Source organism: Ambystoma mexicanum, chromosome 5p, assembly GCF_040938575.1.
Source record: "Ambystoma mexicanum isolate Mex_15411 chromosome 5p, UKY_AmexF1_1, whole genome shotgun sequence".
NCBI lineage: Eukaryota > Metazoa > Chordata > Amphibia > Caudata > Ambystomatidae > Ambystoma > Ambystoma mexicanum.
The window spans coordinates 1,281,281,606-1,281,353,694 of record NC_090930.1 but is presented as its reverse complement, the minus strand read 5'-3'; positions in this window follow the sequence as shown (position 1 = coordinate 1,281,353,694).

Genomic DNA, 72,089 nt, shown 5'->3' with positions numbered 1-72,089 from the left:
TCAGGAAAAGAGCATTGAGTGGTTGTATCACATTCCATATCACCCAGCTGCTTCTGGGCTAATTGAATGAAAGAATGAGTTATTGAAAGAACAGTTGCTCAAATCTGGAGATGGCAGTTTGACAGGCTGGCGTGATCGTGTGTTTGATGCGGTGCAAGTATTAAACAATAGACCTGTGAATGAGCATGAACCTCCTTTGATGCGATTAATGACTCCTACTTTACAGGTTCAACCCAATTCAGTCAGAGAAACATTATTGTACTGGGAAATTACTCCAGGTTCTTTAGCTCCCTATCGAGCAACTCCAGAGTCAGCAGGAGTAGACTTGCATTCCCATGAAGAAATCAGATTAGACCCGAGAGGGATGGTCGTAATTGAAACAGGGATTGGAGTACAAATTCCTACATAGCATATGGGATGGATTTCCCCTAGAACTGGCCTAGCATTGAAGGGAGTTCAAGTGCTGGGAGGGGTAATTGATGCTGATTACCAAGGCGAAATTAAAATCATCCTAATGAATAGTGGGGACCAATTGTTATCAATCCACAAGGGTGATCAAGTGGCCCAATTAATCATAATTCCTGTTAAGTTATCCATGATTAAGAAAGGGGAGCCTCCTACAGTGTTAACTACCCGTGGGGATCGAGGTTTTAGCTCTTCAGACAGTATGGTACCGGGTGCAAAGGTGTGGGTGGAAAAGCCTAGTGGCCCACCAGTGCCTGCATATGTCATTGGATCAGGCAAAGATCAAGTAGTTTTAGTCATGGAGCCTTTTAGAAAGAAATGGCAGTATGTGCCCGCAGACAAACGTTACCTGAGAGAATAATGTACAACACTGATATCTCTTTTCTGGGTTTGCCTTGTAGATCCTGTGTCTGGCTGGTGTAATTGCGGTACTAAATGGACTCCTTTTGGGAGAATTAAACAGCCTGCTGCTACCAACGAAAAATGTCACATCTGTGCCAGCGATCAAGGGGATACTGATAGTGATGAATAATGTTGTCCCAAATCAGCCTTATGTCGATGCCGAAAAGCCAGCCAGACCGAAGACATTGATTCGTGAAATGTGGCAAACACGTCAGGAGCAAGTGAAAAGAACCTTGATGCCAGTCATGCAACAAGCATTCTCAGGACGGCAGAAACATTCTCCTATGATTACCCAGACGGAGAACATGTGGATATATCTGGCACAGCAGGTGCTCAACATATCGCACTTTTGTCTTACTGATGTGCCCAATGCTGAAACTTTATTGACTACATGCCTAGTAGCAGTGCCAACGCCTGTTCCGGTTTTAAAGCATATCTTCGGCGTCACACTCAATGATTCTTTGGTTCAAGATTCTGATATTAGACAATCCTTTTCTGTTTATGAGTATTGTCGGTTCTGCCAAGAAACCAATCTCAAATGGAGACATTTGACACGTGTTATTACTTATATTATAACCCAAGGTGATGTATGTTATTTTATGACCTGCATTGCACAAGAGATTGGCAAATGACAACAAATAGATTTAACCACCCAGCACAATCATACTCGGGTTGAGAGACGACTATGTTCGCGAGTGCCACGCACATGCACCAGTGTAAATAATACCATGTCTTGCAATCATACAGTGATAGCTGCCAGTCATTTAAATCATGTGAAACTTCCAACATGATGGCTCGTTTCATGTGGCAACATCACATACACTTATATTCCAGCTAAAATTTCTGGAGGTTCATGTGCTTTAACTCGATTAGGACTAATGATGTTTCCTTTACACCCAGCGATAACTCGAGGTAAAAGGTCAACTTTCGAATCTGTGGGTCTATCTCCTGATTGTGATTCACATGTACACTTGTTATCAGAAGCTGAGGTTTTCGCATTAACACTTTCATTAGTGGGAGTTTGGGGTTTAGCTGCTGGAGGTTACAAATCTTTGATGAAATTAGCATGTTTAGTAGTTAAAAGCCTTAATCATACTTCTCAGGCATTAGAAGAATTGCTCCTTGATAGTCAAGTTATTAGAAAAGCAACTTTGCAGAACAGAGCTGCTGTTGATTACTTATTGCTGAAACATAATTTAGGGTGTAATGCATTTGAAGGTATGTGTTGTTTTAATCTAAGTGACCATTCACGATCCATTGAAAGTCATATTCGAGGTTTGCGGGATCTCATTTCTCAAGTGTCTCAAGATCGTACTGGAAATTGGTGGGATTGGTTATTTTCATGGATACCTGATATTTGGGGTACACTATGTTATGTTTTGCTTGCATTTTTATTATATTAGCTATTATAATAGCTTGTTGTTGCTGTAGTCAATGTATTCCCAATTTAGTTTTAACGTTTCGTAGGTTTCAGAGACCAGCTCCTTTGCCACCGGGCTATGGAAGGTAAATATCCAAGGGTGGAATTGTTATGCTTGAACTAAAATGGCGCTGGTGCGCAATGCATTCTGGAGCGCTCTGAGCCATGATGGATATTTACTTCATGCCGCAGTGAAAAGCTGCACGCATTTTGCTGAGTGTTAGATTCACGGTGCTGAGAAAGACATGCTTTCCAAACCTGGTATATGGTCAAGGACATTTCTGCTGGGAAAGCTCACTTTGTTATGGTTTGTTACTATTCTCTGTGGAGCGTGTTTTTAGAGATAAGAGGCACTCTGCTCCTTGGGGGTAGCTCTCGATTGACCCAGCTGGCAACCGACGGCTGCTCATCAACTGTGCAAGTGCAATTTCCAGAAGGTTCGAGAACTGCCAACCCTTTGTGGAGTGTGTATATAGGCAGAAACCCAGAGGTGGTCTGGTGAGATTTCAGCCAGAGAAGGACGCTTACGTCCGGCCCTCCTGTGAGCTGTGGTGCTCTCGGCCTGGCTGTTCCCGGGGTCTTCCAACCGCTTCTGGACGAGATGAGGAGTTCAATTATGCTCACGGTGATGTATTTCCTTTTGAATTCTTTGCTTCTTCTGTGATTTATTTCTATGCTACTTCTGTGAGATATTTCTATGATTATTACTGGTTGCCTCTAAGCTTTGAATAAATAGCCATAAAGTGCTGATTATCTTCTAAGCGTGTGTGGTTGTGAGTTATTGAGTCTTTCTGCGTTCAAAGTATTTGCTCTATAATTGCATTGGTGATTTATGTTTGTTCCATGCACTTTGGGGAGAGCAATACAGTATCTTACTAAGTTAACATATCACAGAGCCAGGTTCGAACACACTACAGTGCCCCAAGGGTCGTGTGAGGGACCTAGCATCTTTAACAGAGCTATGCAAATGGGGTTGAGCAATTAAGAGGTTGCAAGCACAGTGATACAGTAGGAGGATGACGTATTGGCGTGCAGCCTGAAAGAAGAGGAGTGTAGAAAGTATTCAGTGACACTACTGACTTTACTAGCTGGCAAAGGATACAAAGTGGACAAAGAGAAATTGCAGTACTTCAAAAATAAGTGGTGTACCTTTGTCAGATGGTGTTAGCAGACGGGAGAAAAATAACACCAGAAAGAGTAGATGCCATACATAAAACTCCACGACCAAAAATTGTGAAAGAGATGCAGCAGTTCTTGGGCCTAAGCCTCTACTGCAGTGCATGGGTTTTTGGTTACTCCACTTCCACCAGGCCATTGCTGCAAGCATTAAAAGAAGCTCAGAAAAACAAAACAAACATAACACAGTCAGCTGAAATTGGAGAGAGCTTTGATGAACCAAAACATGAGTTAGCAAATGCACCAGTACTGGCTACACCGAATAACAATGAGAAGTTTCACCTGTTCTCACATTTAGATGGAAACATAATGACAGCATTACTGACACAGAAAAAGGGACAGAGACACAAGCCACTTGCATATTACATTGGGTCACTGGAAGCGGTAATGCAGGCACATTTCCCATTTGAGCAGGCACTTGCTGCTGCATTTGCTATGGAAAAGGCATCCACAATAACTTTGGGGTATTGAGTAGTTTTGTATGTTGAACATGCATTATTTGCAATACTGGAGAAGAGAACATCAACACTGACAACTCAGAGATCTTCAGGGTATAAGGTGATAATAACAGACCCAGCTATAGAAGTGGTGAGATGCAGGACAATAAACCCAGCATAGTTCATTGCACAGGAAATAGAGGATGGGGATTATGTACATAACTGCATAGAATGCATACACAGGAGTGAAGGTAACCCCCTGGTTAAGGAAGAAGTGATCGAAGGGGGGGCATGATTTTTATTGATGGAGGTTCCAGCATTGACCAGAACATTGGACAAAAGCAGTCAGGGCCTGCAGTGGTGGTGCACAGGCAAGTAGTACAAACAGGGGAGGAGTTAATATTGTACTCACAGACACAACTGCCAAACCATTATTTGATTAGAACACTAAACATGTCAGAGGGCAAAGCGGTGAACATTTTCTCTCATTAGGCCTATGTCACCTCTACGGTGCACTCAGGATTAGCAATATGGGAAAGGAAGGAGAGGGTTTAAAAGAAGTAACCGTACTCCTGTTCAGCATGCTGCTTTATTGAGTAAACTAATAGAAATGTTAGCACTCCCAGTAGAGTTGGCATTAAAAAATTGCAACGCCCATACAGGAGGGCAAGATTTTATCTCACTAGGGAACAAAAGAGCAGACAGAGTAGCAAAAGAAGCAGCATATATTTAAGAGTGACACATGTGCTCTTCCCTGGCAAATAAGGAAAAATACCTCTAATAAAAGTGTTGAAAGTGAGCAAAGAAAACGATCGATTGTCAGAAAACGTAAATGCAACCCCAAAATTGTAGATAATTGAGTTACAGGGAAAAGCATCAAATGCTGAAAAAGAGCTATGGAAAAGGAGAGGATGTTTTCTGTCCGCAACTGACTTGGTTTGGTGACATGATGGCACAGGAAAGGTTGTCATGTTGAATAAATTGTTACAATTGGGATTGGAACAGCTTCACTACCCTACCCACGTATCGAAAGACCATGTGGCTGCAGGAATAAGTGAACACTGGTTTGTGCCATATCTGTATGAATATGTTACTGAACATATAAATAAATACAAGTTTCTGCCAGGTCACACATTGAGAGTTGTACAGGGAACATTGCTGCCACCAGAAGGTGCCTTCTGGCACTAGCATATCGATTATGTTGATATGCAAGAGAGGTATACTTCTTACAAGTACCTGCTTGTAGTTGTATATCCATTCTCTCTTTGGCTTGAGGCAGGTCCGTGTGACCACAATGATGCCCGATCTGCAGCAACATTTCTTGTGAGGGCGGTGTTCCCAAGGTGCGGCATTCCAGATGAAATTCATGATAATCGGCAGCACTTTGCCAATGATTTAATAAAAGAGATCACAGCATTCGTGGGGATAAAGCCTAAACTATGTACGTTTTACCATCCTCAAGCCAACAATTTGGTAGAGAAGAGGAATGGACTTCTCAAAATGTGATTGGCTAAGCTTATGCAAGCGCTTGAAAAACCATGGGTGCACTCCTCACCTCTTGCTTTATTTACACTAAGAAATATGCCCGGAGGAGATCACCATCTTACTCCACATGAGATTGTTACAGGTTGGAGAATGCCTGCGCCTATTCCGCCATCGCGTACAATCTCAGATGCTCACACTACCTCTGCTATTCTGGGTGCGGAATTTGATACGTATGTCAAAGAATTTACCAAGTCCCTTCAATATATATCCTTGCAGAGGAGGCCTAAAAACCAAGCTGGACAATCAAGTGATCCAAACAGACATTTCCCACAAGCAGCACCTCTTATCCAGGTGATCACATCCTCGTGAGGAACCATGTCAGAAAGTGGACAGAGGAACACTTCACTGGCCCACATACTGTCATCTATTCAACACCAATGGCTGTCAATCTTGAAGGACGGAAAGGGTGGGTCCATATAATCAACGTTCACAGAGGCAAGAGCACTATCTCCTAAAGCACAACATAATGGGGAGTATCTCTGAAGTTTCTTTTCATTTTTTAAAAGCCATTAGAATTTACTAAAAGGCAGCAAAAAAAAGTGTTGAAGAAGTTTATAATGCAAAATGTGTAGCAAAGAAAAAGACATGTTTAGGTTTTTGGAGCATAATCATGTTAACATGTTAATCCTGCTCGAGCGCATGGCCGGGGTTGGAAGACTCTCTATAGAGGCAATTACATCGCTCAGTTCCTTCTTGGAGGGCCGCCTCTTGCGAGTTTACTGGGGTGATAATGCTTCCGAGGTGAAAACCATTACTTGTGGAGTGCCACAGGGAGCTTGCCTCTCCTCCTTGTTGTTTAATATCTACATATTACCACTGTGTAATGATCTGAAACTAATGTATATTTTCTTCTGCAACCATGCAGATGATTTCCAACTGGTCCTTGAAGTCACCGAGGATTATGAAAAGGACCAGTTGTTGTTGGATACAATCTATTCGACCATCCAAGGATGGATTTCAACTAATTGGCTGTGTTTGAATGCGGCTAAGACAGAGCTTATGTTGTTTGGTCCAAGACTCACAAGAATTTGTTTTAGTCAGAAGTATACCAATTTTATCATTGACGGTAGTCAAATAAAGGTTGTGCCTAAAGTCAAGACCGTCGGTCCATACATGGAGAAAAGCTTAGACAGTAATGCCCATGTAGCTGACATTAAAAAAAACACTAATTACCACATCAAGGTGCTTCGACAGGTAGTGCCTCTGATTTCAATAGAAAATCAAACCAAACTGGTGAGGACAGGGATCCTCCCGTGCGTGGATTATTGTAATGCCTTACTGGGAGATGCAAGCAGGTCTGATGTTCAAGAACTGCAAAAAATTCAGAATGCCACCACACGTATCATCTTTCAGGTGAAACGATCTGCACCAACTACTGCAGCCAGGAAAAGACTGCATTGGCTACCAGTGGCAGCCCGCATACAATTCAAACCATCTGCCATAAATGTATTTTTGCTCAAGTGTATCTGAAAGCTTGAGTAAGCATTTATCTTCCCCAGAGAAACCTGAGATCAGCTGAGAGTTTCTTCCTGAAACAACACCAGGTTAAATGTGCTCGGGCCTTGGTCAGGCTTTTCACGTTCAGGGGGCAAGAGCCTGGAATGCCTTGCCTCTACTTGTAAGAAAAACTCAAAATCATCTTGAATTTAGAAAGCAGCTAAAAACAGCGCTTTTCAACCAATACTATTGACTTTTTTAGCAGTCTGAGCCTCTTAATCATGTCTCACGGCGCCTGGATGCCTACAGGCTTTGGCGCAATATAAATAAAATAACATAACATGACATAACATAACATAACATTAGTTTAGTATTAATACTTTTGTTGTCTTTGATTTTTAAAGAAAAAAGTGATACAAAAATGAGTGAAAAAAGAAAGATGGGAAAAAGAAATATGATGAATGGGGAGGCCTTCCACCTTGGCACTGAAGAGGAGCATAATTCATGAACGGGAAACATTTGGTATAATCAGATGATGTGTGCGGGAAGAGAGAGACTAAATGGCACATGTTTCGTAAGCTCTCTCATTCCACACATAGTTGGAGTGTCCAAGCTTTTCCTGCCCCAAACTTTATCATATGAGGAGGCCGGATGCCTGATACACCTCTCTGTAGAACTAGAAGTCAATTCCAGGGGAAAAAAGTATCTGGTCACTGGGGTAATGAAGGGGAAAATATGTATGATGACAATTTTGTAAAATTAAAACAAATGATTCAAAATGAAGAAAGCCAGCATAAGGTGGTTGAATATGTCATTCATTGTCATAAACAAGGGGAATTACAAATAAGAGACCATTAAAGATTGCAATGCACAACTCAAGAAGGGCAAAGTGTTCCCTGGTGTCACGCAAGGCTACTGATGAGAATAGAAGGAGGATTATGATATGGGGAGGAGAATAATGCAGTGTTGTGCTGAAGGACTTGTGGGCATTGAGCAAAGCATTGCAGCCAAAGTTAATGACAGCTGCCAAGCAATTTGGGGAAAATATGTTCATGATTTAACTTGACTACATGAAACACATCAACCAGTTGACATAAGGAGCTTTGCATGATTCACTTTGTGTTTCAGGTCAATTGGGTCAATTTTCCTGGGGACTAATTCAGGCTGTGCCAAGGTGGTGAAGAATGCAGTGCCGATGTGGGAAACAGCAGCTGTGATTGATTTCTGGTGGCCCTGCAGATCCAAAACATATGCCCAGCTTCCATCTGACTGGAATGGAGTGTGTGCTTTCGTCACCTTGCACAGCCCTGCAATTGTGGCACCCCAAAATAGCACTGCCATGAAGATTGCACTACAGGTTGAATATTGCCTATTTTTAATGGCTGCTACCTTTTTCTCTTTATTGTTGCTTCCAAGTGTACAGACCACAGCTAATTTGAAATAGTTACAGCTGACTAAGTATGAGTTATTGCAGCTGGACAACTCAACAGCAAAAGGTATGAATGCAATAGAAGAGGAGAATCGTTTCATCTTGGACCTCCTAACAGCCATCGAAGGAGGTGTCTGTGCCAAGTTTGGGACAAGTTGCTGCATGACCATTCCGGATGGTGAGGCCTCAAATGGAGCTCTAAACGCTGCCATACAAGAAATACCGACACTCCAGGGAAAGATGACAACCCATGTCAATGGAGTGCAAGCAAAAGCCTGGCTGGATAGTATCTTAGCATGGGTACCAACCCAGATTGTTTTGAGTGGCTGTCCCCATGCTGGTCTTCATTCTCATCACCTTCTGCGTTTTTAAGAACATATTAAAAGTATGTTTTAACAAACAAAAAGGAAAGTTGATACTACCCTTGAGTGTTGACAAAAAAGGTTTTGAAATTAAGAGTACAAACAAAATAATGGGGAAAGATGAAGAGAATTCCTGATGCATGTGTTTTTGCACAGCCTGCAGATGTTGGGAATTGTAACAAGTTTTTAATTCAATGTCTAAAGGATGGGAGAGGGTGTCTATGAGCGGGGGAAGATCTGAACGGCTGGGGGGATACTGGGGGAGACATGACACAATTTGAAAAAATGTGGATACATGAAGGTGAAGTTGCTAAAAAGGAATGAGAGGTCCAAAAGGATGTAGTTATGATTACATTAATAAAAGGGGGGAATAATGTAATAAATATGCAAGTTCAATGCAGTATAAAGGAACACGCTTATCAGTTGCAAGAGTAGCACTGCAAAAGGGGAGGGGGCACTTTTTGATATCTGTGAAATGAAATCCTTAATAAAACGAATCCATCAATACAGGGGCACAGGTAAATATAATCAAAATGAGTGGTAGAACGAAACATGGTAAATAGGCCTTAAAAGCTTGTGTTTGCAGAAAACATGTGTTAGCATTTTGTGTGCGGCAACGGCTGCTGTGGCTGGTGATTTAGTGCAGAGTCTGTTATCCCAGGCCAGCGCAGAAAGAAGTACACAGTGGTTGTTATTTTTTGAGGTCACAGATTAGAGCTCACAAGTTCCACCAAGGAATAACGAATACATGACTATTTTATAAATCAAAATCATTCATGAAATGCGATTTGCTAAAGGAACCGAGAAGAACCAGAGCAGTTTCAAATTGCCCCGTAGAACATTTTCCTTGGGAAAAGGGTTAGAGTGTCCATGATAGGCAACATTTGTATAGCAGTATGTTCGTGGTTCAAGGCTCTGGTGGTGTCATGGTGGAAAGCAATTCTCATGAGAATCAGGATGAAGCGACCAGGGTAGTTGATTAAAGTTCTGTTGGTCATCTCAAATGTTTCAGTGAATTAACTTTGTGCTGTGGTAATTGGGGGTGGATTGTGACATCACAACTTGTAATTGAGGGTGGTCTGGGAAGGTTTGTGGACCAAATTATTGAACGCAATGTATGCTTTTCTATAAGGGTTCAAAGTGCAAAGTCCAGTTCTGTGGGGAGATTGTTTCATGTTGCACAGTCATGAATACTAATTACTTTCATTGTATAAAAGTTCTAACTTTAGGGGCGTTTCTTTGGCAGTGCCTTTTCATGCAGTTCAGTTCTGCAATCTGTTTGAATTCGATTTTGCATCTGCATCTGGGGCCCTGACTAAAACTGCTTTACTTCTTGCACTGGCGTACACTCCTTTTTGAATACTTTTGTAATATTTTGTTGAGTTTTTCAAGGCGACCGCCGACACATTTTAGCTTCTCCATTTACATAAAAATTCAACCTTTACAGTGATGCATGATGTTATGCAGCAGGGTCAGGAAGCGAATTGGGTTGGTCAAAGCATTGTTATTGATTCTCCACCAACTATCTCCATGTGACACAACCACAAGCTTTGCACGGAAAAGAGTTTGGACAGCAATCCCTGAGTTCTTTATTTCTGCTTATTCTATATCAAAGGTTGAATACATGCAAGTCACAATTGGGGGTTTATATTTTGTTATTAGCATCTACGATTTAGGAATTACACATTAAGGGCCCGATTCATGGAAAAGTGTGCAGAGATCCACTCAGGCCGCTCACCGAGAATGCCTCTGTGCACAGAAGTTATTCTTCATGCTCCGCATATTAATGGAATTGTACTCGCAAACTGACCGTACACACAAGTCACAGCCAGAATTTCCCTGTCACGCCCCCATGCAAAGCATAAAAAGCCAGATACAGCTAGTATTGCATGCTCCGCAGGTGAGAACACATGCACCCTTGAAACAGTGCTCGGGGTGCCCCGCAACCAGGTTTGCACCTCGGGGACACTGCTTGGCTGTGTTTGAATGCGGCTAAGACAGAGCTTATGTTGTTTGGTCCAAGACTCACAAGAATTTGTTTTAGTCAGAAGTATACCAATTTTATCATTGACGGTAGTCAAATAAAGGTTGTGCCTAAAGTCAAGACCGTCGGTCCATACATGGAGAAAAGCTTAGACAGTAATGCCCATGTAGCTGACATTAAAAAAAACACTAATTACCACATCAAGGTGCTTCGACAGGTAGTGCCTCTGATTTCAATAGAAAATCAAACCAAACTGGTGAGGACAGGGATCCTCCCGTGCGTGGATTATTGTAATGCCTTACTGGGAGATGCAAGCAGGTCTGATGTTCAAGAACTGCAAAAAATTCAGAATGCCACCACACGTATCATCTTTCAGGTGAAACGATCTGCACCAACTACTGCAGCCAGGAAAAGACTGCATTGGCTACCAGTGGCAGCCCGCATACAATTCAAACCATCTGCCATAAATGTATTTTTGCTCAAGTGTATCTGAAAGCTTGAGTAAGCATTTATCTTCCCCAGAGAAACCTGAGATCAGCTGAGAGTTTCTTCCTGAAACAACACCAGGTTAAATGTGCTCGGGCCTTGGTCAGGCTTTTCACGTTCAGGGGGCAAGAGCCTGGAATGCCTTGCCTCTACTTGTAAGAAAAACTCAAAATCATCTTGAATTTAGAAAGCAGCTAAAAACAGCGCTTTTCAACCAATACTATTGACTTTTTTAGCAGTCTGAGCCTCTTAATCATGTCTCACGGCGCCTGGATGCCTACAGGCTTTGGCGCAATATAAATAAAATAACATAACATGACATAACATAACATAACATTAGTTTAGTATTAATACTTTTGTTGTCTTTGATTTTTAAAGAAAAAAGTGATACAAAAATGAGTGAAAAAAGAAAGATGGGAAAAAGAAATATGATGAATGGGGAGGCCTTCCACCTTGGCACTGAAGAGGAGCATAATTCATGAACGGGAAACATTTGGTATAATCAGATGATGTGTGCGGGAAGAGAGAGACTAAATGGCACATGTTTCGTAAGCTCTCTCATTCCACACATAGTTGGAGTGTCCAAGCTTTTCCTGCCCCAAACTTTATCATATGAGGAGGCCGGATGCCTGATACACCTCTCTGTAGAACTAGAAGTCAATTCCAGGGGAAAAAAGTATCTGGTCACTGGGGTAATGAAGGGGAAAATATGTATGATGACAATTTTGTAAAATTAAAACAAATGATTCAAAATGAAGAAAGCCAGCATAAGGTGGTTGAATATGTCATTCATTGTCATAAACAAGGGGAATTACAAATAAGAGACCATTAAAGATTGCAATGCACAACTCAAGAAGGGCAAAGTGTTCCCTGGTGTCACGCAAGGCTACTGATGAGAATAGAAGGAGGATTATGATATGGGGAGGAGAATAATGCAGTGTTGTGCTGAAGGACTTGTGGGCATTGAGCAAAGCATTGCAGCCAAAGTTAATGACAGCTGCCAAGCAATTTGGGGAAAATATGTTCATGATTTAACTTGACTACATGAAACACATCAACCAGTTGACATAAGGAGCTTTGCATGATTCACTTTGTGTTTCAGGTCAATTGGGTCAATTTTCCTGGGGACTAATTCAGGCTGTGCCAAGGTGGTGAAGAATGCAGTGCCGATGTGGGAAACAGCAGCTGTGATTGATTTCTGGTGGCCCTGCAGATCCAAAACATATGCCCAGCTTCCATCTGACTGGAATGGAGTGTGTGCTTTCGTCACCTTGCACAGCCCTGCAATTGTGGCACCCCAAAATAGCACTGCCATGAAGATTGCACTACAGGTTGAATATTGCCTATTTTTAATGGCTGCTACCTTTTTCTCTTTATTGTTGCTTCCAAGTGTACAGACCACAGCTAATTTGAAATAGTTACAGCTGACTAAGTATGAGTTATTGCAGCTGGACAACTCAACAGCAAAAGGTATGAATGCAATAGAAGAGGAGAATCGTTTCATCTTGGACCTCCTAACAGCCATCGAAGGAGGTGTCTGTGCCAAGTTTGGGACAAGTTGCTGCATGACCATTCCGGATGGTGAGGCCTCAAATGGAGCTCTAAACGCTGCCATACAAGAAATACCGACACTCCAGGGAAAGATGACAACCCATGTCAATGGAGTGCAAGCAAAAGCCTGGCTGGATAGTATCTTAGCATGGGTACCAACCCAGATTGTTTTGAGTGGCTGTCCCCATGCTGGTCTTCATTCTCATCACCTTCTGCGTTTTTAAGAACATATTAAAAGTATGTTTTAACAAACAAAAAGGAAAGTTGATACTACCCTTGAGTGTTGACAAAAAAGGTTTTGAAATTAAGAGTACAAACAAAATAATGGGGAAAGATGAAGAGAATTCCTGATGCATGTGTTTTTGCACAGCCTGCAGATGTTGGGAATTGTAACAAGTTTTTAATTCAATGTCTAAAGGATGGGAGAGGGTGTCTATGAGCGGGGGAAGATCTGAACGGCTGGGGGGATACTGGGGGAGACATGACACAATTTGAAAAAATGTGGATACATGAAGGTGAAGTTGCTAAAAAGGAATGAGAGGTCCAAAAGGATGTAGTTATGATTACATTAATAAAAGGGGGGAATAATGTAATAAATATGCAAGTTCAATGCAGTATAAAGGAACACGCTTATCAGTTGCAAGAGTAGCACTGCAAAAGGGGAGGGGGCACTTTTTGATATCTGTGAAATGAAATCCTTAATAAAACGAATCCATCAATACAGGGGCACAGGTAAATATAATCAAAATGAGTGGTAGAACGAAACATGGTAAATAGGCCTTAAAAGCTTGTGTTTGCAGAAAACATGTGTTAGCATTTTGTGTGCGGCAACGGCTGCTGTGGCTGGTGATTTAGTGCAGAGTCTGTTATCCCAGGCCAGCGCAGAAAGAAGTACACAGTGGTTGTTATTTTTTGAGGTCACAGATTAGAGCTCACAAGTTCCACCAAGGAATAACGAATACATGACTATTTTATAAATCAAAATCATTCATGAAATGCGATTTGCTAAAGGAACCGAGAAGAACCAGAGCAGTTTCAAATTGCCCCGTAGAACATTTTCCTTGGGAAAAGGGTTAGAGTGTCCATGATAGGCAACATTTGTATAGCAGTATGTTCGTGGTTCAAGGCTCTGGTGGTGTCATGGTGGAAAGCAATTCTCATGAGAATCAGGATGAAGCGACCAGGGTAGTTGATTAAAGTTCTGTTGGTCATCTCAAATGTTTCAGTGAATTAACTTTGTGCTGTGGTAATTGGGGGTGGATTGTGACATCACAACTTGTAATTGAGGGTGGTCTGGGAAGGTTTGTGGACCAAAATATTGAACGCAATGTATGCTTTTCTATAAGGGTTCAAAGTGCATAGTCCAGTTCTGTGGGGAGATTGTTTCATGTTGCACAGTCATGAATACTAATTACTTTCATTGTATAAAAGTTCTAACTTTAGGGGCGTTTCTTTGGCAGTGCCTTTTCATGCAGTTCAGTTCTGCAATCTGTTTGAATTCGATTTTGCATCTGCATCTGGGGCCCTGACTAAAACTGCTTTACTTCTTGCACTGGCGTACACTCCTTTTTGACTACTTTTGTAATATTTTGTTGAGTTTTTCAAGGCGACCGCCGACACATTTTAGCTTCTCCATTTACATAAAAATTCAACCTTTACAGTGATGCATGATGTTATGCAGCAGGGTCAGGAAGCGAATTGGGTTGGTCAAAGCATTGTTATTGATTCTCCACCAACTATCTCCATGTGACACAACCACAAGCTTTGCACGGATCATAATTAAAAATGACTACCTCTGTATCGTAGGCAGCTACACTGTCATTACTGGCCAAATGTAATGCTGGTGAAAAGAGTTTGGACAGCAATCCCTGAGTTCTTTATTTCTGCTTATTCTATATCAAAGGTTGAATACATGCAAGTCACAATTGGGGGTTTATATTTTGTTATTAGCATCTACGATTTAGGAATTACACATTAAGGGCCCGATTCATGGAAAAGTGTGCAGAGATCCACTCAGGCCGCTCACCGAGAATGCCTCTGTGCACAGAAGTTATTCTTCATGCTCCGCATATTAATGGAATTGTACTCGCAAACTGACCGTACACACAAGTCACAGCCAGAATTTCCCTGTCACGCCCCCATGCAAAGCATAAAAAGCCAGATACAGCTAGTATTGCATGCTCCGCAGGTGAGAACACATGCACCCTTGAAACAGTGCTCGGGGTGCCCCGCAACCAGGTTTGCACCTCGGGGACACTGCTTGGGGTCCCCCGTACCTGTTACCGCACCCCGACAACATGCGTACACATTTCTGTAACTCTCGTAAAACTCTGGAAAATCTGTGTCCAAACCCCTGTAAACCATACCTGCACCCTGCTACATTGCTTTTGTGCACCCCAACCTTTTATTGGAACATCGACTGCGTGCACGCACCCTTAAATCCACCATGCAATCTTACCTCTGTGCAGTGATTTCTACACGCAAGTATCTGTACACTTGCCTTCGGGTGGCAATTGCATCAAGAGCTTTGTGGTCATTTCCCCAACGTGAGGTTGCACGGTCAAATCCATTAATATGATTTCACCTGCACAGTTGTGGGCGTGCAATCTCCTCACGCAGGACGTCCCTCGGAACGGCCACATTTTCCCTTATTCTTCCCCATTTTGTGAGTTCCACCGCCTGCTCTGGTCTATGAGCAGGCCACACACACGCTCTGTGAGGTGTCTCGCGCAAGGTACTCGGCCTCTCACAGAGTCTGAGCGAAGTCCTCGCTCAGTACAAAAAAGTCCTGCGCAGTCGATTACATGAATCGACAAATGGGATTTTGTGCACAGTTTGGTGCAAAGTCTCAATTTAACATTTTAATTTAAAATTCCATGAATCAAGAAAAAAATAAAAATAAATCCATGAATCAGGCCCTAATAATTACATACTAAATATATGACAGATGTGTCAACGAGTCTTGCGTAAGATTGTATGCAGCTGGTATTGTGAAATATAGAGCATGAAAGAATGGGCTATTTCCAAGGGCTATGTCTTTTCATGTGTGATTCTTACTGATAATTAACATTTTGCAAGAAGATCTACAATGTGATAACTCTAAATGGTATTCACTTGTAGGATCAATTTTCAATCCTCTTCTGAGACCATTGAGCATCGCTTGTACACCAGCACTGTGGGTGGAATGGCCTGTAATTCTCGGGCCCCCTTCTGTATTATAATATGCACGTCTCTGAACTTTGTAGGCTTGCATTCAAGATGGGGCATTCCCTTATTTGCATATAGGTGCACCACATGCAAATGAAGAACTCCCTATCGCCTCTGTGCATCATTTGAATTTCCAAAGCATGAGCACGGTGTGCTCTTCATGTGTGCAATGCTGAATGTGGCATACATGTAGTTCACTTTGGGAAAGGAACGGACGAATACCCTACTGGAGAGTGGCTTCAGCTAGAAACACCATTTTACCTCCCTGATGGGGATCTCTTGCCCGCTCACAAAGTGACTGTGCAACTACCGTAGACTTGGCAGCACGCCAGTAGCCACCCTATCAATGTTAGTGAATGCAAATAATCTGAAGCTCTATTAGAAAGTGGCCCCTGTTGCACTTCAAACTGTGGTGTGCCTTCTTCAAGAACTTGGGCTGCAATCAGGAGAACATTTAATTATCTATAATAAAGATGAAGGTGACTTTGTTCTCTGTTGAAAGGAAGCATATAAGGTGTGAGTCTCTCCAGTCTGAAGGATGGTCTGATCTATGCATTTACCTGGAAATATAAAAGAACCAGTCTGAGGATACAGCACAGGAACATCTAAGTTCAGCTTCCTTACCACAGTCCTTACTCACAGTCCCTTACCCTGTAGACATTAACCATTTTTGTCTTTCAACCGAAACATACCCCCCTCCCTGCACTCGCCAGAAAAAAAAAACAATCAATGTGGTCGTTCTTGTTGAGAAGACAGATACAACCACACACTCATTAAGGCTGGATCTAATTTCTTCTGCCTAACCTGTATCCCATCCCTGTAGTCCCCTGTATCCCTCTCAACAAGAACTTCCAAGTTGCATCTTGATAGTCTTCCCTTGTTGCACAGCACCTGCACGTACACAGACATTGTTCACGCCAGCCTGCCCTGTCTTTCATGCAATCCTTTATTCTTTATTTCAGGTTTCTGAATGATTTGGCCTGATCTTCATTACTTCTCCTCAATATTTTAGCAAGGACAGGGAATGATCTTCCCTTTTCTCCTTGGAACTTCCCTTCTCCAATTGAGATCTTCCCTTTTTTTAAAGTGGCATAGGTTTATTTGGTTATTGCAAACATGATCTCTCTTTTATCCGATCACTTCCACTCCACTCATTATTTATTTTCCCTACGACATTGTGGAGGTTGAGTGTCTGATATTCTGCCTATATTCTTTGTAAACAATGACTGTTTCGTTTCTTTTCATAACAAAAGCTAAACCATTAGACTTCTAGTATATATTTGTCGGTTGTTGGTGGTTAACCCTTTGAAGCAGTGGGTTTGCACATTCACCCATTGAGGGTGCAGGAGACAACTTTGAGTTATTTGTCTCAAATTTAGTTCTGTATTCACGGGATCAGCTGAGTCCGCGATGGTATGTACCCTCTGTGGTAGCACAATGATGAGGAATGGGGACTATATGCTCGTGGGTGTTTATCAGCAATGTGTGCTAGTATGATTCCTTCTCTAGCCCAACACACCTTTGCAGCCACATCTCCCTCTCTATGAGTCCAACTTTACAATAACAGCTGGGGAGTTTGTGACGGTAGAAGATATTGCAGTGCTGATATATGGCTCGGTGGTCTCTTGAGGGTGTAGTGTTTAAACAAGTGTTCATAAGGGCAACGATGTGTCTGTGTTTAGAGTTGGGTTGCACCTCACTGTGTAAATGTAAAGGCAAGTAGGAGTAGTATGAAAACAGTTTGGAGAGTATCAAGTAATCAAGACATTCTGCATACAAAACTAAGAATACATTGTAGTGAAATTTAGAGGAGGGGAATCAGGGAATGAAACTGCAGTATCTAAACCCGAAACCTGGCCTCTTGAGAGGTTGCTGATTGGACACCCAGAGAGACTGTGGTTTGGACAGATCACTGTAACGAAAGCACAGGTGTATGGTGGGAAAGACAGTAGAGCATGAATGAATGCATACATTAGATGTATCAATACGTTTAAACAGATGTGCATACAAAAATATAACAAATCAATGACTTTGGAACACACGTCATAAAGCTTAGTGTATTTTTCAAATTGGCCATGCAGTTAAGTAAAGGGGTGCGGTGTGTAAGAGAAAGCACCTCCATCAGAAGTCCAATAAGCACGAGAAGCAGCGCCTTATTCTAGACTGGAAACATGACAGCAGTGCAAATATTGCCTGCCTCGGGTGTGTGCTCACCCTATTGTTAGGGTGCGGGTATGGGTGTTTTCACATACATACGTGTGCGTGAAATACACAACCTAAGACCTGGCAATTATAAAACAAAGAAAAGAAATGTGAAACTGCAGTAAGAGCCACAGTTGGAATTCTATGATATCATATTTCTTCTGGTGATTATTATATTTATAATTTTTTTGTCAAGACATCTGAGAAAGGTATAAAGTGAAAAAACGTAAATTGTTAGCGCTCTTAACAAAGGCCCTTCATAGTATGTGAAAGACAACGAGAATGCAGAGGATGATTGAAGTACAGGATATCGCGTGTCAGCTAAATGTTTCAGGTTGTTTTTGAAAGATGTTACAAGCTTATGTCTTTAGGAAACATGATACCTTTTTGAAATCCTGCATGTTTGCAGCAAACCTTCTCAACCTTTAGAAATAGCCAAGGGGCACGTGGTAAAAAAATAAATAAAAAAAAAGGTGTGATGGCTGAGCAAAGATTAGTCACGTCAAAAAATGCTTTCCCACATCATTGGAAATACCCTCTGTTGCAACTATCTGGATACCTATTTAATTGTACCCATGCAACTGTCTTTATTTTGTACGTGAACCCTGCACCGTAGCATGGGCAACTAGGGACTGTGCATTGATCATTGCACCTTTAATGGTGGGTAGCATTGCTACGGGGAGTCATCCACACGGGCTTGGTGAGACAATAAGTGGCAGTTCCATAGTAGGGGTGGTGGTGGGAGTTGGTAGATTGAGTACCTCAGTAAGTACTGCTGAGTGAGTGGCAGGCAAGCACTTTTTAGATTTGGATGTAGGGGTTTGAGGATGCAATCTAGTATGTGTCGTATGGGTGATGAATCGAGATCCTAGTCTCTTGTTCCTAATATTCACGGGGCACGGTATCAATGGTGTGGGGGGTGTGGTGAAGCATTGGATCCATTCTGTGGGACTGAGTAGGATCATAGAGGAGTCCCTAGAGTGGTAGTCGATGACAGATGTGTAGTTCTTTTCAACCTGGAATAGCGGGTAGGAAGTTAGTGGGCGAGATGGAGTGGAATACGGGGAGAATAGAGGCCATGGTGAGGGTGACTCTGTGGAAGGCTGCCATGAGGGCGGGCAGAGTGTCTTGCTTGTCACAGCTGAGAGAGCACTGGCGAGGGCCTTAGCAACACCCTAGTAAGCCAAGGTGGTGCTCTGAGTTGGGCAGCAATATAGAGAGCAGAAAAACTGGTGTGGAATCCTACAGAGCTTAGTGTATGGGACTGTGCCCTTGTGTAGACCCTAAAGGCTAAACAGGTACAGAATGTTGGGAATGAGACCAGGTATTCTTAGGTATCCTTATGTTATAGCTCAGTGTCCAGGCTAGCTAGGCGTGATACAATATGCATGCGAGTTACTACGGTGTAGTAGAAGGGCTGGATATGGTGCCTAGGCTAGGACAGACTAATGAATGTAAAGGCAAGCTAGACACAACAGAACCTGATCCACAGGTAAATCGACAGGTATAATGCAGGTCATCATACTATGATACTGGGACGAGATAAAAGTGGCATTGTGTATAGGCTAGGTCAAAATAGTTCACTTCACATACCAGCTAAGGCAACACAATACGCAGGCAAATTGGTATAATACGAATCGTGGGATATCTGGGCAAGACACAGTGCACAGAGCAGAGATTGGTAAAAGAGCATGGGCAAGCTAAGCACAGTACAGTGCGCAAATAATTCAACCGAATGTAATACAGATAAACATGGTAAAGTCCCAGTGCTGGATAAGAGTAGCCGAGTGTATGGGCCGAATCATCATAATATGAATCACAAACCAATTGCTGCAGTACAGTGCGCAGGCAGATTAGTGTAATATGGTACAAAGGCTATGTGATGGCACAGGAACACATTGTGGATGAAGTCCTATGGCACTAGTTCAGTATAGGCATGGGTTGGGTCAGGTGGGGTTTTTCGCAATAGAGGCAAGAGTAGCAAGATACAACACTATCTAAGGTTAATAACCTTAGATATTATGATACTCAGTGATGGAATTACCTCTTTTACTGCTAATACCCGCAATCAATTTAATAGGTTGCTGGGAGAGCCAAAGATGTCCTCCATTACGGATCCAGTTGATAAAGACGTATAATCTTGCACGTGACTTCCCTCTTCCACCCTAGACTGTTGCCGGCCCACTTTTTTCTTAGTATTTATAGATGTTGGCACCATACATTCTCGGCCCTCCAGGGTCCCAGTGATCACTTTGATGATGTCATCCAGTGGGTGATCTAATGGAAACTACCTACTGTGGATCCCGGTCTGACAGGCTCAAAATTGAATCACCTCTTCTGACGGAGAGTTATTACTTTCCTGTACCAAGTCCCCACATTTTTAAGAGGGTTCTTGGTTCTGGGCAAAGTTGAGTTTTTTTTTTTCCTCCTCTTTTTTTTGCTTGGTCTGTTTCATCATGTGGTTATTTCATTATAGCTTAAACGAGCCTTGTGGGGGTATTAGCAAGATTATTATCTTAAAGATCCATTTCCCTTTGTTTTGAGTTTTCTTTTTTTTCTTTTTAGAGGGCGTTTTTGAATGGCAGGCATCTTTCCTCGGTTTCTTTATTTTTTCCTGCATTGGATTTTGATCTAACACAGGTCTTTGTGTAGATTTGTAACTTGTTTCGGATTTAGGGATCCATGTGAAACCCACCACCTTTAATGCATCTTCCCTGCTATTGTCATCTCTACGATTGTTAATGGGCGAGATCAAAATAAGTTACATTTCTGGCTCTATTTCCATGCTGTTGTGTGAGCTGGCATTTATTTCAGACGGTGTAGAAGTAGAAAGTGAACGCATGACTTCATATATGCCAGGCATCCCAAGCAAGAATTACTTATGGAAATATCCTGCTTAGTAAAACTCACACAGCAGAGGTCAATTGGTTAAGTAGTATTTTGTTTGTAACAACAGAAATGGCATAAGGTATCAAGGGGCACCAACCATGGGAACTGTCACCAATGTAAGGACCATTTCTGATTCTCGCGTGATTGCACAGGGTGTGGTAGATTGCCTCGACTTTAAATCTGAGTGGCCAATTGATTCTCAATGGTGCATAAGCTTCAACCCCATATTGTATGTGTATGCGTTTTTACTATTTTACAACATATTACACAACATCTTTAATAATAATACTATAGATCAAAAAGGCCAAGTCAAAGAGAGATTTGAGGATATCAGATTTGATTCAAGCTGCCCTGTCGGTTCCCATTTCAGAGGAAAGAATGCAACCAATGCTTTGACTCTGCATCGTTTAGAAGAGTATATAAGCTTTGATCAAGCAAGATACATTGGAGGTCACTGCGAGTGTGGTGGTCTGGAATATGGGTGCCAGTCCAACCGTACCGCCACCCATTTCCGGACCGCCACACTACAAACCTGCGGGCAGGCGCCGGCGCACCCGGCAGGTCAGACCTGAAGGGTGTCACGGCACTCACCCACCGGGTTTTCACAGAAGCACCATTAGCAGCGGTTCTGGTGCTTCTGTCTCACCACTCACATGGAGTCCTATGGGGCTCCATTGGAATGGGGATTAAAATTTTAAAGCGCCTGTTCTCCCGATCAGCCGGGACATGTAAAGTCCCAATGGCACCAGGATTTTAGGCACCGGTAAAAAGTTTTGCGACTCCGGCAGCAACCTGCTGGAAGCACCGGCAGGGTTACCGCCGGACTCGTAATGAGACCCATTATCATAAATCACAATACACTCAGATCATATGTCATAATTCAGTCAGCCTAAACCTTAGTCATCGGCAGTGAGTTTTGTATCTAGGACAACAATATTAAGAGAGAAGAAATCATATTGTTTTCTCTTTAAGCCTATGATTAATAAGCAAAGCAGGATAGAGGGTATGTCTTTTTAGAAGAGGGGTAATGATGGATTCCTTCAAAGGGAAAGGAGCAGAGACAGGTTAACACATCTAGTCACAAAAGGGCTTCTACATTCAGCATGCTCTTTTGCTACAATAGCTGGGAGGGGATTTTCCTCTTTACTTGTCAGTTGGAGACGTCTTTATTACGGATATCATTTTTGTAACCACTTCTTGGATGTCACTGCTGGCTTATCTTTAATAATTCATCAACATTTCCTTCATCACACATTCCTTCATTACACATCCCTCTTTATAACCATTGAAAATTGGCAGCTTTCCAGTCCTCTGTTGAACACCTAGTGACAAACCATCTTACTGGTATGGTAAGGGTTTCAATTGAAGTCTTTGTGAGGCCTAGAGCTGTACCTCACTCTCTCTCATCTTCTAATACACCTGCAGACTATCCCAGTTGCTGATGACCCCAGGCTAGGAGATACAGCAGATTGACTCAAAAACGGTGTTCTATCTTTGACTAGTTGGGAGGACCTACTGGCAGAATGATGTATTGCTCCAGGGACTTCCTAACTTTCCCTAAACTATACAGTCGTTATTGTTCTACTGGGATTTGGAATTCTGTCTTACAAATACCTTGTTGGATTCAATCCTCTCTCTAGCACGCTCACCTTCCTCTCTCCCTTTCCTACGCTTTCCTTGTATCCTCTTAACCTCTCTCCTCCCACACATCTTCTATCCCTCTGATTTTACTCACTCTGTCGAGGTCGTGCCTCCACCCTTAGATATCTCCTCAACACTACTTACCCCTCATCCATGCTTCTTTATCCTCCTCCACACTACTTCCTCCTCCACACTACTACACTCTATTTCACAGTACAAAGTACTCCTCCACACAAATACTTCCTCCTTCACACTACTCAAACACCTTCCTGTCACTCAGTACATTCCACTTCACAATCCCGCCTTAGCCTAATCTTTCTAATAACACTTGCCATACAAACACGCAAACTCACTAGCCAATATGCCACCTTCTCCAAGAAGTCGCCTCCAGACTCTGCTGCTCCTTCCACCCTCCTCCTGGACTCTTGATCGTACTCCACCTCTGACGTCACACAAATAACCCACACCATCTGCCTCCTGTTATATATTCCTCTCCCTCTGCTGGTATTGGTTTCTTGCCCTGGCCAATCTGGCCAAGTCTTGCCCACCCGGTGTGGGTGAAAGTAATGAAAAGTCATAAATAGCGGATTACGCCCATCCATGTTTTCTTACACAATTTCATTGTGAAACACCAGTGGTGGCCCTGTAAGAAAAGCATTTGTGTTACAGGTCACTGTTCTGGGTGCCTCTGTGGTAAGCTCTATGAGGAAAGGAGGGAGGGGTTCTGGCACAAAAGTACTAGGTGTGCCAGGCAGAGAGAGGACCACCAAAGGGGAGGGATGAGTCAATCCCAAGCCCATGGCAGGGGCAGAGCCCAGCTGCCAAACCCCATCCCAGATAAGACACCTGAGTCTTCTTTCACCAGCGAGAGGCTAGAATGTAGGAACAAAGCACTATGAAAGCATACAGACTCAGTCAGTGTGGGTGTTTGAAGTAGTAAATGTAGACTACTGAATGCAGACAAGAGTCTATTTGGAGATGGTTGGAGGAGAGAATAGATGAGATGGGTGAAGAATTTGAGGGTGATATTGCAGCGCTAGCACAGAGGAGGTTGATTCTCAGGGGAGGAAGCAGATGGCCAGACTTAAGAAGGACTTAAGGGTGATAGTAGTTCAGAAGAGGGTGGTCCTCAGAGTAGCAAAGCAGATGCCCAGAGGCATGAATAACTTGATGGTGATAGTCTTGCAGAGAAGCATGGTGATATAGAAAATGAAGCATGCATCCAGATGGGTGAAGAACTTGAGGGCGATAATCGTGTCGAGGAAGGTGATGCTGGCAGAAGTGGAGAAGGCACACAGTGTGGTGAAGAACTTTAGGGTGCTAGTGATGTGGTGGTGGGTTGTGCTCAAAGGAATGAAGAAGGTGCGGGAAGGGTGAATATCTTGAAAATAACAATTGTTTTGAGAAGGGCAGTGCTCAGAGGATGGAAGGTGAGGATATTACCAGCCGTGCCCATAGGGGTAAAACAGTAAGGACAGGAATCATAGTGGAGAAGGTGAGGAAAGGAAATAAGACTGGGGATGCAAAAGGCTAGAGCACTGGAGGAGAGTGATAGTTCATCAAGGTAATGATAGAGCAGTATACCAGTGAGGAATGGGAAAGGGAATATGAGCAAGAATGCACGAGGGAGAGAAGGGAGGAATGGAGGAACACCCAGAGGAATGAAAGAGGTCTGGGAATTGATTTGCTGAAGGGGATTGAGTAGAGTCAGAGGGAGTCTAGTCACTGTGCGTTAGGTGTTCTCCTGACAAGCGAGAACAGAGACTTCATAAAAGTTGGCTGCCCTCTGACCCCACAAAGCTCCCCTTGTCCACACCACGCTTCGGATAACAGAAGGAGACAGACAAGCTCCCAATCAGCTGTGTGAAAAGTACTATGGAATGCCAGCAATTGGGCCACCCAGGATGAAGACATCCAACAAATTAAACCACACCCCCCAAAGAACTATTCTTTGAAAGTCTCAACAAAAGAGTAGGGTGGGGTACCTTTTAAGGTTATACATACACAGCTGAAAATTATTTAAGCAACACTCAGAATCGTGCTGCAATTTAGCCCTGAAGAACGTGGCGTAACTATATCTGCCCACTGAAACCGGTAGGCTCTTTCAGGCCTTTTCAGAAAAATGTACCAGTGACATGGTGAAAAGCTGCATATAGATCCTTCCAACAAATCTAGGAAGGAGTCAGATTGAACCATAGTTTGAGCCCAAGAAAGGGGAAACATACTGTGGAATTCATGGGGTTGTATTAAAAATTACAATTCTGCCTAGAAATATCTGACAGTAGTCCTGTTTGTGGTGTGTCTTTCACTAAACCCATAGACACCAACTAAACAGTTTTGTTTGAAAGGGGATAACACCCTGTTTTATTAAATAAAAATCTAAGCTATTTTCATCCACCTTTTATATTTTTATCTGCCAAACAAAGAAAACAAATAAAATACATGAACTTCTTCATTTGCAAGGCAGATGACACATGCCCTGATGGTTATGACATGTGCCTAATAAATCTATCTGTACAATTATACTGCTCTCTCTGAGTGTGGTAGAACGTTAGTGATAGGGCAAGTTTCTTCTCCACTATCCCCTAACCCTAGATAAGCGGAGCAACCAGCGCAAACTAGGGCAAGCCAAAACACAAGGGTATAGTTTAGCATGATTGAAGGGCAAGTTAGTCAAGGGCCACATTTTGTGCCAATGAAAATTACTATAAATCATACAAACTGAAGACTTTATTGTGTGAAAAAGTTAACGAGGGAGGTCTGAACACCCTGAACAGTCCCAAATGGGTTTTGGGGACTACCTCGAGCCAGGCACTTCCATTTCCTGGCTGAGTATCCTGCTATCTCGGTTGTGGTTGATGAACAAGACCAGACAGTGGGGAATTCAAAGATTATAAATATGCATTAAAACACGTCTGAAACAAGACGCAAAAGAAATGGGCAATATCCCTTTAACACCAGTAAAGCAGATGTCAGACCAAAGTCCAGGACAAAGCAGGTCCCAGGTAAGGGGACAAATAAAAGGCATTTTGATGTGAGACATCATTGGCAGCTAAAGGCCTGGTTTTCCTTCACTGGCTGGAGATCTAGAAATATCAAAGATAGAGAAAAGGTCAGTTGGGACTCTGAGTTTCACAGAATATTTGGTTATTCACAACCCAACATTATTCTAAAATGTCTGTTGCACTTTCATGAACACTGTGAGACAGGCATGGATTCAAGAGAGATGACACCAACAACAAGAATATATTTCAAACAAAGCTTTATTAATCTTCAGGATGGTATAATGCCTAACTAATACTTTGCTATGGTGGCATTTGCCTGGCTAAAGAAATCTAAGGAAAGTCCATGTCTTATAAGACGAAAACAAAAGTCTGTCTGTGTCAAAACCCATGCTTGACCTCACAATTACAACAAAAGCTAGTAGGAAAATGTTCTCAAAAGTATAAGTGTTCCAAAGCAAATGTTCAAGTACAGTAGAGTTCCAATGTAACCTTAGTTCTGCTACAGATTGATCACAGTTCACATCCTTTGTTGGTCTGAGGTCCACCTTCCCCAAGTTACAAAGGGAAATTCAGTTCACACTACCATATAGTCTTGGGATTCCCTTCCCCAAGTTGAATGCAAAAACGTTTACAAAACACTTTGATCTTGGAGTTCCCTTCCCCGAGATCAACTTTCAACTGTTGACATGTTTCCTTCTGCTTCACAAAAGAATATTAGGTCCACTTGAACTTTCTTTCTGTTATCTTCACCAAGGTTTAACTCCTCTTTGCTGCTTTCACATTGGTAGTGGCCTTTGGTCTAGGTGCAGTTATCAGACCACATGGTTCACCTATCACAGGTCACGCAACCAACAACATCATGTCTTCTTTGTGCTTTCAGTTTGGATGTTGAAAATACTTGCACTAGGAATCCTCCAGGTCTAGGCACAGTTGACAGACCACACAGTCACGCAGCCATAGGTTTCTCCAATGACACTGTTCAATGGTTTGGTTCAACACACCATAAGCAAACAGCTTGATGTGAGCTTAGTTCTGCTTGGTAGAAGCTCAACAGCCCCTTTCACAAAATGTGTTGTTCAAAATTCATGTGTTTCACTTCATACAGGCTCACCAACCCCTTTCTCAGAGTGTGGTATTCAATAATTGCAGATTTCACATTAAATGGGCTCACCAGCCCCTTTCACAGATTTTAGGATTCAATAACGCCATAGTTCACTTTATATGGACTCAATAGCCTTTAGGAGCACCCGTATTCCCAAAGCATTTTCAGAGCCTTACTGGGTTACTGTGCTCCTCTCGGCGGCTTCCCTCCTGCTCGGGAAAAGCAACTCACCATTTTGCCGACTGCTTACTTCCATGGATGCCAGACTTGGGCTCTGCGTCTACACAATACCTGCTCTCTGCTTTCCTTGACGCAGGGCTCCCCGTCCTCTTTGTTCCACTTGTCAGGACGCCTGAGATTCTAGGCAGCATATCAACATCTTAGCTTCTTCCCTCTTGGTACAGCCACTTCTTGGTCTTCTCCTTGCTCGGCAACACCTGTACGACTCATACTTTTCATACCTCCCCCCCTGACACTTCTCACTTCCAGCTTTTATACTCTTGTTCATCCACAATGGGATGCAGGTGAAACAAAGTATTTCCAATTGCCTGACCTTGTTCAGGCCAATTAGTGTGACACACCTGTCCTCTCTTCTTTGTCATAGTACCAAAGTGGTACTTACAATAGGAAATCTGTATTACTCCTAGTTGCCTCCTCTTCTTCTCAGTACTTAAAGGAAATTCATAGGGATTAATGGACTTAGACCGGCAAAAGCCCATAAAGGCTAAGGGAGGGGAGATTAGGTCAGGACTAGAAAGGGGAGGATACCATGTATCACCCTCAGGTACCCTCTTTCTAATCCCCAAGGACCCTCTACCCAGGTGATACTTCCTCACTTGTCCATCCCCAGGTTCGGGATCCAAAAGTGGTGGCCCTTCCCTGGCCACCTCAACAGAAGATCCCTGGTGAGTAGATATGAGAACGCCTTCGGGCTTCTCACATACTCCTCCCCAATGTGAGGTGGACCCATCGGCTTCACATGGGAACCTCAAAGGTAGTCCACATTGCCTTGCTCTCTGCCTTTTCGATGTTTCATTGAGAAGCAATATCGTTGAAGGTCCAAGAACCATCGCATAACTCTAGGATTATATTCTTTCCTCTGACTGATCCGCACTAATGGTGAATGGTCTGTAATCAGTCTATATTTTTGACCCAACAGATAGTATTTAAGATGCAGGATGACCCACTTCATAGCTAGGGATTCTAACTCAATAACAGAATCATTTTTCTCCCAAGGGAAAAGGTTTCAGCAGATGTATAGTATAGGATGCTCCAATCTATTATGGTCTTGAGATAGGATGGCACCCACTCATGTCAAAGAAGCATCTGTTTGAAGAATACATTCTTTAGAGAAATCTGCTACCTTCAAGATGGGACTTTGACCTAAGGTCTGTTTCAGGGTGTTATAGCATATGTCATCCTCTGTTTCCAATTACATTTTCTGAGGTTTGGCATTTTTCAATTTATCAGTTAACCGGGCAGTCTTATTAGAGAATTTTGGGAAGAACCACATATAATAGCCTATCAAACCAAAAAAGGGTCTCAGATCTCTCTTGTTCTTCAGTGTTGGAGTCTCGAGGACTGCTCAGACCATTTCCTGTTGGGGTTGGACACTAACATTACCTACAAAGAACCCTAGGCATTTAGCATTTGATTGAGCTAGCTTCCATTTTTGGGATTTGCTGTTAGGCCTGCCCTTCCTCAGAACACTCATAATAGTGTATAGATGAAATAAGTGGTCCTCCCAGGTTTCACTATTAATCACAATATCATCAATGTAGTCCCCACTGAAATGAGAATACGTTTTAAGATGTTTTCCATTAGCCTTTGAACTATGATGAAGACCGAATGACAAAACCTTAAAATGGAATAATCCTATGAGGGTAGTGAAAGAGTTTTTTTCCTTGTCAGGTCCAAACAATGAAACCTGCCAATAGCCTTTGGTTAAATCTAAGGTTGACAGATAGACAGCGTTACCTAGTTTATCTATCAAATCATCAATGCGTGGCATTGGGTAGGCATCAAAGGCAGACATAGCATTATCCTTTCTAAAATCCATGCAGAACCTCCAGCTCCCATCAGGTTTTCCCACCAACACAATTGGAGAGGAACAAGGGCTAATAAGGTTTGATGATATTTGCCTTAACCCCTTAAGTGCCAAGGACGAGTATGCTCATCCTTTTAGCATAGACTTGCATAATAGCCTATCTGTTCCACCTCCTTCATAACAATCTTCTTACGTGATTCTAGCAATCAATAAGGTCTCAAATGTACTACCTTGCCTGCTGGGGTGCAAATGTGGCGGTATATACCCTTCACTCTCCCAGGTTCCTCACAGAACACATCAGGAAATTGATTTATTAAATCTAAAAAATCTTACTTTTGATTATTTGTAACCTCAGGAGCAATAAGGGGAATGTGTTCAATTTCACCGGGTACCAAGCAGGATAATATAGTGGCGTTAAATTCAGCAGGGTTCTCTTTCCACTCTTTCAACAAATGTACATGATAAACCTGTCTCTTCTGTCGCCAATCTGGTTGTACGATCTTGCCATTACATGGGTCTACCTGTTCTGTTACATTATAAAGGCCATGCCATTTAGAGACTAGTTTGTTGTCAGATGTAGGTAACAACACTAGGACCATCAGACCCATGTAAAAAGATTGCAATGAGACTTTTTGATTATAAGAAGTTCTCTGTTGCTCTTGGGCCATGGCCATATCGGTTTGTACGAGTGATCAAACTGCTGCCATATGCTCCTTAAGATTTGTTGCAGTTTGAGAAATTGGTATGGGGCTCCTCTCTCTCTTTCCAGGTTTCCCTGAGCATATCTAACACATCTCTGGATTCCCTCCCACGAAGCAGTTCAAAACGAGAAAACCAAGTAGAAGTCAGAGGTGTTTTCCTGACTGCAAACAATGCCCAGGGTGCCATTTGGTCCCAATTATTCCTGCTCTGGTCGACAACCTCCTTATTAGGAATTAAGATAAGAGTTTCATTAAACATTTCTAGAAGACAATCAATTTGAGAATGATATAAGGAGTTTCTCAGCGTTGTAATGTGTAACAAATCCTTAACTTCCCCCATGAGTCTACTCATGGTATTAGAGCCCTGATCTGTCAGTATCTCTTTGGGGAAACTGACCCAGGAAAAGAAGGGAATTAGATGCTTTAAGGTTTGCTAGGTAGTGGTAGTCCTAAGAGGAAAGGTCTCAGGATACCAAGTAGCATAATCTACGATCACCACGATGTATTTGTTGCCTAACCTTGAAGCTCCAAGAGGATCCACAATATCCATCCCAATTCTTAAAAAAGGAATTACTATATTGGGTAGCGGATTCAAGGGAGCTGGTGGTGGTATATAAGTGCTTGTCTTATGACAGATGTTGCATGCTTGAACAAAACCTTTAATATCCGCATGGAATCCTGTCCAATAGATTGTTGTACTAATGTGGGCCTGTGCCTTCACCTGTCCTAGATGTCCTCCACTTAAATGGAAATGGGCTATTTCGAGGACTACCTGTTTATGACTTAAGGGAATAAGCATCAGAGTTCTTGTCACCCGATCAGAAGTAAAATCTCTTATATACATCAACCCCTGAATTAAGAAGAAGAGTGCCACCTTTTTCTTTGCCTTCAGACTCCAGAATCACCTGGAGAAAGGTTTTAGCTAATAGTGGGTCATTCCTCTGAGCAAAAGCTAAATCGGAAAGGATATTGGGTTCTTCTTCCTATATCTTTAAAGATGTAGACATTTTTTTATCTTTCATCTGCTTCTCCAAAGCCCATATTTCCTCTCTCTGCCTCTCCATTTACATTGTGTTCTTTAAGTTTGCGAAGCACTACTCTCTCAAATATCTCTGGAGTAATCGTATGCCCTGTTCGAATCTGAAAATGTTCCATCCCATGATTTTGCAATACCACATTGATATCCCCTCTGAAGTCTGGATCAATTACCTGAGCCAGGATATATTTCCCGAATTTCCAGGCCATTCCTGATTTGGGTGCCAATCGTATATCTGACCCATGGAGTGGTATTAAAACTAAATCTTTAGATATCAGCCTTCTTTAACCTGGAGGAATTGACTCCTCTCTGCTACTACAGATATCAATCCCCACAGATCATTTTGTGGTTACCGTAGGGTCTGAGGCTCTGTCACTCAATTTGTCATATCTCAGGATTCCCCAATCTGTATCACCATATGTGAGACAGGCATGTTATCAACAGAGATTATACATACAAAAAGGATATATTTTAAACAAAGATTTATTAATTTTCATGATGGTATAACGCCTAACTAACCCTATGCTATGGTGGGATTTCTCTGCCTAAAGAAATCTAAAGAAAGTCCATTTATAAGTCCAAAACAAAAGTCTGGATGTGTCCAAACCGATGCTTGGCTCCACAACTACAGCAACAACTAGTGGAGAAATGTTATCAAAAGAATAAGTGTTCCAAAGCAAATGTTCAAGTTCAATAAAGTGCCAATGTAACCTTCATTTAGTTTGATTTGTTTTTTTTATTGTGCGTATGTTTAAAATGTGAACATTTACACATCCACAATACATCTCTATAAAATTCATACATCACTAATAAATATTTCAATATTAGTAAAATAAACAATGTAACTAAAATAAACAGAACACCATTCTGTTTATTGTGAATATAAAATAATTCACAAATCCATAATCAATAAAAATGTCATAACTTTTAAAAAATGCATTTTCAATATTTCATAGTGAGGCCAAGCTCGTCCACCATTTTAATCACCTCCACTGTCAAAAAAGACTTCATTACCAACACTCACTCTATCCCAGACTACTTGTGCTATATTCACATTAACTAATGAGAAGAATCTGCTCAGAAAGCGGGTTCTCATTTCTTTAAGAGCCACACATTCTACGAAAAGATGACATAGATTCTCATTTGAAACACTACAATGGAGACATATGCCTTTATTTTCTGAAGTGTCTATTCTATTCTAGTGTCTCGATTGGCCAGAATTTCCCCCGTGGGCAAAAGGTTAAGCCGAAAGCGTAGGAATTGACCCCTTATTCTAGGACCGGGAAATTGGTTTAAATAGGTTGGCAAGAGTCTAAGTGGTTTATCAGTCCTGGCAAAAGTGGTGTGAAAAATAGACCTCATGATAATAGCGATTGTCCTCATCCAGTCCATTTCTTTTAATCTTTTTTTTTACCTCTTCAGGATTTTCATTCATCTGTCTTCTATCCTTACTGCTTTCATACAGGATAGGATCTGCACAATTGACAAGGTCAATAAGAAAGGGTCAATCATTTATACCTATTACTTTAGCTAGATCTTCAAAAGGTGTATTTAGGGTGGGATAAAATATTGTTGCCATTAAGCTCAGGACTTTACATTGGTACCAATGTTCCAGCGATAGCAGGCCAAGTTCATACTGGATTGAAGCCATTGGGGTCCCCACTGGCAAATTAAGAACCTTTTTCCAAACATGTCCCTCTATTTGAGCCCCTGGAATAGTTAGACTTATAGGGGTAATTTCCGACCCATATAATATCTTGGATACTCCTTTGACCACATAATAGGTTAGCATGGGTTGTATTGTGAACTTGCAGTATTTCCCAAGGATCGTTTTCATTTGATGAATCATCTGATCTCTTTTAGTCAGCAATCAATTTACACTGTCCTTGCGAGATGTTTTATCCGAGAGCTGAAATCCTAGGTAAATTAACTCCCTTTGGAGTACAATGTTGAAGTTGTCTATCTTCCAGCTGAATTTGGCTCTATTCGCCTTGGGGTGAAATAACTGAATCACTTGACACTTCTGGTTGACTACCAGCCCATTTAATTTAGCATATTCACTTGTTTTTGATAGCAGACGTTTAAGCCCCACCGGGGTATGACCTATGAGTGCTAAGTCATCTGCATATGCCAAACAGTTTACATTTTCTCCACCCAATTTGGGTGAAACCAATCCAACTCCCCTCATCCCCTTGGTAAAATCAGCCATAAAAAGATTGAAAAGACAAGGAACAAAAATATATCCTTGTATTCAGCCCCTAAGAGTTGTGATTGGCAATGATAGCACACTTTCTGAGTTTAGCCTTACTCTAATATAGGGCTCTTCGTGGATGTGTTCTAGTTTAGCAAGAAGTTGGGGAGGAATACCCCACACTATCAATTTTCTCCATAGATATTCCCTATCTACTAGATCAAAGGCTTTGGAGAAATCTATAAGGGCCACTAAAACCCTTACCTGCCTTCTCTGCAATTTTATCCTTCAGGACTGATAAGATCAAACCATTGAGTGTTGTTCCCATTCCCCTTCTGAGCCCAGTTTGTGCTTTCAACAGGAGGCTTTTCTCTTTCACCCACTCATTATGTTTTTCAAGAAAAATTGTTGCAAATATCTTGCTGTCAGGGTCCAGCAAGGCAATCAGTCAATAATTCAATGGATCCATTCGATCGCCCTTTTTATGAATTGGAACAATCATAGATTCTCTCCAAGATTGCAGAATTTTGTGCTTCAGCAAAATATCCTTAACGAGTAGATCTAACAGACCTGCCCATAGTTTTACATTATTCTTAAGGTCCGCATTGGATAAGCTATTCGGACCACATGCAACCGACATAGATGCTTTTACAATTAATCTTTCTATGTTTGATTGATCAAATTCCAGTATCCAGGGCTCTGTTCTATAAGTAACTTGCCTGGACCCATCAGGACCATCACCATTTATTACTTTACAGTGTGCAATCCAGTCATCCTCAGTTACACTCGTCGACTGGGTTACACATTGTGGGTATTCAGTATCATTCAATGAGGTCCAAAATTGCCTTGTATCTTTTTTTAATCAAGACCCTTAACATCATCTCCCTGATTGTACTGTCCATTAATTGTCTATGTCCTCTTAGCCAACATTTGTAAACCACTTGGACTTCCTTTTGCTTTATTTGATCATTTTCTGTTCCATACACATTAATTCTAAGCTGCCTCAAATGGTAATTCATTTTCTTCTTATTTAGCCTAACCTCCTTGTCAAAAACATGTCTATGCCATTTAGTCAGTATATGAATTGTTTTTTGGTATTTCCTGATATAAGAGAAAATCATTAAATCCCTCCACTCTACAGTGCAAGATCAAGACCTCTTCATTGAGTTGTTCAGCATAGTTCTTCAACCTCACATTTAGTGAGCTTCCCTTGTGCTTATATTTCCGTAAGCAATTTACAGCACAAATAACTATCTGGTCTGTAAGTGCTCGAATTACACAACACTTTACCCTCATGTGTAAATAGCATATCATGATCGTCAAATCTGTCTCCTTCACTTTGAAATAATCACAGAGATCTAATAATGATCTGGAAAGGATTACATAATCAATTGTGGAATGTGATTTCCCTCGTTTCCATGTGCTGGCCGTTTTTTTTAAATTAATCTCCATTGTTTTGTTAAGAATATGAAGGTACCAGATATTACACACATTTTCAAGTTTTTTCCCATTTACTCGGTCAAGCAATTTGGAGCCCAACCCATAATTAACACAATCTATATTTAAGTCCCACGCCAACATAACAACAAATCAACATTCGCCAACCAGATGGGAGATGTCATTAATAAAGATATGTAGGGTTTTCAGCTGATAATGTTATTCAAAGTTATTTTTGAATTCCTCATGGTCAGTAGCAACCCTCCTACTGGTCTACCTTTATAAGGATTCTTGGCCACTTGCTGCATTATGGTAAAACCATCTCGTCACAGTTTGGTAGTTGGCCACATTTCCTGGAATGTAATGAGGTCAAACCCTTCAAAAATGTGGATAGCCTCCTCAAACCTCAGGAAACTTTTAAAGCCTCTTTTGTTCCAATCTAAACAGTACAAGTTCTCTTCTGTCAGAGATTAGATGGACCCCCCTGTGTCCCATTAATTCATTTATAGTAACTGTGGAACACTCTCCACCAACTCATGATATTCCAGTGACAGGACATTGGGTGACACCTTTGTCATACTTGCCCTTCTTACATCCCTCAGATTCACCACATCAGATTTTTCCACCCTCGTTTCTGTCACGCTGATATGGCTGGTGCTTGTGGAATCAATACCACATTCTCCCCTCACCGCGCTACGCACTCTAGTTTTTCCCAACATTGCCGCTGCCGGGAGGTTCATAGGCATCTCCCTCCCAGCGGTCGGCACGTTGCAACCTAGTTTGTTTCCACTTTTGGCCTAGACGCTGTTTTCTCTGTTGCTCGCTACCTGGGTGCTTTTCCTTCTTGCTTGTCTTTACATTCTCCCCGGGCCCCTGTGCTCATTCTCTCTCTCTTGCAGCTGGCTCTGCCTACCTTTCGGCCTCGCCGCCCTGCGCTGCCTTTCTCCTGTTTTTCTTCTGCCTTTGCTCTCTCTATCCTGCCAGGCTGCTGGTATTCCCACCTCTTGGGGTATTCCCAGCTTCTCCCTTTGGCACTGATCTCTTCCTAGTGTGGCTCCCTGCTACGACCAGCTTCTGAGTTGTCGGTTTCTCCAAGGGGTTTCCCCCCTTGCTGTTCCTGGGCTCCCCTCCGTGGTCTCTGATTTACATTGCTACCTGTTCTGCTGGTTCTCTCCCCTTTCTTGCAGACTCACCTACTTGTTTCCCCCGTATCTCCTCTGCTCTTGCTAACAGACCTGTGAGCATGCCTTTTTTTGGGCCCTTCCCTGGGTGAAGACTTTGCACTACTCTTATCAAGGTTCCTATGGATGCACTTCACCATTTTGCTTCCAGGGTTTTTTTATGCCTCTCATGGCTTTTTACCCTTTTGTGGCTGCCCCGGAAGCAAGCTCACTGGCTTGCTAGTGTATTAGACAATCATTGTGGCTTCCTTTCGAGGTAGACCCTATCTCCACAAAAAAGGCCTATCGGAGCAGGGGAAGAAAGAAGCAATCATGTCCAAGCTCCAACAGTTCAGGTGAGGAAGGGGTACATGTCTCCGATTCCTGCGACGAGTCCAGTGAAGCTGACAGTTTTACAGTGGGTAGGTATTTCAATAGGTTTAAACAGTATATTTCTAACTTCCTGTCTTTCATCTTATACCACCCATCCAAAATCATGATTTCCTCCCTTTCTTCTAACACCACATGTTTGACAAATGCTGATCTCCTGCCCACATCCGATAGGTCACACCGGTCTTCAAGTGGAAAGCTTGTATATGTTATATCATGAGTGGACATGTTTACCAAACTGCTAGTCTGCCTCAGAATGGTGGACCTATTGAGCACGATATTAAGGTTAATATCAGCGCACATTTCAAAATACAGAATGTTCTGATCTTGTGTCAATTTCATCCTCCAGTCACCTTTACCAGCCTTCACTTTAGACTGCTCCTTGTCCCTTCCCAGCATACAATGTTGATTAGGTTCAATTTTTTGCCCTTGCTCATCACTTTTGGGGGACCAAACAGGCCTATCAGACGATCCAGTGGGTCTTCCAAAGTTTCTTGGAGCTCATATGACATTCCCACCTCCTCTGAACTGGCCAGAGCTTCCTTATCCAAATCCTGTAAGGCAATTTGGTTATTCGCAACCACGGTATCCCCCATGTTAGGTCCTTGAGTTGTTATAACCACTGTTTTACCTTGATGCTTATGGTCCAGATTATCCATGGGAACTGAAAAGAGTGGGACCCATTGCTCCTTGGGCAGTGCTGATCCAATCTTAACATTTTCCTGCTTCTAGGGAATGTTGGATGTCAGTAATCCGACATTCTCAATCTCTTCATTTGGCGTGTCCAATCTCAAGATCCGAGTTCCATCCACTTCCATCTTTGCTAAGGACCACTGATCAGGTATAGACCTTTTTTAGGCCCAGATTTAGCATAAAATGAATGGTTAGGGCAGTCGCTATCAGAGGAAATGTTTTCCATAACTTCAATTAAACCCATTGAACACTTTGACAGGACCATGTCTGATAAGGACTCATTCTCTGATATGTCTTCCCTCACTGTTACTTTTTTACTTTACCAATGTCTGATACAGTTTTCCTCCTGTCTTGATTTCTGTTTTCATCATCATTCTCCTGTGACGGCCGAGCGACATCTCTCAGATTGTTTCTTGAATTTTTCGTCAGCTGATTTGTTCTGCCGTTAATCGATTTTTTTAATGCTTCTTTTGTAATCTTTGGAGACATCGACCTAATCACCATAGGTTCTTTTGTTGAGTTTAAAGCTGCCTCCTCTATTCCATCGCCAGTTCCCATCCCCTTTCTCACATAAGTTCTTTGTAGATCTTTTCATATTAAAATAGCTGGAACTAAAGATATCCATTTTGACATTCAGCTCGGAGAGTATTAGCGTGTGGACTCATACTTCATCCCTAATGTTGTAATAAAGAGCAACTTTTGTACTCAGAATTGAACTGAGTGCTGTTATTGAAGGGGAAGACAATGTTACGCATTCATGTGCTTCACGTAGTGTGTGGTGAAGTTTATTTGTTCTACTAGCTTCTGGACATTGGGAAAAATTACAGAGAGATAACAATTCAACCAGTTCTGATGATGATCCAACCCTAGAATCTCGATCCTCAAAGAGCTGTCATGGGGACTTAGATGACTCTCCAATGTGGGCCCTCTCGTTGCGGATTCTACAAGAAACAGATTATTGTTATCCATAGCTACATCTTCAGGACAACCTAAGTCGTCACACCCTCAAGGAAGCTGATGTCATTCATATTACCCAGATCAATGCAGAGTGGAGGATGTGGGGGAGTGATCTTTACTACTGTACTCGCTCCTACAGGTATAAAGGAACTTTTCAGCCTCTGAGTGGCACCAGGACTAGCTTTTCTATGCTCCAGGATAATGTCTGTTGGTTGCATTGTTTGCATTGTTTCCATGGGGTTAATGGAGGTATTCACATTACTCACCATAACTGTTGATGGTTGTGCATCCGCAATGCCAAGTCCAGCACATACTGCACTTAAAAGTTTGTTTTTCTTACTGTATTTGTGGTGGAACATCGTTCACGGTGTCAACCGGACTAATTAAATCCCCTGACATGGCACCCTGAAGTGCTTGAGTTGAGGATGCCTTATTTAGTGCTTTCTGTTTATTAGTCTGTTTACGCAGAACCGTGACAGTCAATGTAGACTGTTTTTTCCAGTTTTGAGCATCCAGCATCCTTAGGCTTTAAGTTAGGTTAGATTAGCATGTAGGTCGTAAGGTAATGAACAGCGTGTTAGTACCCACACTTACTATGCCAGGACGCTCAAAGGCTTGTGCAGCCAGTCACTTCCAAGCTGTTTCTAATGTAGTGAGAGAAAACGCGAGCCACCAAATCTTTACCTCCTTTTTGTTTACTCAGCGTGCCCAGTTCTTGTCTCTTGTAGACAAATATGAATATTATGTAGTTTGGAGTTTTCTAGATTGACACCTCACCTTCGTCACTGTCTCTGTCTGCAGTCTGTTGGCAAGGAAATTAGTTGGAGATTGACAGACGAAGAACAGAAGCATGGGCTGCTGTTAGGAAAGACAACGCTGATCACTACGGTCCACAACGGACCACTACAGACCGCTTGGCAACCCACTTGCCAACCTGCACTGAAAATTAGGTTTTAACCTCTCTGCAAACATTCAGTGCAAGGCTCCTCCTACTTGTTCTAGGCACTGGCACTGTGAGTAAATTCCATTTCTCATGTGTCCAAGGTGATAAGAGGTGCGACTCCAATGGATTTTGAAAACATTTTTACAAAAATAAAAAATTAAAAAATTAAAAAATAACAATATGGTTCCTTCTGAATTTACAAAGGAAAAAAAAAGGAAAAATGTATTTAAGTCTCAGAGGGCTCACTAAAGACCAAGTGCCGGCTCCGACTATAGCCTCAATGATATTCGCAATATCACAGTGAGCAGTATAAACAATACACAATATACAGTATGCAGCTGATGTGCGCTCAAATAGAAGGCCAGAGGCCCACTGGCAGGCACCTTAGAACTGCTACCTACTTAACCCGGGCTTGCCGCACGACATGAGATTGAGTTTCTTAACTCTCTCAGCTTAGCCTCTATATGCAGGCTGCCAACTGCTGCGGACTGCCGCAGAGATTACCGGAGGCAGTGTAGTGAACAAAGAAGAAGCTGCTCTCGCCACCCGGTCCACAGCAGAATCGGTCCACTTCCACTGCCAATCCAACCTGAATGACCTGGATGACCTGGAGGCTCCCAGACTTTAATCTGCACAAATATCACTCGAATATCAAATTTTCGAGCCAATGCTGCTTCAAAAGATCTCTGCTCTCAGCCAAATAGGACAGAGAAGATCAGAGGAAAGAACCTCTGAACGTTCACCCTCACGTAACTGCCATGTCAAGCCACATCTCGGAAAGACAGAGATCAGGAACAGGACTCAGAGGCCGTTTCTGACATGTAACCTAAATTCTACATACAGATTGAACTCAGTCTTACTTAATTTCATCAACATCACAGTTCATATCCATTGCTGGTCCCAGGTCTCCCTTCCCCAAGTTTAAAAGGGCAATACAGTTCCCACTATCATATAGTGTACCATATAGTCTTGGGATTCCCTTCCCCAAGATAATGCAAAAATGTTTTCACAATACTTCAATCTTGAAGTTCCCTTCCCCAAGATCAACTTTCAACCGTTGATTTGTTTCCTTCTGCTTCACAAAATAATATTAGGTCCACCTTTCCTTCTGTTATCATCACCAAGGATTTACTCCTCTTTGCTGAATTCTCATTGTTAGTGGCTTTTGGTCTAGGCGCAGTTATCAGACCACACTGTCCACCCATCAAAGGTTACGCAACTAGCAACCACATGTCTTCTTTGTGCTTTCAGTTTGGATGTGAAAATACTTGCACTAGGAAACTTCCAGGTCTAGGCGCAGTTGACAGACCACATGTCCCACCCATTACAGGTCACGCAACCATAGGTTTCACCAATGTCACTGCTCAATGGTTTCGTTCAACACTTCATAAACAAGCAGCTTGGTGTGAGCTCAGTTTCGCTTGGTACAGGCTCAACAGCCCCTTTCACAAAGTTCGGTATTCGATAATGTTAGGGATCACTTCATATGGGCTCAACAGCCCTTCGGAGCACCATTAGACCCAAAGCCCTTCCAGAGCCTTACTGGGTTACTGTGCTCCACTCTACTGCTTCCCCCTGCTCGGGAAAAGCAACTTGTTGGTTAGCCGACTGCTTACGTCCAAGGATGCAAGCATTAGGCCCTGCTTCTACTTCTCCACAATCCTGTTCTCTGCATTCCCTCAGACAGGGCTCCCAGCCCTTTTTGTTCCACTCAGCAGGACTCCTGGGATTCCCTGCAGCATCTCAGCATCTCGTCTTCTTCCATCTCGGCACGGTCACTACTGGGTCGTCTACCCCTGCTGGGCTACACCTGTACCGCTCATACTTTTCGTACCTCCCCCTTGACACTTCCAACTTCAATCTTTTAAATGTGTATTCATTCACAATGGGCTGCAGGTGAAACGAAGTGTTTCCAATTGGCTGACCTTGTTCAGGCCAATTAGTGTGTCCTGCCTTCCCTCTCCTCTTCATCACAGTACCAGAGTGGTGCATACAATAGGAAATCTGCATTACTCCTAGTTGCCTCTTCTTCTCAGTTCTTATAGGAAAGTCATAGGGATTAATGGACTGAGACTGACAATAGCCCATAAATACTATGGGAGGGGAGAGTAGGTCAGTACTAGGAAATGGGGGATACCATGTCTCACCCTCAGGTACTCTCTATCCAATCCCCAAGGACCCTCTATCCAGGTAATCCTCCATTGCTTGTCCACTGCCAGGGTCAGGATCCAAAAGCGATTGCCCTTCTCTGACCACCTGAACAGAAGATCCCTTGGGAGTTGATGTGAGAGCACCTTCAGGTTTCTTAAACCACCTCAATTGCTATAATGGCCATGCACTGTCATGGTTCCATTATAAATGATCAAGGATAGGCGTCCCCAGACTTCGTGAACCAAGGGGAGTAACAGAACAAGCAACAAAGAAAAGAAATGGGGTCAAAGGAACCGTCCCACTAGAAGGATCAAGCAGGGTAGATTGCTCTCAATCTAGGAGCTCAATGAGGGGATAGGCCAGGTCAAGGATAGTATAAAATCAATCAATCTTTATTGTTCACATATCAAATTACATACACATAGTGCTGAATCCATGGTTAAACAGCATAAAAACAACCAAACAATGTTAGATGTCTACAATTAAAGTGCATAGTTATCTACTGATCATCCTGCAATGCAGGATAAACATAAGGTGCATAGTGCAATTGCAATTTAGAAACATAATGCACAAGAAAGAAATCCAATTTTCAAAAAATAATATCACACAATTCCAACCAAAAAATATATCGAAAAAAGGGAAAAGGGGAAAGGGGAAAAGCAAAATACACTGAGTGTGAAAACAGGAAGTAACATCCCCTGTGATCTTCTAATATTGTCCCCAATTCCAAATAGTATTTAAAATGATCTGACAAGTTGAAAATGCAATGATTGTAAACAGATTTGCACTACTTGTCACCATTCCAACCTAAACTGTTTAGATAGAGATTGATTGATTTCATACTTTTTTTTTTTTTTTTATTTGCATTTGGTTCATAATACACAACAATTCATGCAGAACCTTTACAAAATTTAAAATATTACGAATAATAATCATTTTACAGTTACAAAAATAGCTCTAATTCATTCTCGATGTGCTTACAAAAACTTGCCAATTCATATATTAAGGGTTTGTGACATCCCTGCATCATTCTGGTCCACAAAACTTCAAGGCAGTCCTCAAATTCAATTTCCGCGAATTTCCTCAATTTGAGTGTCCTTATGTTCTTAAAATGCGGACAATACAGTATAAGATGTTTTAACGTTTCGTACGATTCATTGCATTCAACAAATCGACATCCCACGCAATCATTTAATTTATTCATTTCCCAGTTCTTAGTCCGTTCCCGTGTATGGTATAGATTTAATCTAAAGCGAATATATACCTTTCGGATATTTTCACAAGGGAATAACAAAACATGGTCATAACGTGGAATGCGCTGTTTTACGTGCATACTGTATTCCTTATACAACGCATAGGTTTTAATTAAATCAATAGTAATACACCAATCCATTTCAAAAAGTTTTTTCTTAACAAAACCGGGACGATATTGCATGTCCTCAACGGTTGTATTTACATTATCTAAAATTTGTTGCATTTTCAATTGATAATTAAAAAAGGATTTTGGAGTTTGCATGCCCAACATTTTATTTAAATCGATATACAATGAATTAATAGGAGGATAATGAATTTTAACGTAATTGGACAATTGTCTCCATTTCCAACGAGTTGATAATGAAACCAGACCCAGTTCATGTCGAATAATGGCATTTGGAGTTGACATCGGGAGAAACATTGCAGATTTTAAAAGACAGCCCTGTATACTATCAAGCACGCTTGTCATGTCACACAGACAAATATCTAATGTGTACAATATGACGCTTTCAATTTTTAATGTCATAAAGTCTATTAGTGGGATTAAAGAGAATTTACAGTATTGGCTATAAATCCTTTTCATTTGGGATAATAGTGGTCAAGTTTTATTTCTAATAATATTTGACCATGCGTTAATAGAGTTAAGGGCTGATATGTAATACCCTAAATAGATAGCATTGTTCACACGGCAAATTTGTGTATTCAATATTTGCCATCTAAAATTCGCATTTTTTGATTTCACTCCAAAGGTCATTATGGCAGTTTTTGCTGGGTTAGGTGTCAAATTATGTGCTTTTGCAAAATTCTCAAATAATGAGAGTTTGGTTTGGAGCCCTACCGGAGTAGGGTCAAACAAAATAATATCATCAGCAAATGCAATCCATTTCAAATGAATACTCCCCACTTTAACAGAAAACAAATCACCCTTTTCCCAATTTTCACCAAGATCGGATAGGTATAAATTAAATAAGGTAGCCGCGAGGTTACAGCCCTGTTTCACACCTATTGTTGTACATATAGGGGCTGTGGTACCACCTTCTGGCGAGATCCTTATTCTATACGAGGTGTTTGTATGCAACTTAATGATCCAATACATCAACACAGATGGAATCCCTAACTTCAACATTTTCTTCCACAATAAATTGCGGACCACCGTGTCGAAAGCAGAACTCATGTCAATCATTGCTATATATACAGGATTAGAATTCCTTTCTTTTACTCCAGCAATAACATGCGACGTGATAAAAGCATTTAGGGTTGTACTCATAGACTTCCTGAATCCAGTTTGATATTTCGAATACATATCATTCGCTCTGATTACTTTCTCCAATTCATACTATCCTTGACCTGGCCTATCCCCTCATTGAGCTCCTAGATTGAGAGCAATCTACCCTGCTTGATCCTTCTAGTGGGACGGTTCCCGTGACCCCATTTCTTTTTCTTTGTTGCATGGTTCCATTATAAACCACATTTAATAGAATAATCCTGAGTTTGTCTTGTCCTTGGATGCTTTCACCTACATGGCAGCTTTCACCTACATGGCAGAGGTACTCATCTTTTTCCAGCTTCACAGTGCCAACTCCACTCTCACACTCTGGATGTTTCACCCTATACCCTAATTTTGTCAGTATCCTCATTTCCTTCATTCCTTGTCCTCACATTTAAACATTAGTATCTCATTTGGCTCTTTCACCTTCCTGCTAAGCATTGCCAATTCTTAAGAAATCCTCTATCTATCCAGCCATTCCTTCAAATTATGGTACAACTCTTCCCTTACATGTATTATTTCAAAATGTGTTATCTGTTTTCCATTCCCAACTGTTTCTCTGTCTTAATTCAAATGCACACCTTTCCCCAATGTAGTCTGTTATTTGTCTTGCTAACTCCCGGCAAACCTTTTGCTTACATGTCATGTATTTCAGTACTTCTACCCTTCATTCTGAGCATCCTCTCTTCTTATCCTCTTATCTGCCATTTTGACATGGTGGATTTCACTATTCTTTGCACTTCTGATTATTTGCTTAATGTTGCTGCCCCTTTTATTTCTTTTGGAACTGTTCTTATCTGTCTAATCAAAGCATTTATGTGGTTTATGATGTAAATTCGTTGTGCATTCGTATTGTATTTATCTATTAATTTACTAATGTTCTATAATGTGGCTATAAAGAGAAAAAGTCCCTTTGTGTCATGAAAAGTAGAAGGGGAATAGAGCCAATCTTCAGTGATTCATATCATTTAGAGTCTGTAAGTGGAGCAGGGTTAGAAAAGAGGGAATGTGCCAAGGAAACCAGTGCAGAAGTCAAGGATGGGGTAAAATAAGCAAGGAACATGTGCAACATAGAAGCGGAATGGCTTGGATACACCAAGATAAACAGGAACTATAGGAGGTTAAAAAGTTTCCCACATGTTAAAATGCTCTTTAAAGAGCATAGTCCTGAAGCATGGATGATTCTCCTCCTCTCTTAAGTCAAGCGACAGAATATCAAGTGGCAGGCTCCACAAGCACTGAGAGTCCTGCAGCCAAATGCCTTCTTCTATTTTCCTCCTCAAGATGGCAAAGAATCTAGCAGGAGGAGGATCTCAAAGTTCAAAGAGGTAGCTATTTGGTAACCTTGTCTTGGTGGTAGTGTGACCTAAGCCACACGCCTGTGAATGATACAGAGGGTTTGGAAGGAGATCCTAGCAGAAACAAGCAACCAGTGGAGGAATTGCAATGCAAGGTTGATGCCATAATTATGTAAGAGGCAAAAGATGATCCTTGTAGCCTTATTCTCGGTGAGTTGCAGTATCTGGAGAAAGGTTTCACAGAATCCTATGTAGGGGCTGTTAGTGTAGTCCAGCCTAGATAGGAGTAGGGTCCTAGTTAGTTCAGCATTGTGAGGAAAATTGAGCAATGGAAGGATACATTTAAGAAGATGAAGCTAGAAATTAGCTTTTGTGGCGAGTTCAGGTTTTTGGGCAGTAAAGGAGAGGGAGCTATCAAAGTTGATGCTTGTTTTTCTAGCAGTTTGAACCAATATAGATTGGGTGTCAAAGGAAGTGGGCAAGGAAAATTCTTCATAGAAAGGAATGGTAATGTGAAAGCAAATGCTCCCATCCTTAGAGGTAATAAGGCAAAAATATGTCTCTGACATCCAGATTTGGATGAGGGGAAGGGAAGAAGTTAGCAGGTTTGGGGCTATGCGTGCAGCACTTGAGAGTGTGAAAACAATTTGGGTGTCATCAGCATATAACTGAAAGGAGTAGTAGAAAAAATTGTTATGGCCAAGCAAGGGAAGGGATAGGTGTTAATCAGTGAAGTGGAAAGGATCGAACATTGGGGAACCCTCAGTTAGAGGTTGTGAAAAGGAGTCTGGCCTGACCTGGGAGTTGAGCAACCTGATAGCTGTGTCTTTGATGCTGACGTGAATTTCTAGGTGGTTGAGCATGTGAGCATGATTGTCAGAGTCAAAGGCAGAGGTGAGGTCAAGGAAAATGTTGATAGAGTGGTAGTGGTTATCTAGAGGAAGGAGAAGTTCCATCTCGCATGAAGCGGTGTGAGACTGAGTCCCTTATTAGGATCTCAACCCTGATAAGTGGTCATTAATTAGTTTACTCTTTTAACTGAAAGGCAGGAGTTGAGAGAGGCCATTTTCTCAAGGGGCTTTCCATTAAGGGATGTGAGGACAATATGATGATATTTCAAGAAGGTAACAGGGTCTTCTGTAGGTTTTTGATCAGGGTAAGGATTTGGGATTTCTTAAGTTCTTGAGGGAGATTCCAAACTGGAATGAGCTATTGCACATAACATCTAGTGCAAGATCCAGCATAATGGTATTGTCTTTGATTGATCTGGCAAGGCAGGGGAATACTTGTTCATTGAAGAAAAAGCTTGCTTTTGCTTAATGTGGCTGTGTCCTGCAGAGCTTGGTTATTGGTCCATTAATATCGTCACACAATTTCTCTCTCTTGCATCTTTCTTCCTTTTGTCTGAAATGTCACGTTTATGCTGATAACACCCACATGTTTCATTCCTTCCCAGTTTATCACTGATAAGAGTTCCACTTCTGATTTTCCTAATTTTTCCACTGTTAAGCTATTGATTCTTGCCCATTTTCATCACCTTAATCATTATAAGAATTAAATTCACTTCCTTCCAAATCCTTCCCCTCATCATTATTTCCCCAATTTTCTATTAATTTCCCCCTGATTCTCTCCCCCTTCTTCTTCTGCCAACATCTTTGGTGTTTTATTTGATTATTCACTTGTGCACCTCCCAGATGTCTTATCTTTCTGGTTTCTGCAGCTCACAACTTTACAATATCCACAAAATGTGTTTCTTCTTCTTCTTCTTCTTCTTCTTCTTCTTCTTCTTCTTCTTCTTCTTCTTCTTCTTCTTCTTCTTCTTCTTCTTCTTCTTCTTCTTCTCCTTCTCCTTCTTCTCTTCTTCTTCTTCCCTTCTTTGCTAATAGGCCTCTTGTTCTTATGCTGGTCATTTCCCAACTATTCTTCCAGCCAGTGTTCTCTCTCTATTTCACTCTATTTTTCACTCTGCTAGTTATCTTTCCCTATTATCCTGTCTTCTTATCACTCCAACTCTAACAACTCTGTCATGGATTTCTCTCCTTGCCCAACTGCGGTTGTGTGACCTTTGTATTGTGTTTAAAGCTCTTTATGAACTTGCATCTTGTTATATCTCTTCTCTTGTTTCTGTTTACTTGCACCCTTGTCCTCTTTTGTCCTCGTCACTCTTTCACTGCATTCTACTGTGCTCAGTCCCGTATATGCATTTCTCCATCCTAGCCCTTCACCTTTGGACTGCTCTTCCATACTTTTATGATCAGCCCTCATATGTTTTCTCCCCATTTTAATGTCAAATATCAAGTACTAGGTTCTCCTTATTGTTAAGAATGCACCATCATGATATTTTTCCTTTTTTGTTCAGAGAGTTTTTGATAACCAATTTATCATTTTATATAAGCACTTTAAAAAGTCAAATGAAAGAATAAATAAACGCTGATGAGGTGCTACAGTAGTCTTACCTTTGAACCAGCCATTTTTACATGTGCTTTTAAGGCCCAATGGAAGATGCCAGCACATACTAGCCAGACTAGACATGTATTCAAGCTCCTGTCATCTTCTTCATCACGCAACATCCCTCTGGTCTCCCACAATACCCCCACAACCAAGAATCCCCCCCTTGTGTTACAGTGGGCATGACATTAGTCTAACTATTGAGAAAGGAGACTAAATGTGGGTGGGCGGCATCTAGGAATATGCAGACATGTCACCTCTGGAGAATCCTCAGACCCACCCAAGGAGGCAGGTTGACTTGCTTCATTGAGCCATGGACCCAATTCCATATGAGCACACCAAGCCCAGAGCTCTTACACATTCTTATACCCTCCTGTCTACTCCCCGGATTTACCCAGCCACATCCTGCCCAGGTTATCATCCTTGGAGGCAGTGCAAGATTGCATTGAGCAATAATGAAAATGCTGTGCAAGCTACATTGGGAAGTCCATGCAGAAGGAGGCACATTCACAAAAGAGGAGGGCTAAAGTGTGGACTGCTGATGCTTGGTATGATTCTGTGGCTACACATGCCCAGGAACCAAAGGAGTAATGGCTGGCAGGTTTTTGCCTGTCTGCGCCATTGCAATAGGGGACCAGCCATATGCAAATCAGTCTTGTATTGCCACCAATAGTAGCAGTCAAGCCCAAACTGCTAGACAAAGGTCCCCTCTGCACAGAAACACAAGCAACCCCAGACATGTTATTGCCTTGTGGTGCCTCCTCAATGAGGAGCAGCCTCTTTCCCTATTGCACTGCGAGCAAAAAACCCAGATCTGGGCATAGCCTCTCTCACATATTGTAACCAAAAAAGTGACAGGTCGAAGGTTTTGAATGAATCTGAACCAGTGGCAATGCTCTGGGCAACCTTCCACACCACAGTTTTCTAGCCCATCTGCATCATTGCAATAGCGGTGCAACCATATGCAAATCAATCTGCTACTGCCACCAATGGAATCAACCGAGCCCGAACTCCTAGGCCAGGTCTCCTTTGCACAGAAACACAAGCAACCTTATAAATGTTCTGTCCTTACGGGGCCGCCTCAGTGAGGTGCAGCTTGGTTCCCTATGGCAGAGTGAGCAAGGGACCCACGTCTGGGCATACCCTTTCTCACATAGTGAGACAAACTCCAACCAAATAAGTGATAGGTGGATAGGCTTTGAATGAATCTGAACCACTGGCAATGCTCTGGGCAAACTTCCACACCACTGTTTTTTAGGACATCTGAGCAATTGCAATAGGGGTGCACACATATGCAAATCAATCCAGTATAGCCACCAATGGTAGCAGCCTAGCCCAAATACTAAGCCAGGTCCCCTCTTCACGGAAACACAAACAATCCCAGACATGTTTCGGCCGTGTTGGGCCTCCTCAGTGAGGTGAAGATTGGTTCCCTATGACACAGCGAGCAAGGGACCCACATCTGGGCATACCCTCTCTCACATAGTGAGACAAACTTCAACCAAACAAGTGATGAGAAGAAGGATTTCAATGTCCAAGGCCATGTTGATGCTTAAGCCCCAAGGTGTGCGGCAAACGGGAGTCCAAGGCAAATTGACATCAATCTCTAAATACAAAACAGCCCACTTTCATGATCCTCACAATGCAATTCCAGAACCTCATAAAGGGATAGGTGCTCCAAAATCCTCTTCTGTCACCAGAAAGTTGACACAAGTCTCTGTCATATGCAGTTGCATTGGCTCCTTGACTAGTTTGTTGATGTAAAAGGAGTTACCATGTGCAACATGCAAGAGAGTCATCAACCACTTTTGCATCCATCTCTCCACCCACCTCCTCAGAACACCATTTGACGGAACAGCCACGGAATCAGATCACCATCTGTGTGAGTGGACACCGCCCTTCACTCCAATAAAGAGTAAGGGCCTCATCACAATGTGGGGAAAATGAACGCTTTTTCAGCACATTTCGCTCGGTGCACCCATCGAAACACGCCCCCAACAACACATGGACTACCGTCCCGCGTTCCTCCGCGATGAGAGTAAGGGCCTCATCACAAGTTGGGTGGTAATCCCTTTCAATTTTCACTGAGTGGAAATAGAGTTCCCAAATGGGTCGTGTGGCGGAATTAGTGCTGAATCACAACCTGGCGTGAACGTGTCTCCGACTCTGGCGGTAACGCAATTAGCGCCCAGCAGAAACGTCGCCGAAATATGGGCACTGGTGGAAATGGTGTCATCACCGGAACAGAAAGCATTGAGGTGGCCATTTTGAAAACACAATCCATCAAATATCTCCTGAAAAGAAGCCAGAATGTCCCAGAATAGGATCTGAGGTAAGGTGACAAAACATTGTCTGTGCAACCAAAATTTAGTGTGGGGGAGTTGGTAGTCCTCACAGATGAGGTCTTTGCCCACTGTGATGAACCATCTGGCAGATGGCAGCGGATGACCACTGGACAGCGCAGACCAGCCATCTGGCATGCCATCAGCCAGAAGGTGACAGCAGTGGCAAGTGTACCCCATGATGGAGAGGTCTCCCACAAGTGGTGGAACAACTTGAGGATCAGGGTGTGGAGCTGCTGTACCAACACCACCAGGAGTCCATGGCGACTGCAGGAGGTACTGTGGAGCCACTGGTCCTCACCGTCTGGGAGGAAAAGTGCAGTATGGTGCCAGACACAGAAGGAATTGAGGGAGTCGGCAGTAGAGAGGAGGGTGCCAGCAGTCAGGAGGCGAGCCACCCCCTCTCCAACACAAGTGCATTCACAAATGACAACCCAGTATTAGATGCCCCGGTGGACAAGGACACATGTCAGCAGAGCCAGAAGCTGGACATGCCAACAGGGTGGAGGGACGGGGTGGCACATCAGCCACCCTCCACAGCAGCCATGGTGCAGGTCACCAAGGGCACCCCTGAGCATCACAGCAGCGGTAATGAGTGAAAAAGTGACCTAACCAAATGCAATGCACACCAGACCCCTATTGGCGCACCAGACCCCTATTAGCGCAATGCACACCAGGCCCCTATTGGCGGGATTGAGGTGTGTGAGTGACCACAAGACTGTGCAGCAGTCATACCAGCATGTTGTGGGCCCAGTTGGCCTGCCCAATGTTGGCATGGCAGGTAAGCCACAGGGAAGTACACGTCCCCCACACTGACATGTACTCAGCCAACCAATCACTGTTCACCACAGTGCCCTGTAGAGCCATGCCAGTGCCATGGACTAAGCCACCACATCCGACCCCACCATGTGAGTGCCACCCGGGGAGGGGATGTGAGGGCGTGAAGGGAAACAAGCATGCAAGCTAGAGGTCAGCTGCCTCAGCATGGACACCCTGCCGTCCCCACACACAGGCCAAAGACCAACTGGCCATGTGTCATACACTCATCAATACAAGCAACCCCATGATGTTGGGCCCACATGCAATATCCCCTGAACAACCATGCCAATTTGCCCATATGTGTGGGGTCCCACTCTGTACCATAACAAATGTGTCTTGCATTCCAACACATGTGGGTGAACCATACCTGATGATTTTTTCCTATGTCTCCTACAGGCACTCATGCATCACCAGAGTGCTCAGAAGAGGAGAAGGTTGCAGGCCCATCTGAGAGTGGCGCATACTGGCCCTCAAGGTCTGCCACCACCACCACCGTGCAAAGGCCTAGTCAGGCTAAACCGAGGCAGATGTCCCGTCGTATATCACCACAAAACAACAGGGCCAAGACAATGTCTACACCACAGGCCACCAGGAGCAGTGCAAGGCACACTGCACCCTCTCCTGCAGCTGGAGGCACAGACACTAAGGCCACACCTGCACAGCATTTTGTAGGGCTACAGACCCCAGAAATCCCCCACACCACCAGAGTCCACAGACCCGGAGTGCCTCTCACGCCACCAGCATCCAAACGCCCAAGGCAGCCCTTTCTACCACCGGCATGCACAGTCAACTGACCCGGATGTTGACACACCCTCTTCTGGCTCTCCTGATTAAAGTCCAGGGACAGTGCACAGCCACTCAGCACACACCGACATGGAGCACACTATTGCTGAGTCTTGAGGAGATGGACCGGAGACAGTGGGAGATGGAGGCACATGGCCACATGCACTCTGGAAACCTGCAGGCCATATGAGACAGCAGCCAAGGGCCACCCGCAGAATGCGGGCCATCGCGCGGAACAGGGAAGAGAGAACTGTCAGTATGGCCACCTTGACATTGTATGCCCAGAGGGTCAAGAAGATGACTGAAGGTGCCTCTGCACTGTCAGAGGCCAATCGGCAGAGCACAGAGGTACAACACCAACAAAACCTGGGAACAGGCTCTGTACCTTCCACATCAACCACTCCCACAGAGGGGTCACTCTATGGCACATCAAAGCATCAGTCACAGCACCTTCTGCCCCACAACTCAATGGGGGCCTGCAGGAGGAGAAAGAGGTTACAGTTGTAAAGGACTCTGAGACACAAATTGCCATGAGTGGCCATGCTGGGGAGATGGAGGGGGAATAGTGTCATGGGGAGTTGGGGGTGGGAGGGAGGTTAGTGTAATGGGGAGTTGGTGGTGGGAGAGGGAGGGGAGATGCTGTGATGGTGATTTGGTGGTGGCAGGGGGGGGGAGTTGGGGCACTTCATTCCATAAAAACTGCAGAACTTCATCAATGCAAAGAACATTCCTGTTTGTGTCATTGTCATGTTTATTGATTGAGGTGGTGTCAAACAGTTGTGTTTGGCTTTCCATGTGAAAGTTTCGAAAGAAATTGTCTATCGGTCCCAGGCGTACAAATCTCCCATCCCTTACACCATCCCTGGCAATGCATCCATTTACCTCTCCGACAGGCACTGCATTTCTCTTCAGGCAGATATTTTGCAGCATGGCACACACAAGCACCATTTTTCCCACTTTCTCTGGAGTGTAGAACACCGGTATGGTCGGGAGAGTGGAAACATGCCTTCAGGAGGCCGCAGGCACTATGGAAGCACACACGGGTCCTACTCTGAGCGTGATTGTAGGCATTCTTCTGTGGTGTATGTGGATCATGCATAGGGGTTATTAGCCAGGGCAGCTGTGGGTATCCGCAATCACCTGCATGGGGGAGATACATGCATTAGTCATGGTGTAAGGTGTGGGGGTGGACTTACACATGTCAGGTCAATGGACTACTTTTGCATGCAAATAGGCCTTGATTTCACGGGATGTGTCTATTCTATGTCTGTGCATGCAGTGTCACTCATGCCATGCATTGTTTGTGCTTCACATGCACCCTGTTCCCTTGCAGCATATATTACGTTAGGTGTATGTCATTGACATGTGCAGCAGACATGGTGGCTGTCATGTGGCAGTGTATTTACACTGTGCATGTGGCATGCTTGGTTCCCCAGGGGCCTCCCTGGCCTGTCTGGTGCCAACGGGTGAGCATTGTGGGCTGGCGACACATGGGTGTATGGCTGTGGCATTGGCAGGGTTGTTGTTGTGTGCAGGAATGTGTCCATTAGCCAGTATTGCTTTCGTAAGTGCGTGTTGCCTTGTGCTACCTCTAGTCATGTTGGCGTATGTAGGTGCTACAGTATATTGCTTCTCCATGCAGGTAAGGGAGACATGTGCATGCTCCCTAGCCTGTACTGGGACGTCGGTGAGGGAATTGGTCAAGTACCGATTTCGCATTCACTTGTCATGCCATCCTTTCTTAGTCATTTGCACCCCCGCCCATTTGGGCATGTACTTCACAGCGCATGTGTGCTGGCTTTTATACTCACCCACTACCCAGGTCCGTTGTCCTCTGTTCCTTTCCATTTATCCTGACAGTGTGCTGTTCTGTAGCGGTCACAGCAGTGGGTGATGTATAGGTAGGGGTTGCAGTTCACCTGCACATTCAGGGAGTGCTAGTGCTTGTGGTTATGGCACACTGCTATGTGGGCCTGAGGGACCACCAGTGTGGCATGGGTACAGTCCAGGGCAACAATCACATTTGGCATTTGAGCAATGGCATAGAACTGTGCCTTCACAGCATTGACCTTGGTTGGAGTGGTAGGTAATGAGATGTGGCATTTCACTTGCCGCAGGAGGACTTCAAGCACCTGGGTCAACACTGAGCAGAATGTGGGCTGTGCCATACCGTACATCATGGCCACTGAGTGCTGGAAGGTGCCAGTTCTGAGGAATTGTAGGACAGAAACTAGCTTCAGCAGTGGTGGTACATCTGTCCGGTGTTCATCCTGCTCCGTATGTCGTCCTGTGTTGTGGTGAGCAGCTCCGTTATGGTCTCCATCTTGATGCGGTACAGGGTGACCAACTGGCTGTTGGTGAGGGTCAAGGGTGAGGCCTAAACCTGGGGTTCGGTGCTTGCCTTGCTTGGGCTCTCCGCCTCTCCTCTCCCTTCCCCAAGCCTCCCCTGTACTCCCTGTGCCCTAGCCTCGTTGTCCTGCCTCTCTACTTCCAGCCACAGCATGAGCAGCTGCCTGTCCACACTCACAATGGCTAGTGGCAGCATGGTGTTGGAAACAGTGTTTGGGGTCGGGGTGTGTCTTACTTTTTTTTCTTCTTTTTTTTAAGTGCATATAGTTGAAATACAACTTTTTACAATGCCAATCTTAAGAAATGTGTTACAATGCAATTAAAAACCCAGAGAAACACAATTATTAAAAAAAAACGGTTTAAAATGTAATCAATGATATATACAAAACTGAATGAAATCATTTTTTAAGAAAAAACCTTGCAGGTCACCCATACATATTTCATCAACACAGGTGAAAGTTGTTATGTTCTCAGTAGACCTCTTTTTAGGTTCAGCAGGCAAAACACATCAGACACCCTTTTGCCTCCAATATAGGGTTTTACCCTAAGCCAGCGGAAGTGTAGACTCCAGAATTGATCACTCTCATAGAGTTTAAACTTAGTGTAAGCTTTATCATAATAGACGCTCAAATTGGAGCAAGAAGTTAGCATATGTCTTGCAATTTCTATCTGGCAGCCACATAGCAGGCAGAGGTGTTTTTCGAATGGGATGCCCTGCCAGAAACCCAGAACTCCAAAAACTGGTAGAATATCTAGGCACAACAGCAAGACAAATCATAACAGAGCAGGGACATGCTACTTTATAAAGTACTGCCTGTAAACTGCATGTATTTGCACCTTCCTTCCAGGTAAGCAAGAGTCAAGACGTTGTCGTAGTCCCTACTTCCAGCATCAATTTTTTCCCAAGAAAACAGGGACGTCTTGGTCAGAAGAACATGTCAAAGCTATAACTTGGCAATGAGCAAGTACCATACTCTCGAAATCTTTAAACCAGACACTACAAGAGTGTCGTTCTGCATTAACCAAACTAGAATGTAATAAAGAGGTACGTCTTCGCCTGCCAAAATTTATAGAGACCCATAACTTACAAGCAACGACAGTCCAGATAGATATAAGTGTCTGGAGGCGTAATTCCAGTCTTATCACCTTGACTGGTACTGAGCCAGGTAGTCTCAACAGTGATCTCAAGATTTTTCCCTCCAGTTTTGATAATCAATTGATAGCCCTCGTAGGAAAGATCTCCAAGGCATATAGGATCCCGGGAATAATTGCAGTTTTGTAGGCAATCAATTTTGCCTCCAGTGATCGTCTGCCCCACTTATCAATCACATTCTTAAGAAGCAACCATTTGGACCACACTTTGGGCTTTACAGATTCGTACAAGTGGTTGAAAGAAAAAGTGGCTTTTAACTGGATCCCCAGGTACCTATATGTATCCGTTTGGTCCAGTTTGTTTGCCCCCAAATTTCCAGATAAACCTATTTCCCGCCTATGCTATTTTGCCAAATACCATTCTTTTTGCTTTTTGCATGTTTATCCTTAGGCCATTCTCCTCTGTGTAAGATAGTAAAACATTCAGGGAGCATTGTAGTCCTATAGGTGATCTGTCTAGGATAACAATGTCATTGGCATATGTAAGAGTGTTCACTACCTCATGACGATATTGGGGTGGATAGTTATGAGCGGCCAGCAAAGCCCTGTCAAAATCAGCCATATGCAAGTTGTACAGTAATGGTGCCAAAACGCAGCCTTGCTTCAAGCCCACATTAGTCTCAATAGGCTGTGTTAAGGTACCATCCTGAGATAGCTGAACTTGCACTGTTGTTTTGTGGTGTAGATGTTTAATGAAATAGAGAAATTATGGGTCAATTCCCCACCCATTCAGCTTATCCCACAGTTTAGATCGAATAGCTGTGTCAAAAGCTTCACTAAAATCAACAAAACAGGCATATAGCCAGGTGTCTGGGTACCTATAAGCATCAGAAATAAGATTCATAAGGCCCCGTAGAGCATGATTAGTTCCAAATCCCTTTCCGAAATGAAAGTGGTGTTTAGCGAGCAGCCGGTTTTCATCAGTCCACTGTGTAAGCATATCGAGTAGAATGCCAGAACATTGTTTAGAGCTACAATCGAGCATAGCTAGCAGCCCATAGCAACCTGGATTAATCCGGAGGTCCTGTTTCTATATCGGGATCAGGATTGAATCTAACTAGGAACTCAGTGCAGTTCCTGTTTGGCAAATATGGGAGAAAAACGTTTTAGAGATCTCAGCCCAAATAATAGGGTCTTGCTTTAATACAATGTTAGAGAGCCCATCTGGACCCGTGGCCCTGGAAGGCCTGGCTTTCTTTATTAGCTACCCAGGATTCACAGCCTGCACTTGGGACCATACAGTTGTGCCCACCATCCGGCAATCCTTGAGACTAGGCATACTAGCTTCCCGTACCCAGAAACAGTTCTTTACATGAGAAGCCTAATCCTCAGCATAGATGGGACTGACCGCTAGGGCCAGTTGTCCACCTGTGATTGGGCGAAACATGAATCAGAATGTCTTGAAATCATGTGTGCGGATGATCCTGTTAATGTTGTTAAATTTTGCGGTAATGTCTCTATAACGATAGTTCCAGCGCTTATATGCCTGTTTTATTGCAGACAATCTGCTCTTAATGTCCACAATGGACATGGATCGACACCTCTTCACGTTTCGGCACGCCATGTTAATCAAGTGTTTTTTATTTGCAATAACAGCATCAAAATTAAACCGTTAGTTTGTGACCCTTCAGTTTGACTTCTCAGTGCCTCTTATCATGGACCCTAATCATGGTTACCATATGTTTTAGGTCCCATGTAAATTTCATGAGAAGCTCGTCCCCGTGATTACCACAGCTTTTATTTTCTCATTCAAATTGTTTACATTCATGGAGAACAGCAGAGACGATTTCCTTGTAAGTACACAGTAGGGTTGGATTTCAATTTATTCCTGGGTTTTTCTTCTGATATTTGGAGAGTCATTCTGAGTGTAACAAGATCACTCATGGGCACCGCTTTGGACTGCAGAGCGGGTCCCAAGTCGCTGATAACTCCATTCACAGATTTGAAATCAATCAAAGGAGAGGAGATGCCATTTGACCAAGTTTATTTTATCCCCATCGTCACCATGGGGAGCAGAACTAGATCAAACTCAGCCAGAATGGCAGTCCAATCGGTCACACCTCATGCTCGGAGGGCCCTCCCCGCCATTGGCGGGAGATGGCAATCCCTGCAAGCAGTTTGTGTTAAAATCCCCTGCCAACAGGATACCACCCCTTTTACTTTGTCCAGCCAAGAGTGAAGGGTATCAAGGACTGCTCAATATGTTCACAATGTTGATTTTCCCCAGGTGGATCATATAGGCCTATCACCAGAGTGTCTTTTGAGCTACATGGGAAACCCACCAGAACTTCTTCCAGTAGGTTATCATGTTCCCTAGTTCTCCGATACTGTCTGAGCGTGTATACATTTTTTGCCCCTATGCATAAGCCACCTTTGGGATGCCCCCTAAGTATGGGCGGTGACAATCGAAATATTTTAGAAAACCTGTCCATTTAAAAAGAGGTCCTTAGCCACGTTTCCTGCAAGAAGAATAAATCAGACTTTCTCAATTCATGACTGCCTGAAGGATTTACCAAGAAAGAACAGTGACCATATGTATTTCAGGATAACATTATAAATGGCACTTACTGATCAAACATGGGCCATTTTTCCTCATTGTAGGCTTTCAGTCATCTTCCCTGTATTATAGCTGCATTTGCATAGTTTTCTGACCCAAACAGAGTACATGCACTGTGAGACCCATTTATGGCGTAATGCAATCCCTCTTTTTGCACACTTCCACTCCTGCGTGGTGCCCTCTCGTCCCACAAACAGACTCAAACATGAATACTTCCAAACCAAGTTCATTGAAAATCTTCACATTCATACACCCATTGTGTTATCATTGGTGAGATAAAATTAACCAGCCTCCAATTAGTCTTACTAAAGTGTTTTGGGATCTCTATACGTTCAATGTCCTCAGTAGTGATTGATTCTAAGTCCGGCATTAGATGTAGTAGGTTCAGTAACCATGGCCTTTTGAAGAAAAGGACTAAAGGCGGAAGGCTCTGTTTCAATGATCTTAAGATGTTTCGACTGTGTCCTTTTATAACTCTGCACTGATGGCGTAGGGAAGTGCATCATTCTGTGTTAGCTGAAGGAGCCGGCTGAAGCATCCGTTCATGATCATATTGGCTTTTTTGCCAAGCCTGTAGGCCGATGTGAGGGTTTGCATTCGTAATTTGTTTTTCTTTAAGCGGACCCACCGCTTTAACGGTGGAGAATTTGTTTGATTCCAGACTGGGGTTTTCCTTTGACCTACCCCGATCAACTAAATCGATATGCCCTGGTGCTGCTGCCATGTTTTGTTCAGTGTGTGCCAAGGGGCCCCCAGCACTGTTTGGCACCTGGGCCACATCTCTTTGTCTCGAGACCGGAGCATGGACCCAATTGTCCCATTGACCCTGCATTGGGATTTATCTAATGGAACCATCTGCTAGTTCGTTATTAACAGTGAATTTAACAATTCCACACACCTTGTAGCTGATAGTCCTGGACTACCGCCAGTCAACACCTTTGCTCTTGACATACACGTTTGAATCTACGCCCTTAACCCCATGTAGAAACTGTGTCTGAGTGGCGTTTAATAAAGTTTTCTCCATAGCAATGATCTCGAGCACCTGCTCCTTAGAGCTGGCCATGACACTGACGGTTTTGCACAAGTCAGACTGAGTTTCCAGATCGATGACCTCAGCTGCATCCTGGTGGGAAGTCAACACGTTATCCCTTTGTGTTGTCCTCTCACTCGTCTGTGTGGGGTTCTTTACTTTAGAACTGTGACCACGACCCCCTCAACGTTAGCAATGCTCAGGCAGTACATATTTGATGCTATAGCAATGTCCGTCACAAGTCCCATCATTCGATTTGTTTCTAGCTGCGCCTCTGCCATATTGGTGCATAATAGGAACAGGGCATCAAGTTTAATAGCCAGGAAACTCAGGACACTAGGTCATAGCCCAGTACTGTCTAGGCTTTGGTCATAATCATTTACTTGGCAACATTTCACCTGGTCATCATCATACACTGAGAAGTCTGAATCGCTATCCCCCTTATCGGAGCCGCCTTCCATAATTGTAGCCAGTTTCACTAGATCCGGGGTCACTGATAAATCCTCTTCAGAGTCTTACTGGTCACTCCCCATTGGTAGCAAATTTCGTTTTAGGCCCTTGCACAAGATCAACAATGAACCATCAATCGAGGAAGAAATGCCAGAGTCATCGCCATTGCAGCATAGCTTGAAGTGTTGTCTGGATTTGGGATCTGCAGAGGTGGTAAAAACGCATTTCCGAGTCTCCCTGGGCCCAAGTCAAAGTCAACAGCAAGGGATGCTGTGAGACCCTTGGCGGCCACTACCAGGGGCACAGCCTTATTCCTGAAGAACGCAGAGATATCACACTAGGACGCTGCCTTGTTTTGTTTGGAATCTTTTTTTCCCTTTTTTTGTAAGGGGGCTAAAGTGGCACCTTTTTTTTTATATTGCTGGATTCCAAACATGTTTACCGGACTGACCCCTGTGCTACGTAGGCTAGGTCTGGTGGCTTCACTTCTCGTAATTTTTTTCACCTCATGTGTTGAGGAAGTGTTTAGAGCCAGTTTGATAATTAGGGTTTAGTAGTTGGAAGGCACTAAGACATATATAGATTTAGTCAAGGTAACCCACAGATGGGTTCTGGATGTTAAAACCATGAAACACTCTTCTCGGTAAGAAAAACAAAGCAAAGCCCACGCTGCAGTGTGCATTTACTAAGGAACCGGTTTCCAGGCAAAATGAAAAATTGAGCGGGAGACCAAACAAAGTCCAGAGTTTTAATGTCTGCCCTGTCTAACATACTGGGGGAAGGCCTATCATGAATGCCAGTGGCGTCACTGGACAGGTGACATAGACGACCAAAAAGTTTGTGGCAAACAGCAGATCTTACGGACTACAGGCAATTACCTGCACTGTCCTCACCCCGAACCACAGCTGACCACCTCTGCACCACCTCCACTCTGCGTTCTGTTGGTTTGTGTGGCTTAAAAGTCATGTAGATCTGTAGCAAGCCACTCTTCCAGACCAGTAAACACTGAAGAGACACTCTGTGATTTCCCACAGCACAGCGCCACAGCAGAACACCTCTGCGCCACCTCTGCTCCCCATTCTGTGGTTTGTGAGGCATAAAAGTCTGTTGCATGTAAATCTGTAGCAAGCCACTCTTCCAGACCCATAAACACTAATGAGAAAATCCATGATTTCCCTCATCACAGCGCCACAGCAGACCACCTCTGCTCGGTGTGTTTTATGTAGCACTCTGGGGTGGATTGGGATCCCCTGTGGCTTAATTTCAGGCACCTGTGTTAACTGCGCTGTGTTTTCGGCAAACATGGACTTGTGATGCAGCTGTGTTTGCTCTGTTTGCTCCTCATGTGGCCGACTGTAATAGCAGTGGCTGTAATAGCGCTGGCTGATTTTACAGTCAGCGATAATTTCGCCGGCTCATGATACAGTGGAGTAGTTTTGGGGCGCTAATTCCGTTACTGCCACTTTTAAGGGCTACAGCCAGACTTGTGATGAGACCCTAACTGTTCAAGGAAGGGTATGTGATTGTTTTGTTGTTGAAATCAAATAGCACTATTTTCCTTCTTTTTTACACTCCAAGTCCTATTTGGAAAGTGTATTTTTTAGTGAACCTTGGACTCCCACTGGATTGTTCCCATTTCTCTGGATTTGGCAAGGTGGAATCAGTGATCAGTCATATATGATATGATATGTATGATATGATTGGTTATTTATAACACGCTTAATACCCGGGGATCAAACCTGTGTTGCTGTGTTGCTCTGTGTCGTCTTGCTTCCAAGGCAAGCACGTTGCCCCTGAGCTATCCTCCCGAGATATAGGCATAACCAGAAATATGAAGTTGCTAAAACAGCTGAGTGAGAGGCAGAATATTGAACAATGAATAGGATTTATATGAGGGAACTATCAGAAAATAGAACTTTCAAACAGCATGCCGTTGAAGCAGAGGTAGAAAATGTAGCTATATTTTCTAAATCGAAGACTTAATTGGAGACGGGAAGGAGATTCATGTTTGGTCACTGTAAGTAAATGTGTGAGCCCTCTTTTGTAACTATAATTAGGCATTAGAGAATCCTAGTAACCCCTACTCGTGACGTGCATGTGTACTTCTTGATATTATTAGTGTCTATAGCGGAAAGAGGTGCCATCGATTGAACAGTAAGTGGCTGCAACTAATTGTCCATTCTCTTTGCGATTACTGTACTTAGGAGAGAGTACTAGGGAATAGACATTTCCAGGAGTTGGGAAAAGGTGAAAAAACAACATTCAGTAACAGTAACTAACCATACGACACACTTGTCATTTCATTGTGGTTAATACTTGGGGGAGTGTGACAAATTAACTTCTGGGGCACCAGTGGTCCAGGGATGAATATTGGTTTCTAAACCATCAATCAGCCCCAAACCTCTAGTACACCAGAAGGGATCCGAACAGATCGGCAATACAATCAAAATGATAAACCTCTGTGTCCTATTTTGGTAACATGGACAGAATGACAGACTTATCTCCACAAGGTCGTGGATCGTTGGTTAGTTGCAACACAGTGAAAATACAATTATTATCCAATGATAAAAAAAGGGACTGTCCAGTCAAGGTTGTATACAAATATTTACTTTATTATCACAACAGACAGTTCTAGCACACTGCAAAAAAGAACCCACCCTGTAAAGGAATGCAGAGGACAGACAGTTTCAAAGAAAGAAAAGGGATGCACTCTGGATACTGACAGGAAGGTAGTTGGCAAAGTAATTAATTGCAATAGTTCAAGGATATTTGGTTTCAACACAAAGGGAGCAATGGGTTGTAAATGTCACTAGGGGCCTTCTGAGAAGGACCAGGAGGACAGAACCAAAATGTACCTTGTGCTTGTAGACGTTTGTGGTGCTCGACAGGGTCTAGTCAGATTCAGGGCGCTTTGCAGCTTCTGCGACAGAGTTCAAGAAAGGAGACACCTGCAGGTATCAGAAGGCAGGCAGTTTGGCGAGCGAGGCTGAACAGATGGCTGCAGGCTGGCCCACACGGCGGTTCAGTGTCAGGAATCGTTTTCTCAATGCTGGTCGGCAGGTCTGAAACACTGGTTGATGCGTCTCAGAGAACGTTAGCGACTCTGGTGTAACAACAGTCAGCGGTGCAGTTGGTTGCAGCACGAGTGGCTCGACTGGCACTCCTACTAGCTTCTTAACTGGGCTCGTGTTGTATTTTAAGGCAGACAGCAAAAGATTAGGAGAGTGTTAAAGGCAGCTGCCTTGTCCTTAGTTTTGTTCAATGACTCTCTGGCCCTTTCCACCTAGGACGCTTGCTGCAGAGTCTAGCAGGGCAGCTTGATACCAGTTCTGGAGCAGCTGAAGGGTCCTCTAGGTTCAGTATCTGGATCTGTTCCCTGGGAGATGTTTAGGGGAAGGGTCTCCCTTCCCTCTTGGAGATCCTGGCATTCCTTCACTAGCAGAAGATGTAAGGCAGACTGTACCTTCAGGCAAGGTCCAATGCTGAGTTCTTCTTACTAGTCCTTGCGAAAATGATCTGGCTCAACCCTCTTTTAAAGCCAAATGGACCATGTTGATTGGTGTATGCTAAGCCTACCTTAAAGGACCAATCCTGGGTACCCACCAACAATTTCCTGTATGCATGAGGTCATGACCAGAGTGCTTTGCAACAGAAACGATAAAGGGGTGAAACTATGTAATACTAAGTCCCACCCATCTTTCTGTCTGTTGTGTATCAAAGCGTCACTCTGGTTAATTGAGCTCTCTCTGGTTCCTGATTAAAGCGGCAGGTCTCCCTTGAAGCTGCGGTGGGACCAGATTTACTGACTTTTCCTAACTACATTCTCATACCTTCTGAATGGGGTCCCCCAGCGGGCATGACTACTGTAAACAGCTGTCAAAGACATCACAGTTCACTGCCCTTGCTACTATGAGGCTGGAGCTGGCTTCAGGTTGACACAGATACATATCAATGGTTGTTGGGGTTTCCTGTCTCTCTTTTTAGTCCTGCGACCAGGCCCCCAGTGGGCCTGTTTGAATGAACTCTGATTAGTATGTGAAGCTGCCACCAGCAGAGCTAACAAAGGAAATTGCAGATCCATGGAGCCATTATTAGTTAAATAGGCTGGCCATGGGAGGAGGAAGGTCTTGCACTCCCCTGTCTGAGATTCATTGATGTACTCTTGGCTGTCATATCCCAACCAAATGTGACAGGGGGGTGGCACCTGTAAACTGTGTCCACCAAGAATACACAGTTCTGTGTGTATGCCATGCGGTGAGCATAGGGAAATGTGTTCAGATTAGCTCCACACATTTTCCAGAGGTTCATTTGCTGTCATTCCATTTCTTTTAACATTTCAAAATACTCAGGTGAGCTCACACACAACATGCGGATGACGGAAATCCTCACAGGGAGAATTCCAATAGCCAACCTGCATCAAACACATGCTCCTGTAATTTCATGACAGTGATCAGGAAGGAGAAAAACTCAGAACTGGTTGGAGGAAGGCAGGACATTACAATTCAATGACTGTAACTGAGCATACCATCCTTCTGCTACTACAGCTATGGAGTATTGTGAAAACATAAAAATTGATATGAGGCTGGGAAGCCCAAAAGAAACACACCAACACAGGTTACAAAGGACATAAAAGTGCTTTATTTAAAAGCTACAACAGTTACCAAAGTCAATTGACAAACGGATAGCTATTCGGCTCTCAGAGTAACGTAACGAACTTCAACGAGGGTTTGATGCATTAGTAGAGAGAGACCGTACATTGGGAATACTTGGGCTTTTATATCCTTTATCCAGCCCTTGGCCAACCCCCTCGCGGGTTAACCATTCTTGGGATCAGGCCTAGGGTTCCTTGCCAGGTCAATCCTATAATGTATGTTTTTTGATCAGTTCCGCTGATACAGTTGTTCATTTACACATAGGTCAGTAATAGGACAATGTCTCAGTTCGCGACCCCGACAAGTGGCCTGCAGGCATATTAATTATTCGTGTGTGCGGAGGTCACAACGGCCAGAATCTCACTCAGAATGTCATTGAGCCTCCATTTTGATGTTCAGGGTGACTTCCACATTACAAGAGAACCTAAAATGGCGGCTAAATCCAAGATGGCGACTTATATTACTTTTCGTTAAGGTCAAGACCTTGCCGCGGAGTCTATTCACATGATATTTTAGACAACTTGGCGTAGGCCAATACACATTCAATTACTGCGATAGGAGGCATAATATTATTTCAATTCCAACAGTATGCCCGGACAAATCTCCCCAGATCTCACCTGGATATCCCTTAAGTCTCAACAACTGGATTCAAGTGCATTTGAGGGAGTTCGCAGTTGAATCAGAATCCAGAGGATTCAAATTCTTGTTAGAGAATTTAGATATGTTCATGAAGATTTGGACAAGATCATGGGCTATGTGTGTGTGTGTTTGTGTGTGTTGTGATGCATTGTGAAGGATTCCAATTGGGCGTCACACACTGGACCAGGACCCTTGGTCTCAGCCTGGGATGTAGCACTCAATGAGAATACTTTTTTTTTATTTTCTACGAATTCGAATTGAGCCGATACCCAACCCGTTTCACACCCCCTTTTACAAATACCACGGGTCACAATGGCCCATGTACCAGGCTGGTGGGTGGTAATACAATATTTATTTATTTAATTTCAAAGGAAATCACACAATTTGTATATTGGGGAGCAATCACCAATAGGGTGATAATTACAATGACAACCATTGAAATATACTTGGGTAACCTTCTGCAAGAACATATCTAAAGCACAAATGAATAGGAGCACTTTTTCTATTTGGGTAGATAGCACCTGAGTTAGGGTTTCCCCTGCAATGTTCCCTCAAACCCCAAATAATCGAATTCTGAGTGGATGGAAAGGAGCAGTAGGGTGCCAGTGATATGAGCATTTGAAAGCCTGTTGCAATGGCATTAAATGACACTTGAAATTTGACAAATAATGAATTATATGTGTGGTTAATAATGATGTACATATGTTTTATCACAGTATCAGGGATGTTATATAACTGTCAACTATCAGGCAAGGTATCACAAAAGCATACAGTTCAAAAGCAACTTAAAATTGAGAACACAGTGCCATCAAAATCACACGTGGAAAAGTTGTAATTTACACTTTTTGCAGTTTTAAATGTCCAAACGTTTTTTTTTAAATGGGTGAAATATACAGAATCGGAATGCAGTTTTTAAGCTGGGTGATAGATGCACATCACAAGGACAATATAGAAGTGAAAGAGTGACTGTAGCTGAATACTTGGATGAGATTTTCAACGTGAAAAAAATGTGGTTTTGGTAAAATAAAGCAGTTAAAAAGAGAAAATCAGTTTGGAAAGAAAAAGGACATGTTTTACCTAAACTAGATTATCAAGAAGATAGCACTGCCCATGAAACAGGTTAAATGGCCGCATTAACCCCCTTCACGCTGCGTGTCTCTTTATGTGGAAATTAGGAGTTACAAGATGGCGTGAATGGAAGGATGGCGCTAACACTACGAAATTAATGACAGGATGCACAGAGAATTCTAACAGTTTTAAACAAGTTACCAGGGTATGAATAGGCTTACTTAGAACATAGGAGAAAGACAAAGGGTCAAGATGGGATAGGCTATGTGTTGCTATGGGTTGGGGAAATACTTACAATCCACACTTGAGTTTGGGATTTGGGACAGCCAACCGAGTTCTGGGCACAAAGGGCTCTGGTCACAGCATTGGGGGCACCCCTTACAGCAAACAGCTGAGCAAGTCTGGTCACTGGATGGCAAGGGTACAGTGGGCATGCAGGTAGTGGGCAAAAAGCCGGTCTGGTCACAGGATACTCCCAAAGGTGTACCACAGCTTTTTCCCCTTTGTTATTGGGATTTTTAGTGGGGTTTCTGGATCAATGGTCTTGCTGGGTTAGGATCAGCTATGCTTTGGCCTGGCAGTAGAGTCTGGAATCTTGCAAAGATGGATCTGGAATGTCTGGATAAGCAGGCACTGGAAATTCAGGTGAGAGTGTGTTGTCCCTGTGAGCTCCCAGCCGTTATATAAAGTGGGTGACATCACCGGGTTTATTGATGAGCAGAACTAAGCTAGACCTACCCCCAAGCACTGGATAGGTCAGCCTATGTTGGTTGCCTCCTCGAGGAGGGGACTCAGTTTATGGAGTTTTGTGTTATGAGATACAAAGCCATCCCACAGTCCTTTTTGCCTAAAATCAATCTTAACATAAATCACACATTTGTACAGTGGTGGCAATTTTGAAAAATTACATAGGCATATATATTTTTGTATTTATTGGTTTGGCTGAATAATTCAACCTTTCAAACAGTGTAGTTTACATCATCAACAAAAGTTTCATACATCTTAAATCTGATTAAAACTAGTTTTAACACAAAAGAAAAGATAAAATTGAATATGTAGAAATGTTTAAATTTACACAATCTTACATTCTTAGCTCAATTGCTCAGGGATCACATAGTTAACAAACTGAACCAACACAATTTGGACAGAGAAATTCGCACTGGTCAATAAGTAATTCCAAATGTTTTCAATAGGATACTCTATATAAAAATTACATTTTGCATGGAGAAGTTTGTAGCTCACACATTTCAGAGCAGGGCACTCAACCACTAAGTGGCATAATGTCTCGATTGTTTGGCAGTTGAGGCAGTATCTACAAAAGGTGTGATCTTGAGACACCAGATGTCTCCTTCCCAAGATCTGTCTTGTTAAACACAAATTTAGCCGAATGCGCATCAACTGAGTTCTCACAAAACTTGAAGGACATTTAATTAGGTATGACTCTGGACAACGCATTTTTTTATTGAAATACTTTACCAAGTCACAATCCACATATTCTAGGCATTGTTGGCGCGTGTTTATCCAGTCATAATGATGCAATTTTAGTTTTGCCTTAGTTGGATTCATCAACAATAATTCTATTGAAATGTCAGCCTTAACTAGTATGTCTAGTACACATTCAGACCATTTCCCCGGAAGTTTCAAATTGGAAGTTATCAAGTGATTAGCCAACACACCCAAGATATTGTGAGAAGGAGCACCAATTAAGCATTTCCGATAAAATGAGCAAAATTTCCATAATACTTGACAATATACAAAAATTAGTCCTAGTTCATAACGAATCATTGGGATTGGGGTTGACTGCGGCAATCTCAAAACACCCTTCCAAAATTGAGATTCAAGACGATCCCAAAAGGCTCTTGGCTTTGGTGCTACAGTCTCTGCCCCATAGGTTAGAATAGGTGTCACTTTTTGTTGGAAAAAGGCAATTACATGAGTTAGTGTGAACTTGCCGTATTTAAACAGTAAGAGTTTGGCTTGCGATGTTAACGAGCGATTTTTTGCATCAAGTGTTACACGATAGATATCATAATTCAATACTTCTGAAAATGGAGACCCAGATACTTGTATTGTTGTACTACAAGTAACTCTTCATTATGCAAAGACCAGGTAAATCTATAGGTTTTTTTGATTGCTGTTTTGTGACACACTAGAACTTGAGTTTTTTCGAGGTTAATAATTAAATTGTTCTCAATAACATACTCTTGCAATTTGTTTAAGAGATTTTGAAGGCCATAAGGTGTGCATGACAATAGCACCAAATCATCGGCATATAGCAGCCATGTAACTTTCTGATTACCTAACTTGGTTGAGTCGGAGATTGCATTCTCAAATTTCATACCAATGTCTAACAGAAAGAAATTGAATAGTGTAGACGCAAGGATACACCCTTGCTTTAGGCCTCGCTTTAGGCATATTACATATTTCACACAGAGCATGGCAGTCCAACTCTCACGTTTGTACGACTTTGTTTTGTCCGTCTAATAATTTTTCATCATTTTCTATTAAATTGTTTTACCTACAATTCTATAACTTTATACATATTTTATATTATAATAAAGCATGTGAGTATTGATTTTCAAAATGACATCATATACAATTTCCTCAGAATATCTACTTCCCTGCCATTTCTGTCCCCAATATGCCACTGAAGGCTACCACGTCTTAAATTAAAGCCGCCAAAATTGCTTCTAGATTGTGAAACATTTGCGTTACTGCGTTGTCCAATTTCAGAGATGAAAAGTTTTGAAATGTATTAATAAAATAGCCGTTGGAGCCAGATGGCCAGCATTGTCTACCAAATAAGGGCATAACTTCCAAGGCTGCTCTGGTGTTGGCTTTGAAGCTGCCCAGTAGAAGTTGAGGGGAGGTGATTTTACCAAAGGTCACACGTAGGTGTCCCAGAATCTAATGTTTCAACCTGGAGCACAGACTGAAGTCTGATGAGTGTGTGATATTCTGCTTCCTGGTCCATTCAGAGTTTCAAAGGGTACAATTAACACATAGGCGTCCCAGAAATCCATTATGGCTTCCTAGGGGGGGACTCCTGTAGTCAACACCCAAATGTCCCTTGACCCATGGCAGAAAACCTGTTTGGGCTGATTTCCCAGTACAGCCAATACATGTATTTCCTTATTTTATTTTGTTCTGAATCAAAAGCAAGCCTGTTGAAATAAATCATCCATATATGTTTCCCAGCAAACCCCCCTTTACATTGCTAGGCAAGGACAGAGCCTTATTCACATTACACTTTTAAAACAGGCATTTTTCTTATCAGCAAAATCACATTTTAACAAGTGGGGAAGTCTGCTGGGATGTCCCTTTCAAAAGGTTTTCTCTTCCATTTGAATTTCCCAACATTATTTTTCAGCCCTAGTCAGTCAGTAGCCCTAGTCAGTTTTTCCTATACAGGAATCGACATAGCCCTTTTGAAGCATTGATTTTTGACATTTTGTAGCCCAAACGTCAAGCGTTTTCCGTGCGGCTGAAAGCAAAGTTTCTGTGGATTTCTCAGATCTGGTCTTACCCAGCCTGTCATTCAGGGATAATGCTCTCTTCTGATGGAGCTCAATCTGAATATGGATGGGCAGGGTCTCACTGACAAAAGCATTATGATGTTGGGTCTCACTGATAAAAGCATTATGATGTTGAATAGATGAATTGAGCGTCAGGGCAGCATCCTTTTCAATGTAAAATATTCCCTTTTCAATGGGAACTTTTTAGCAAGCACTGCTTTTCTATTTGCTTCTTTAGTGCCCACAAGAACACACACTGGCAGCCTTTCTTGGTGTGCTCCCTGTTCCAACTTGCCCTATAGGTGCTTGGCAAGACAGTAATTTGTAGCTGCAAAATACAGTTTTGATGCAAGGCAATGGTGCTCCAAGTAGCCAGTGCAGCCATCTTGCTGTTAACTGCTGAACTGCAGCTTGGTTATGGATGGGAATTCTGCTGAGTGGGTCGATGTATCCCACAGCATTAAATCTTTGTTATTTTTGGAGAGAGACCATATTCTTTACCTGGATTATGAAGCCGTTTTGTTTGTGAACCCAGTTAGGTTTGGAACTCCAGTTTGTTTTGGGAAGGCAGTCATTTAAAATGTTTCTCCATTTGTTGTTGTTTTGAATTTGAAGAAATTAGCAAGGTGGTAGAAGGACAATGCTCTTCTATCTATCATTCAGTAGAACAACTTCTCGTGGGGGTCACAGGATAACATGCAACTGTTGTCTACCTGCCTCAAATAAAAAAGAGGTGGAGGCAAAGTTATAGGGGATATTTGGAATGGTGCAAGAAATAGACAATCTGCCTCTTGCAACAGACACTGCTGCTACTGGGGTTGATGATTATGGGACTGTTGGAGGCACTTGTTTTGATAATGGGGCTGAATCTAGTGATGGTGAGAATAATGGATTTATGATGATGGGTAGGAGAAGGAGAAGGCAATGGAGGAAGTGGAAATGGAGGTGAGAGAGCGATGGATGATGAGCATGCAGGAGTGGAAGAGTAAGAGAGGGAGCAGGAGTGATGGGGGAGATGGAAAAGAAGGATGAGCATGCCGTTGGAGCAAAGGCAGCATGACCATTAGTGCAGGGGTCAGTACGGTGAGGCACTAACAACAATGAGGTTGCAAGATAGTGCCATTCAGTTAGTACAGCAGCCCTACTGTACCACTTGTTTTACAAACACAGGGAAGAGTATGATCCTGTCTACACCAAATCTGAAACATGTAAGGAGGAAGAAGAGGTCTGCTCCCAAGACACTGGGAAATGGCATCACTACCTAGACAGCATCCCAGTGTGTGTAGCATGTACAGAAGATCTGGACATGCTGCCCATCGTGTAGGTTGATAGTGAGTCCAAAATAATTATTTGAGAAGTTGACATTGGCTAGTGGGCTTCAGCATTTTGTGACAAACCACTTGCCTATATTTGAAAATACTAACTATATTTGTTTGGGGTTTGGTAGTAAGCAGAATTCTCATTTGGGAAATGATGTTTTATTTTCCCCTCCATTGCCTTCTTAAAAAATATCAAAAGGTCATTTGTACACAATTGTTAAGAAACAATACCAATCAGATAAATACATGTTAAAAGTAAAGTTTGGTTTAGTGTTATGTTTTGGGTGTTGAAGGGTTCAGATTTAAGTGATGTTGGACATTTGAAGCAGAGGTGTCCTACATCAGGAATCGGGAACTTGTTGGTTTTGAGTTGGAATTAATATCTCACTGGTCTTTCTATAGTCCCTCTATACTTTTTTAGGTAGGCGTTGAACATTTATGTCTATGGAGCGACCCTATAAATAAGTACAGTTGTTATTGATTGATTGACATTATTTCGGCATGATTGGCCAAAAAAGTACATAAAAACAGAAAACATTCAATTTGCAAAATTCAATAATTATATAATTAGTCAACGATAGGTAGGTCCACAGAATCTGGTCAGGATTCTACAAGAATTGGCCTAAATATTAGTTTGCATTATGGAGGGCATTGAGATGTAAAAAAAAGGGCCATCATCAGTATTTCAAATATTAAGTTGATCACATAGTAATATACTTTTACTTACAAAATGAATTCTTAATCTCCAAAACCAATTCCACTGTGTGTTTGACAAAGGGTGAGCAAGTGGAAAATGCAAATGCCCTGACCTTTCTGCGAAAGACAATAGAGTGTTTATCCTCAGGCAGGACCTTTGAAAAGTAAAGTAAAATGCAGGATGAATCAGCAGCCTCTCGCAGATTACTTCTTCTTTTCCATGCCCTGGTTAGCTAACTATCCAGGGCAAAAGCCGCCACCCTCACTTCTGTACATGCTAATAGGATGGTACATGCTGGTCTCTGCTGACCTATGTCACTTTCCCTTGAAATGCCCATTATCCACGCTGTCTTAATTTATGTGTAATTCGGGCAGAAGATAATAAAATGAGATAAGGTCTCTTCTGCTCTGTATTTGAAGCATGTATTTGTACCTACATTCCAGCTACATATATGTGCTGCCAGAACCAGCATATTGAGACTCTATCTACTTAGAAAAATTCTATGCTGCCGTTTTGTCACAACAATCAGGTACGTGGGCATTTCAATCATTGGAGCCCGAGGCGGACAATGGCCTGATTACGAGTTTGGTGGTAAAAATCAGTCATTACCGGCATGCCGTTATGAATATGTCCCTGCAGTGCTCACTCTGTAAACAACATCTAATTACGAGTCTGGTGCACTTGTGTCCCAGCATGCCGGTAACGGCTGCACCGCCATGCTTGTAACATCCCCCACCCACCCGATAGCGGCATCAAGAAATGCGCTGAAACCTCCCCTGTCATCGTCGTGCCCCTAAATAATGGTACCATTATTACCAGGTACGTCATTGCTGGCACCGGAGGTAACGTCATCGCGCCACAATGGGAAATGCAGCAGCGGCCATCTTGAAAAACACAATCCATTGCAATCCTCGGCAGAGAGGACGTGTGAACCAGAAATCCCAATCCCTGCTGGAAGACAATGCCTAAAGTTACAAAGAAAGGCACTTCTAGCTGCGCAAACCACGCTTCAGCGATCATGAGCTGAATATCCTCTCAGACACGCTTGTGGAGCAGGCCAATATTGTTTTCTGTACAGACCTGCGTCCTCCAGCACAGTTGCGCAAAAAAACAAATTTGGGAGGACTTTGCAAGGAAGGTCAGTGTGGTGGGAACTACAACACGCATGGTAAAGAGCTGCAGGTAGAGATGGGATGACCTGCGCCTGCAAGACGGTAACATACTCTCAGCCAACCGCAGCCAGGGGCAGGGAACAGGCGGGGGTCCAAACTCCCCCATCAAGTTTTCCAGTTGGGAGGAAGCCTGCAGCTGCATCATGGACATGGAGGCCATTGAAGGAGTTGGAGGAGCAGACTAATGAGTCCCAGCATCGGATGATGACATTGAGTGACCCTTTGTACACCACATAAGTCCCCAAAAACCCCTGACATCCCAAGTACAAAGTTGGCCACTAAATGTGTATCTGATGAGAGCAAATACATGGCCCATCATACACACATACACACATCCCTGTTGAGATGCGGGCCCCACCACTGTCACATCAAAATGCATGCTGCATGCCTCTCCAATACCTAATACAACTCCGATACACAACCAAACAGCACATGTCACACAGCATGCAAGCCACAACACACCTGTAGGCCTCACAACAGACACCATGAAAAACATGTCTGCACCTGAGGGATGCCAATACAATCCCCCCCAATCTTTCAAGCACCATGTCTGCCACTCCAACAAGCACACAACGAAGCACATGACCCAAACTGCACCAACACCAATGCATGCAGGAGGCATGTCCCCCATCACTGATGCCATGCCTTTCTATCCCCCACAGGCACAAATACTGACACCAACGGGGATGATGCAGCTGCACAGCAAACAACACCTACAAGAAGGCTAAGGATCAGGAAGATGGCACCAGGCCATCCACGTTCAGGGGTGCAAGGATGAGCAAAGGGGCTGACAAAGCACTCACCAGTACCCAACCGGGTGCACTGCCCCTAA